The following is a 70,932-nucleotide window of genomic DNA, read 5'->3' on the forward strand; positions in this document are numbered from 1 at the left end:
AGAGTGAGACACGATGTAGCAACTAAACAGCAGCAACAACAAAACAGGCCCGCTGGCTTCTTGGAGTATGATGACCTTGTCCTACTACCCTTTTAAAATCTCTAAATTTTCTTTACCTGTGAACTAATGAATGACCCTCAAAGACATAAGAGACATCAATGGGTGTGTCCTAAGAGAAAAAGACAACTGTCAGCCAAGACCAGTCATACCAACTCATGATTCTTTACATTGCTACGTGTATCCATAAGTATACTCCTTAATTTCTAGAATTCATCTTCCCTGTGAATTGGAGATCTGTGGGTGGTAGTTCTTTGTCACTTCAGACCTGTGTTCGCCCAAAAGATCTTTTAGGCAATGAATACCTTAAGAGTCTCCACAAAATTGAAAACAAGTCAGGGGAGGCTGTGCTCTCATTACTAGGAGCATGAGGAAGTCATGTGCCTTCTTTACGTGGTCCAGTTTACTCAGCCAACAGAACCAACTTACCTTGTAGGGACAGCCTAAGAATGAAAAAATATAGATGAACACGGTTCAAAGACATTTTTAAAATGTCTTTTACAGTTATAGTTCTGTCTCAGTGACCCCCATCCAGTGTCCCCTCCAAAATTATACTTGGAATTCTGAGCCAGGCTCTTGCTCAGCCCCAAGTCTTCTCTCTGCGTGGTCTCGTGTACCTCCAGCAGCCTCCCTTTCCAATCTTAGAGCTTGCCAGTTAGCAAGATAGCTGATGGTGGACTGTATGACCAGGAGAAATGAGAACTCCTTGTAGTCTACCTCTTTAGATCACTCCAGGTTCCAAACTCTCCAAATAGGTAAGTTTGTACTAGGATAGGATAAATATAAGACATGGTTGGCTGACTATGGTGTGGTCATCTATAAAGCCTTAGAGTCAGGAGAGCCTCAAATAGCTTGTGAAAGGATGAAGGCAAAGGGGAAGTAACACTTTTATGTCTCCTGTATTCCAGGCATCATGGTTAGTACCACCCTGGTCCTAAGGATCCTAACCCTGGATTCATGGGTGTCATTTGGACTCCTTTCACAGCAGCTATCAACATATTTCATATTCACAGTCAACCTAGTGGTGACAAGCAGTCATTCCTTCAAATACTCAGTGCCAACTATTTGCCAGGTCTTGTTTTACAGCAGCAGCAAAATCCATGCCTTCATGGAGCTTACATTCTGGTGGGGTTGCAGAGTATAACAAGGTAAGAAATTACATAGACGATCAGAAGATGGTAAAGTATTAGGGAGGCAAGGAGGGTTCCAGTCAAAGAGAACAGCAAGTACAGAAACCCTGAGGTGGGACTCTACCTGGCTTACTTGAGGAGTAGCAAGATCAGAATGGCTGGACCAGAGTAAGTGAAGGGGCAGGGGTAATGGGAAAGCAGAAATAACAAGGGACCAGGTCACACAAGGGCTGTAGGCCCTCACTACTCAGGGTGTCATCTGCGGATCTGCAGCATCAGCAGCTCCTGGGAGCTTCTTAGTAATGCAGAAGCTCAGACCTGCTCAATCTGAATCTTCCTTTTAACAAGATCCCTGAGTAATTCACATGCATTTTGGAGTTGGAGAAGCATGTTGGAACATTTGAGGTGTGACATAACTTCATTTTTCCAAGACTCCCTCTGGCTAGCTGAAAAGAGACAGGATGCAGGTAAAGGTGGAAGCAGAAAGACTGGCTAGAAGGCTATTGAAATAACTGGTGAGGGATGATGGTGTCTTGGCCCAAGGTGGTAGAGGTGCAGTAGGAAGAGAGGCTTGGATTGAGCGCCTACTTTGAAGGTAGGGCCAACAGGATTTCCTAATGGATGTGACTGAAAAAGAAGAGTCAAGGAAGATGACAGGGATTTTGGCCATCAGCTGAAATGAGGAAGGCATAGGTAGGTCAGACTTTGAAAGGAAAATCAGAAGTTCAGCTTTGGATACAGTAAGGTAGATGTTTAAATATCCAAGTGACAGAAGTCTGGTGTGGAGACAGAAATTTGGGAATTATAAGCTAGAGGTGAGGCTTCCCTGGTGGTGTAGTGGTTGAGAATCCTCCTGGCAATGCAGGGGACACAGGTTTGATCCCTGGTCCAGGAATACACACTGCAGAGCAACTAAGCCCATGCACCCTAGGCCTGTGCTCCGCAATAAGAAGCCTGCACACCACAATGAAGAGTAGCCCCTGCTCACTGCAACTAGAGAAAGCTCACACATAGCAACAAAGACCCAATGTAGGAAAAAAAATGTTTTTTAAAAATAAGCTAGAGGTAGCATTTAAAGCCAGGAGACTGGATAAGATTGTGCAAGAAAAGAGGCTAGAGAAGATACAAAGGCTGAGTTTCAGGACATGCAAACATGAAGAGGTCAGTGAGAGAAGAGACCAGAGGACCAGTAGAGTAAACAGTGGTCAGTGAGGCAAGAGGAAAACTAGGAGAGAATGTTGTTCTAGAAGCCAAATGGAACATTTCACAGAGGAGAGTGTGATCAGCGATGGCAAGTGCTACAGATGGGCTCCACCAGATTGAAGACAGAAATATGACTGTTCAGTTTCACAAGGAAGGGGCCATCAATGGCCTTGACATGCGAAGTCTGTTCTCACTGAAGTCTCACTGAAGGGAACAGGGCAGCCAAGGAAGCACTTACCAGAGGTTTGTTTTTGTTGACCTTGATGGTGAAGTACACACTGGCGGTGATTTGGGCTATGGGTCTCCGAGCAGTTGGGATGCTCCACCGTACACAGTAGATGTAGTAGAAGCTGTGAAACGCATCTTCCTTCCTTAAAAACTCTGTGTAGTGCTCCCAGCGGTCTTGATACTCCCAGTTCTATTTCACAGGAGAAAAGAAAAAGCACACAGAGGAAGAAAAGCAGACTTCTGTTCAAGTCCTCTCAGCGCACCCCAGCCTTTTTGGCACTAGGGACCAGTTTCGTGAAAGACAGTTTTTCCACGGCCAGGGTGAGGGGGATGGTTTGGGGCTGATTCAAGTGCATTACATTTATTGGGCCCTTTTATTTCTAATCTAATGCTGCCGCTGATCTGACTGGAGGTACCTTCCGGTCTGTAGCCCGCATGTTGGGGACCCCTGCAATGAAGGCAGCACACAACAGTAGGGATTATAGCCTCACTTCTGGAATCTATTTCTAACCTTTTAGACCAGGGTTCAAACTACAGTCAACTCTCACTTATCTCCAAGGGTAGAGGAGAGAAAAGGTGGAGCTAAAATGGGAAATAAGCTAACAGTGCAGACATTGCTTGAGATTGGACTTTGGAGTGCAGGGGCTCACACTCAGGTGTGTGTACATACACACGGCATGCATATCCACAGTGACTTCCTTCCGGACCCTTACTTGGAAGGCAAGTTTGGTTAATTGGCAGATAATTAGAAAGTGCTTAGAACATGTGTTCTGCTCACTCCAGGAGACCTAAATGTGTGACTAGGAAGTAATGAGGCTGGGACTTCCCTGGTGGTCCAGTGGGTTAAGACTTCACCTTCCAATGCAGGGGGATACAGGTTCGATCCTTGCTTGGGGAGCTAAGATCCTATGTGCCTCGTGGCCCAAAACATAAGACAGAAACAATATTGTAATAAATTCAATAGACTTTTTAAAAAATAAAAGGAAAGTGATGAGGCTGATTTCATCACCTGTTGGGAAAACCAGACTCACTTCATTGCAGCCCTAGGTGGTAAGTAAAATAAGGTCAGAAAAGGAATAGGTCAGGATCATCCAGATGGCTTGGAGAAGCTTCCCCCTCCAAAGCACACACCTTAATAACACCTCAAGTCCACACAAGTCACATTGCACCCTTGAGTCTTAGCACCAGGCCTTGAAAGCCGGAGATATTCATCAAGTTCAACGAAATCCCCTTGCTCTGGCTGTTGGGCACAGAAAGCTTCCAAATTGGAAAAGATCCTAAATTAAGGTGAAGGTCCACAGAAGGACAGGAGTAGGATTCTCTAACAATCCCAGTGATATCTATCAGAAGAGAGTTTGGGAGGAGATAGTAAAAAACTTCAGGGCTTCCTTTAAAAAAAATTAATATTGGGACTTCCCTGGTGGTCCAGTGGTTAAGAATCCATCTCCCAATGCAAGGGATGTGGGTTTGATCCTTGATTGGGGAACTAAGATGCCACATGCTGAAAGGAACCTAACGCCTGTGCAACTGCATGCCACACGAAGAACCCGCATGCTACAACAAAGACCCAGTGCAGACAAAATAATAATAAAAAGAAACAAAAACTGTAGGCTGGCCTTCTGCCTCAGCTGATTTTATTTCAAACTTATACCCAATTGGCTGTTAGAGTTGGCCAGAGAGGAACATCAGACTCTAAATTTCTTGAGATCAGGTCTGTGTGTTCTTACATAGATCATTCTTCCTTTGAATTAAGGAGTTCACAGTCAACCCTATGAGGACCATTGGAGCATGCCTTTTATTTTCAACCTTTCTGTGTTATGCTTGATACACTTTTTTAGGCCTAATGTTTAATGTCACAGAGACTTTTCTGATGGTCCAGTGGTTAAGACTGTACTTCCAATGCAGGGAGTGTGGTTCAGTCCCTGGTCAGGGACTAAGATCCCACATGCCTCTCAGCGCAGCCAAAATTTTTTTTTAAAAATCTGTCACACAGTCACAGGCTCTGTAGCATTGGAGTGGTCCCTAAAGATCATCTAATAGAGCCCCTCGCTTTGCACATGAGGATCCCGGGACCTAGAAATAGGAAAGGACAAACAAAAACAGCTGAGACTGGGACCCGGGCTCCCAGGCAGCCAGCTCAGTGCTCTCTCTACCCCATCAGATGTCTCAGCTCTAGGATATTCTAAAGCGGGTTTAGACAGTAAATTCAGCTGTCTCCATCAAACCAATCTTCCCATTTTTATCTCTATGCTGTGAGTGTGTGTTATCCCATGTTTTGTCATTTCTACATAACATTGCTTTATATACTCACTTCCAGGAAAAGAGTATCTCATTGTGCTATTCTGCCATGGGTGGCTTAGACAATTACATACTATTGGCACTCAAAATCAACAGGCACCTGGAAGTATATGCACAAAACTGTTATCCCTGGTAAGTGACATCTGAGGGAGTAGAACTGGATATTGTGGGGTTAGAAGGGGGTTTCATTGTCTACTTTGTGTCTTTTTGCTCACTGAGTTTTTTTTAAATAATGATATCTTAATTTTATTATGAAAATATTGTGTGTGATAGGCATGAGGAATTTTCCAGGTTTTCTTGTATAAAGAACTTCTTTGGGTATTCTTGGGACTTCTCAGTGGTCCAGTGGTTAAGACTCCATGCTGCCAATGCTGGAGGCATGCGTTCAATCCCTGGTCAGAGGACTAAGATCCCACATGCCGTGAAGTGCACCAAAAGATAAATACAAATTTAAAATAAAATTTTTAAAGAACTGTTTTTTGTGTTCTTGTTACCACATTGCATTGCTGAAGAAAATAAACCAGTTATGCCCACTGGTAGTGTATAAGTGTACCCGTTCCCTCCCCACAAACACACAAGCCTTCTGATACCAGATTGAATCATTCTTATCCACATTGTAATACCTTAAAATCTTTTGAATTTGCATTTTTCATTGATAGTAAACTGTATTATTTTGGGCATCAAAAAAGACTCTTCCTATTATGATGAGAAAAGTATATCAGATAGACCTACAGTCAAAACTTCATTTTGCTGATTAATCAGAAAGACTTTGGACAAATTGCCCAACCTCTCTGACCCTCAGGGTTCATCATCTGTAAAATGGGTACACCAAGGTTTGTTGTGAGGAGTAAATGAGATAATGCATGTGAAGTGCTTAGTGGTGCTTGGCACATTGCAGTGCTCGCTCAGTAAATGGTAATAACTCCTAATTTGCCATCCTCTGGCGTGTGGTGAACTCTAAGAAATCTTCAGTAAGCTTGAGAAAGCGCTCCATTAGAAATGCCTGGCACTTAGATGGTAGACTTTACTTCTAGAGCTTGCTGCATTAGTAGGACTGGAAATGGTGGTTTTATGTCAGGAGTTACATAGAGCTTCTAGCTTTTCCATCACCTTCTACTTTCTAATTTGTCTCTGTCCTCAAAACAGTCCTACCAATGAGTAAGACAAATACTTTGACTTAGCTTTTCATCTGTGAAGAAATAATGGCACAGAGAATAAGTCTGTTCATATATTCAACACATATTTATAGAGCAGCTACCCTGGTGACTCAGCTGGTAAAGCATCTGCTTGCAATGCCGGAGACCTGGGTTTGATCCCTGGGTTGGGAAGATCCCCTGAAGAAGAGAACGGCTACCCACTCCAGTATTCTGGCCTGGAGAATTCCATGGGCTGTATGGTCCATGGGGTCACAAAGAGTTGCACATGACTGAGCACCCTTCACTTTCACTACTATGTACCTGACCTTTCTAAGGCCTGGAGACATGACAGTGAACAAAAATCTCTGCCCTCATGGACCATGTGTTCTGATGGCGGATAAAAGGCAATAGGGTAAATAAAATCTAATTTCCTAGATAGAGCTGAGTTCTGATGGAAAAGAAAGAAGTCAGAGGAGAAATGGGTGCAATTTTAAATCAGGTGGCGGGGAAAGGCCTCTGAGCATAAGGCGTCTTAACAAAGACCTGAAGAGGGGGAAAACATGACCCATGAGAGTAGATCTCAGGGGAGAGGGAACAGCAAGTGCAGAGACCCTGAGGTGGGAGCATGCCTGGCAGTTGAACTGCAAGTACAACTTGAGTGAGAAAAGTGACCAGGGAGAAGGTGGTAGGTGATGGGGTCTGAGCAGTCAGTTGGGAAGAGGTAGGGATGGAGACTCGGATCACATGGGGCCCTGTAGCCCAGGCAGGACTGACTTTTAGCCTTTCACTCGGGACCAGGAGGATCTCCAGAGGCACGTTTTCCTGCTTGTTCTCTGTCCCGTTCAGTCTGATGCATAAGCCCTGGGTGCAGCAGGCAGAACCTTTGGCCCAAACCGAAATGGGAGATGTTCTCCAAGTGGGAAGGCCCAAGGGGAACCAGAACTTTGCACCATTTGTCTTCATTGTGTTCCTGGTACCTCTTGCAATGGCAACAGCAGTCGTGCCGCTGGATCACAAATGGAGGGTGTGGAGTCCCAAACCCCTGACCTTTCCTCTTTCCCACTTGACTGGGACCTTCCTGGGCCTGGGAAAGTGCCCTTAGGCCAGAAGGCTTGGATGGACTGACCAGAGGAACAGACACAGCTGGACACTTCTTCCAGGCTCCGGGAGTTTGCCTCCACCAGTTTCAACTGCTTTCTCTTCCAAGGAAATAGAGCAAGTAGGGGTTTCAGACCAGTCTTCTTCCTCTACCCCGCCAGTACACAAAGCAACCCAGGGCCTTCTCCCCAGAGCTGCCAGGATAAGCCCCACAAATAGGTCAGAACCAGGACCAGGAGGAAAAAGAAAAGGAGTTAGGAGCATGTGCATCTGACTGTACAGTGAATACATCCCAGAGCTAAGGCAAAACGCCTTGTGATCTCTCTACATCCCCTCTGTTAACATGAGAACTCTAGAGCTGGGACTACAGAACCCCTGTTTTTAGAGAGGCATCTCCCTCCTTAGAAGGGCTTCCCCAGTGGCTCAGTGGTAAAGAATCTGCCTGACAATGCAGGAGATGCAGGTTCAATCCCTGGTTTGGGAAGATCCCCTGGAGAAGGGAATGGCAACCCACTCCCATAATCTTGCTTGGGAAATCCCATGGGCAGAGGAACCGGTGGGCTACAGTCCACAGGGTCGCACAAGTCAGACACAACTTAACAACTAAACAACAATTCCTTCTTAGGCCATTAGGGGCAGTGGCATGGGAAAATTGCTTAGCTGAGAATCTGATTTTCTTGGGGAAGTGTACGGTGAAGACAATACAAACACTGGGAATACGATTGTGCTGTTCACCTTCAAAGACTATCCCATCTTGATTTTGAAATCCAGATGAGACAGTTTTTATTTATTCAAGTCGCCTGTGGTATCATCACTTAGGCTTTCTAGCAGGACTTCCAACTTTTCATCAAACAGGAGCCTTTTTGTCATTCTTCGCCCTTGTGTGCAAAGCTGGAGTGGCCAAAGGACTTACCAAAACAAACTCCTCAACTTGTTGACGGCCCTTTTCTTCTGTGAATTCACCATGGGTGATCCAGTCGATATTTTTGACAGGGTTTTCAGCTTCTGCAAACAAAGTATGAATGTATTAGTTACTTCCTAGTGGAGCATTACCTAATGAGACCATAGGGACCCAGACAGGTTTACTACCTTCTGCAGATTTGACAGCAGCAGTGATGGCATCCTTGGCTAAAGTTAGAGCTATTTTTGTTATGTCTTGGGGGTCTTCTGTAGCCATCGCCTGGCTTGTAGAAGCTTTATCCTCATTTGCTTCCTTCTCAAATTTGACATTTTTGGTCACATTCATTTTCTTTTCACTAGAAAAAGAAACTCAAGAAGTTACTTTGTGTGTGTGTGTGCATGCCTGTACAAACTCATCTTAAGTACAGACTATCTCTTGAAGAATCACAAGACACAGGAAACGGTTGTTGCCTCTAGAGAGGGTATTAGGTGTTAGGGTAGGAGGGGTCTCGCTGTTTACCTTCTGTGCCTGAATGCTGAGATCCACTATTCCTGAAAACCAAAGATTTTCTGATTCTCATAACCATGAAGACTTAAGTCAAGGAAGGTGTAACTGATTCCTAACTTCCTTATAGTTCTAACAGTATTGATTTCTAATTGAGTCTTTATTAGAACTTCAACCCCCAGGTTTCCCTGGTGGCTCAGTGGTAAAGAATCTGCCTGCTAATGCAGGAGATGTAGATTCAATCCCTGATCTGGGAAGATCCAACATGCTGCGGAGCAACTAAGCTCCTGGGCCACAACTATTGAGCCTGTGCTCTAGAGCGCAGGAGCCGCAGTGACTGAGCCCACGCGCTGCAACGACCAAAGGCCCTGGAGCCTGTGCTCTGCAACGAGAAGCCACCACAATGAGAAGCCCATGCACTGCAACAAAGAAGAGCCCCCACTTGCAGCACCTAGAGAAAGCCTGTGCAGCAACGAAGACCCAGCACAACCAAAAGTATATAAATAAAATTATAAAATAACAACAACTTCAAACCCTGCTTTAGGCTACTGAGGGCATATGGCTCTTTGAAGATAAAGTGAATTAAAAGGATTCAAGGCAGTACAGTAGAGGAGGGGTTTGCTTTTCAGTTTTATTCCTCTTGGATTTTCCAGATATGCAATTATCTGTCAGAAACTATCTTTTCTTTTGCCATCTCTTTCCCTGCAATATATAAGTGTTAGCTTTGGGTAACACTTCCAGAAAAATGGAAGGGAAACGAGACAGTGGCTTCTTTTGCTTCAGGCTTCAAGGGGTGTTCTTTTTGGTGTGGCACCAGTAAGTATGATGCTGGCTCAGAGCTTGAAATTTGTTAAGAAAATATTTGTCTGCCATGGGGTCGCTAAGAGTCGGACACGACTGAGCGACTTCACTTTCGCTTTTCACTTTCATGCATTGGAGAAGGAAATGGCAACCCACTCCAGTGTTCTTGCCTGGAGAATCCCAGGGACGAGGGAGACTGGTGGGCTGCTGTCTCTGGAGTTGCACAGAGTCGGACACAACTGAAGCAACTTAGCAGCAGCAGCAGCAGCTCCTATTTTAGTAAGATGTTTGTGTGTGTTAGTCACTTGGTCATGTCTGACTCTTTGCGACCCCATGGACTGTAGCCCGCCAGGCTCCTCTGTCCATGGAATTCTCCAGGCAAGAATACTGGAGTGGGTTGCCATGTCATTCTCCATGGGATCTTCCTGACCCAGGGATCAAAGCCACGTCTCCTGCATTGTAGGCAGATTCTTCACCATCTGAGCCACCAGGGAAGCCCAAGATGTTTGTAAGAGATAATTAAATTTTTCCAAGTGTGTTTAACACTTATCCAGATTGTGCAAATTAGTTATTAGTACTGTAAAGGGTTCATCACAGAGCTAGAAGTCTTTGAACATTTTCCATCTTTTTCCCTTGAGTCTTAGAGTCTTTCTTTCCCTGCTATGCTGAAGTCTCCTCACTGAGGTGCACTCATTTCTAGCGTAGTTATAAACCCCATGCAGGCAATCCCTGCTTGGCCAGTGCTGCCTGAAAGTGGCTCTCTCGCTCCTAAGGAAGCTATTTATTTCTCTATAAATAGCAACTCCCAATTTGGGGGGTTTAATGTACAGAGACATTACTTTGCCGACTAAGGTCCGTCTAGTCAAGGCTATGGTTTTCCCTGTGGTCATGTATGGATGTGAGAGTTGGACTGTGAAGAAGGCTGAGCGCTGAAGAATTGATGCGTTTGAACTGTGGTGTTGGAGAAGACTCTTGAGAGTCCCTTGGACTGCAAGGAGATCCAACCAGTCCATTCTGAAGGAGATCAACCCTGGGATTTCTTTGGAAGGAATGATGCTAAAGCTGAAACTCCAGTACTTTGGCCACCTCATGTGAAGTGTTGACTCATTGGAAAAGACTCTGATGCTGGGAGGGATTGGGGGCAGGAGGAGAAGGGGATGACCCAGTATGAGATGGCTGGATGGCATCACTGACTCGATGGACGTGAGTCTGAGTGAACTCCGGGAGTTGGTGATGGACAGGGAGGCCTGGCGTGCTATGATTCATGGGGTCGCAAACAGTCGGACACGACTGAGTGACTGAACTGAACTGAATGTGCCTCATTCCATTTAGCTCTCAGCATGGCTGTGAGATCATGGCTGGACACCTATCTTATGCCTTCCAGGCCCACTTTCCCCACCTCCCCTGCTCTCCAGCCGGGAACACTGAACTGCCAGGACTGTATCAGTGGGCTGTCTGTGCCCTCTGGCTTCCAGGAGGTGCCACACAATGGGGAGATCAGGCTGAAAGGAGAGTGAGCTCCAGGCAGGTATTCCGCCGGGGCTCTCCGCCTCCCGGGTCACCCCTGACTGGCTGCATGGAGGAGGTGGCCACCAGTCCCAGGGCAGCTCACTCACTTCTCAGTCTGGTGAGGGTAACCATCCTCTCCCCTCAACGTCATGGCCCCACTGTTACCAGCCCCAAGGAGCCGTCCTCACCCTCCTTTCCCTACCCTCTGCCCATACCTTTGTAAATATTCCCTTTACTTAACCCTTCTCTCCGACTTTCTGTATGCCAGCCGTTTCCCCACTGGGGCCCTGAATCATAAAAAGGACTCTAGTTACCACATGAACCAGGAAGCCAACCTCACACCAGGCCATCCAGCTCCACAGCCTGCCTCTTCTCCACCCTGCCTCCTTCCTCCCCTCCACGCTTCACAATGAGTGATGACCTCATCACTGTGAGCCTCTTTCAAGAAGGTCATCCTTTGTTCCCTTTCTGGATGTCATCACTGGTCCCAGGCTGCGGTGGGTGCTGTACTAGGCAACCCAGCTCCCCTGGGTGCAGTGGAGGGGTGGACAGGGTCATCCTTTGGAGGGAAATGGAATCTTCCCAGGCAGCCTATCCTAGAGTGAGGAGGGACTGAAGGGTCGGGGTAAGGGTGTCTCGAGGCCCTTAGCCCTCGAGAACTGGCTCTCCCACCCCGAGGCCCATGCCAGTTTGGCCAAAGCAGTTTGTCATAAACCCCATCCAGCAACGTGATCCTTCAGAAAACGGCCCATTTGGCTACTTGGTCATTTGGTGACTTGACTTTCAGTAAATTGCCTCTTGATAAATTTACTGGGAGCCAAATCTGTGCCCTTCAAACTCACCAAATTAGCAGGGGCCTTGTCTATAGAAGGACCCCAGGAACCCTGTGCTCCAGTGGGGAGCAGGGCTCAGGAGGCAGTTCCCATCTTATCCTCACATGCCTGTGGACTACAGACCCAAAGCCTCCCTCCCACCGGCCTCTTCTAGCCCTTTCTCTCCCTCCCCTTCCTAATGAGCAGCCAGAAGGCAGAATGGCTATGAAGGGTTGGGGTCAAGTTTGAGATGTGAGTGACAAATGGAGAAAACAAGTGCAGGCCCCTTTTGCAGAGCCCTCCCACCCTTCATAACCCTCAATACCTGAGTGACTGGATCCTCGGATCCTGGATCCTCGTATGAAACAGCAGTGGCCCAGGAAGCCTCAGAAAGAGTCGCTGGGCAGCTTTCCCCAGGCTTCCCAGCTGGAATGTTTACATGTGCTACCAGGACAACACCAATTTCAGCCAATAGAAACCAAAGCCCGAACGATTGACTTCTGTTAGTGAGAGAAGGGGCTAGTCCAGTCACAGCAGCAATCTGACCTATGGATCAGGACTAGGCTGTCCTGTCCAAGCCAGCTTCCCCCCAGCAGGTGGGATTGCAGGGCTGCTCCAGTAGTGAGCCTCGCAGCTGGTATATACTGGGAGTCCTTATTGTGTGCCAGTCACTGGGAAGCGATACATCACAATAGCCCCAAGAAGTAGGTGTTGGTGTTTTCATTACATTCGAGGAGGGGCACAGAGTGTATTACATAAGTTAGCTAAAACTCAAACCCAGAGCTGTTGACTGAGCTGTCACTTATTTATTCCCAACCTCTGAGGTTAGGATCTCCCTTGTGTGCCTGATTGTTTTCAAAGATGTCTTTTATGAATCCAGGATGAGCTTATATTGTAACAGTTATCAGCATATACCCAGGAACAATTTACCTAACATTTCTTAGTTTGTCTATAAAATGGGGGTGACAGTGCCTGTGGAATAGGATTCTTAATGAGGATCAAATCACAGTTTTACAGAAAAGGCTGAGAACAGTACTTGGTACATCAGAGCCAAGGCAGGAGGAGGGCTCGTGTGGACACTGACATTGGGGAGCACAGAGGTTCCTGAGCTGTGAAAACGCTGGATGATGAGGACTGGCCTGAGTTCTGTTTGTTGATCTGACTCCCATACGGCCTATGGGACCAACTGCCATGAACCTTCTAGTGCCTCAGCAGGCCCTGATCCACAGCCCTGCCCTTCTCCTGGGTTCCCTGGGAGAAAGAGGGTAACTGGAAACACTGGGCCGGGAGGCACCTGCACTCCAAAAGGACAGAGCTCCAGCCGCCTGTATGCGGCAGGGGCAGCAAGACCTAAGAAGCCCTGGGGCCATTGGTGCGAGGCCCAGGGTGAGCATGGAAGGGTGGGCAGTGGGATTCTTAACTGCCCAGAGGAGAGAGACGTGCAATCCACCGATGAGACGCTCTTAGAAGGTAAAAATGTTCTCAAGGGGAAGCCAGGAAAGATTTCCCAGCTGATTAGAAAGGCTCCTTCCTCTTTGAGGCAGAAGCTTCAAGTGGGTGGCCAGAACGTCACCTTCTACCCCCAGCCAAGCCCCTCACTGAAGCGACAAACCCTGGCCTCTGGGCCTAACAGATTGAGAGACCTTTTGAACCCTTATCAGCAACGAGGACAGGGTCTTCCAAACCATGCCCTCCTCGGATGCCTCCTCCCCGGGTGGCACCGCAGAAGAGTGTTCAGGGGAGGGTGCGGTTTTTAAGTGGGGGCACAGATGGGAAAGAAGCAGGTAGGGCAGGAGGAGAAAGAGCAGAAAATAAGCCTGTGGCAGCTCCCCTCTCACACACCCCAGTCCCCAGGCTCTTGCCCTGGAGCTGGGGCCGGCCCGGGGAGAGCGGGGGCAGCGCCTGCTCCAGCCGCGCGCCAGCCTGCGCCTTCGAGAACATGGAGCCTGTGTGCCAAGACATGCCCCGCGGCCCCGCCTCGGGGCCCTTCTAGACCCTGCGGGCAGCCTGGTGAGTGTGCGCGGTCTGCTTAGGGGGTACCTTGGACACGGGGTCACACGGGGTCAGAAACGTGCCGTCTCCCAGTCTTCGTCCCTTGCTCCAGCCAGAGGAGAGAGAAGGGGCGGGGCCTCACTTGCCCCGCGTGTGGAAAGTGGGGTTTGCCCCGCGTGTGGAAAGTGGGGTGAATTGGTACCCAGCATGCGGTGCTCTGTGGGGGGTGTTGCTTTGGCCGCTGTCAGCTTCTTCCTGACTTGAGGACAGTTAGGGGAGGAACAAGTTGGGGAGGGGGACAGAAGCAGGTAGGGGGTCCTGCAGGGACAGTTGACATCGGCGCAGGAGAAAGGACAGCTACACCCTGGGCCTTGGCTTTTCTTCCTTCCCACCTGTAACCTGTTGAGGCTTATCCCAGGCCACAGGTGCGAGGCCTTGCACCAAGGCCACAGAATCGAAGCCCAGAACCAAGGACACCTCCCAAGCTGACTGAGCCCCTTTGTAATGGTTGCCAAAAGCCCCCCTGATCATCACTAAGTTCCTGACTCCCAATTAGGCCAAGGTGCCCACTCCACTAAACACCCCATAGCGCCCCAACTCATCACCTACCGCCAGCCTTCCAGCAGGAATTTTCTTTGTCTTGAGGCTATAAAAATTGGCTATTAACTCATGAAAACTGTCAGCTTTCCCTCCTCTGTCAGGAGGTCATTCCACTGTATTCACAGTGCCCACATTATCTCTGCTGTTTGTTCTTAATAAAAACTCACTCCCTTCTGAAATGCCCTGTGTCTGGAAATTCTTTTCCAACCTGCGATCAGACGGCCTCAACATAGCCCTTCAGTCATGTTCGTTCCCTCTCAGCTCCTGCCCTCACCTCTCCTGGTACCTTCATGCTCAGCCTGTCACCCCCTTCCCTTGTTTATCTTCTTACTCCCCTAACCCTGGCCTATGCCCCACAAGGCTGTTCTCAGAGATGAAGCTCATGCTATATGCTGATGATCCCCTGGCAAGTGATCCCAGTCAGCTAGCACGGGTCTTCTGAGTGCTGCAGGCCCTGAAGTGAAGTGAAGCTGAAACAAATTTCCCCGCCTCAGTGCACCTACAGTCTAGTTGGGAGGATAAACTGTGCTTACCTGAAAAAAAGAAGCAGTGAGTCAAATGTAGCAAGGCACCATGGGTTTGGGCCGCTTCTCAGCAAGTGTGGCTGACTGACTTCACTTCCACCGTAAAAGGCCTGACCAGACTCTCCTGGGAAGGGAGAGGAGGTGATAGGAGCCCAGGGCCTTTCCTAAAAGGAGGCCTGTTCTCCATCCATAAAGGCCACACACCCTGAGTACTGTGCCTGTCAGCCCCAGGTAGGCAGATCCCTGAGAGCTGTGATGTTACAAAGACCTCTTGCAACATTCCAGCGGTCCTTGAGCATGCAGGTCTGCCATTGGAGGAGTGCCTCATTGAACAGCTTCCTGCTCGGAACACAAGAACTATGACAGAACTGTTCCCAGATGGCTGGCCTTTCGATGGGGATCCCTAAATGGTCATTCCCACACTGGGCCGCCCTTAACAGACACTGGATGAAAACTCCAGAGTTGCCTTAGAGACCTGACCCAGCTTGACCCAAAGACTAGGATCTTAAAGTTAAGAGATGGGAGTGGGCTTCTGGGGGCCTGCACTGTTTTCTGGCCTCTAGAAACAAAGAGTATTAAGCCTAAAAGGAAAACAATTGGTCTGCTAAGTGAAACAGACATTCCTCAGCCGTGTGGTAGGTGGCACACAGGGGGACAGGCAGGTATGCCAAAGAAAATCTTAAACACACAGGAGAGCTTCTTGTTTTCTTGGGGGCAAGTGACACTCAGTGTTTCCATTGTCTTCCTTTTTCTCCTACTGCCTTTGGCATTACAGTTCTTTGGTGTCATAATTGAAATTACATACTTGTTGGATTTACCTGGTGGTGCAATGGATAAGAATCCCCCTGCTGATGCAGGGGACATGGGTTTGATTCCTGGTCCAGGAAGATACCACAGGCTACAGAGCAACTAAGCCTCCAAGCCACAACTACTGAGCCTGCATGCTGCAACTACTGAAGCCCGTGTGCACCAGAGCCTATGCTCTACAACAAGAGAAGCCACTGCAATGAAACCTTGTGCACTTCAACTAGAGAGTAGCCCCTGCTTGCCACAATGAAGACCCATTGCAGCCAAAAATAAAAAATAAAGTTAAAAAAGAAATTGCATACTTGCTTGTAAATTTTATTTCTCGACCACCCTCTAGCCCATATAATAATTGATTTCTCCAGGTTTTCTGGAATTAAGGAAGACACCTGCTATGAAACAAAACAACAGATGAAACAAAATGTCTGCAAACAAATAAAGCAGCATTTACATGGGTTAACACAAGTCAGATCTGCTAGGCCATTTTCTCAATGATGCCCTGAAAAGAACAATTAGGTCTTTAGTCCTCAGTCAAGATTTGTGGAAATCCCCAAACTGGTGATTTGGCTCTTTATTGCCAAAGAGCAATACATTTTGGGGGGTGGCCAACAGCATCAGACACAGAGGACACGCAAATATACCAAAGAAACCTTTAATGATGAAAGATTATGCAAACATAGCCTTGGATTGATTCTTTCCAGAAATGTCTTCATCTTGTCTTTTCTCAACCATGCATCAAACTGTGAAGGTCCTAAGAACATTCTCCTCCCCAGCTCAGACTCTACTCCAGCTTCATCTGGGAAGCATAAGAAGAGCATATCCCAAAAAGAGCATTCCCAAGTATGCGAACCTCAGAGGTGAGCTGTTTGGTCAGGAGCATGTGGATGTGGTGGAGGGAAGAAGGCAGCATTATACAAGCACACAGAGACTCAAATCAAGAAGTTGAATGCTAGTGTCTTTGAAAGTGAAAGTCACTCAGTCATGACCAACTCTTTGCAGCCCCATGGACTATACAATCCATGGAATTCTCCAGGCCAGAATCCTGGAGTAGGTGGCTGTTGTTCCCTTCTTCAAGGGATCTTCCCAACCCAGGGATCGAACCCAGGTCTCCCACACTGCGAGCGAATGCTTTACCAGCTGAGCCACCAGGGAAGTCAATGTCTTTTAGACACGCAAAATCTGCATCAACACACTTGGAAAAGAAAAACCTCTATAATCGTTCCATATGTCTTGTGTGTCACAAAAGTGTGAAAGTACAAAAGTGTAGTAGAATAATTTTGAGTTCTCGGGTCACAAAAGCATCAGGGTGATGTAAAATCTTGAAAACCAAGTGATGTTTAAGTCTCTCCCCACAATCCTGAAGTTTCCTGCTGAGGACGATGAGCTTCAGTCCTATCCAGTCACCACCTTCCCCTGGAACAGAGCAAGGAGCGTCTACCTGGAGGGGTAAACCAGGACCTGGGTTCGCAGCGGCAGGAAACTGCATCTTTCTCTCTTTCAGAACACAACTTCAGAGTAATTTGTGTCCTTATCAAAGTTAGTGCCATCTTTGCTGCAGTGTTCTGTGAACCCCCAGGCTGTAATCACAGGTTCCGAGAAGCCAAGACTGCTGCCACTGCCTACACCTGGTTACGCACTGGGTCTGAGGGTCCTCCTGACACCACATTTGGGTGTCTTTTGAGGGAGCTGGGGGCAGACTAGACAGCTTCCATAGGCACGATGCCGTCCATTTACAAACTGCTCCACAGACACGACTCCTGACAGCCAGAGATACCCAGGGATGTGTGCAGAGTGCCAACTATCCTCCCTTAAAAGATGGGAGATCTGAGGCTCAGAGTAGTGAAGTGACTTGCCTGAGGTCACACAGCTGATAGGGGGCAGAGCCTCCTGATGTGCTGGTACCCTCAGTGTTCCCAGTCTCCACAGCCCTTCGGAAAAGAAACGGTTTGTTCTTTGCCCTTCCCGACCTGAGATGCGTCATTCATGGCGAGTTGGGATACACCTGTGGGAAAACAAAAGCCTCCGAGGATGGGATAAAGTTCAGGTTTACAGATGAGCGAAGGGAGAACTGGGGCTTCTCAAGTGGTGCTAGTGGTAAAGAACCCACCTGCCAATGCAAGAGACATAAAGAGACTCAGGTTCAGTCCCTGGAGCGGGGGGGGGGGGGGGAGGGGGGGGGGGGGGAAGATCCCCTGGAGAATGGCATAGCAATCCACTCCAGTACTCTTGCCTGGAGAATCCCATGGACAGGAGCCTGGTGGGTTACAGCCCATGGGGTTGCACAGAGTGGGACACGACTGGAGCAACTTAGCACACACACACGAGGGAGAATCTGGGATCTGAACTTGAATGAAAAAAGGATGAGGAACAGGAGGAAGAAGCCATGTTGCTTGATGGAGACCTGGCTGTTTTCAGGGTTTCTCAATCTCAGCAGTGTTGATGTCATGGACTTCCTAAAACTGCCTTGGGAGGGCCAGTCCCTGCGGTCAGGCTGTTGAGGAGCGTTGCCGGCCTCTGTCCACTAGATGACAGTAGCACCTCCCCAGACTCCCCGGGTGATGGTACCATCTCCAAACTTTTAAATGTGTTCCCTAGGAACGAAACTCGCCCTGGCTGAGAACCACGGCTTGCAGTCGGTGCTCCGCAGAGCAGCCCCGCAAACGGAGCCGGATCCCCACCTCACTCTCCTGCCTGCCGCCCGCAGAGCTCCCAGCTGCCCGGGAGAAAGTCCAACACCGCGGAAGACCGATCAGCCTCTCCAGTCTCTTTTCCCTCTCCTTCCGGCCACGCCCCTCTTTGCTCTAGTTCTGCACGACTTGTGGCGCTTTCTCACGCAGCCATGCTAGTGTGATGTGCCCACACTCACGCTTTTTTTCTCACCTCAGTTGCTTATCTCCTAAATGTTCTCCAACCTTCAAGACTTGGCTTGGTGTGGGCATCACCTGGAACTTACCTGAAGCCATTTCCCTTCCCCCCATCCGAAGACTGGGTCAGGCCCCCGCTCTGTGCTCGCAGCACCTTCTGCAGACCTGTCACAGAACTCAGCACCCCATCCTGTAATGGCCTTGCAGTCACCCTGACTGAACTCCAGAAGGGCGGGGCTGTGTCGTCAGGCCCCCGCTCTGTGCTCGCAGCACCTTCTGCAGACCTGTCACAGAACTCAGCACCCCATCCTGTAATGGCCTTGCAGTCACACTGACTGAGCTCCAGAAGGGCGGGGCTGTGTCTTGTTCATATCTGGGGCATAGTGCCTCATGTGGCATTCACTCAGCAGGGTTTTGTGAAAAGAAAGTGAAAGTCGCTCAGTCGAGTCCGACTCTTTGCGATCCCATGGACAGTCCATGGAATTCTTCAGGCCAGAATACTGGAGTGGGTAGCCTTTCCCTCCTCCAGGGGATCTTCCTGACCCAGGAATGAATCCCGGGTCTCCTTCTGCACTGCAGGTGGATTCTTTACCAACTGAGCTATCAGGGAAGCCCAGATAAAAGGAAGGGTTTGCTGAAGTGAGCCACAAAGACTAAAAGCACAGGAGGTTGGGAGTCAAGACACCAGGATTCTAGTCTCTAGGTCTGCTACTAGCTAGCCAGGTGACTGCTTCTCATCCCTGAACCGGTTTCCTCATCTGAAGAATCTGAATTTAGACTAAATGTCTAAGGGTCCTTATAAGTAGGAATTGCTGATTCTAGAATGTCTTTTTTTCCCATAAATATTTCACTTTAAAGTGTTTCCCAAACAAAGGGTAGGGCCATCCTCTTCCTCTCCCTTCTGAAAGTGTATGGCTTCCTCCAATCTTTTTCAAAGTCTTTTCCTAGTGACGATTTCATTTGACCCTAGAAATAATGATGGCAGCCTGGTTAAACATAATTTCAAACAAGAACCATTCTTCTAAACAAGTGACAGAGGTAAAATACATGTCAAGTGTTACCACCACAGAAGACAGAAGAACATGTGTTTATTTTTCTCCATGCATAGAAACCCATCAGGGTAGTGTGACAGCAGGGTAGGTGATGGGCAGGGAACTTGAAGACTTTTCACTGAACAACTTATATTGTCAGATTTTTGAGCTATGTATGGTATCTATTTTAAAAATTAAAAATAAAGAATAAAACCATATGTATAAAATCAGCTACAAGGATGCCTTGTATAGGACAAGGAACATAGCCCATATTTTATAACTATAAATGGAGTATAACCTTTAAAAATTGTGAATCACTTTGTTGTGTACATGAAACTTATATAATATTGTACATCAACTATACTTCAGTCAAAAAGGCAATAAAACCAAATGAATGGCATCGTTTCCCAAGCGTCCTTTCAACTGGCCTCAAAAGCAGGTGAGTAGTGAATCTGAGGTCAGTAGCCAGATCACATCTGTCAGAGCTGCTATAAGAAAACCCTTCTGGCTAACTGCACTTTCAAAAAATCAAGAGAAACATGGGCTGCAAAGCATCACTATAGTCTTCTGGCTTCAAATTGTTTTAATCTGGTTCACTCCCTGGCAGTAGAGTATAAAAATAAGGCTAAATTTCATAGCAAGTGCTACCAAAAAGGGAGTTGAAGAATTCGGATGCTAATGCTGAACCTGACCAACTGATTTCTGTCACTTTGCAGCTCCTTGCTGTGACAAGCCCTGACATTTATCTAAGGATGAATCTGCTAGTGGATAGGCTCCACCTAGAGGCCCATGGACAGAGAACAGACCTAAAAATCAAAAGTTAGTGACAGATTTAGTAATGTTAAGTCTCCTGTATTCCTCTCTGTACTACCTGCTCTCTCTTCCTTTCCAGATAGTTCTCATAACAATCATAAAATGAGCCCTGTATAATATCATTAGACCAGAGGTGGTATTAAATTTGTAATCATGACCACAGCTTTCCTTTAAGGTGGCACAATATAGAGTATTCCTCTGAATGTGACTGCCACCTCAGTCCTCTGTAAGCACTGTCCTGTAAGATGAGGTCAACGGAAGCCATACAGTGCAGGTGTGTTTAAATTAATCAGTAGATCAAATGTTAAACTGGATTAAAAAAAATCTGTTGATGTTGTTTAGCTGCTCAGTCATGTCTGACTCCTTTGCGACCCCACAAACTGTGGCCCACCAGGCCCCTCTGTCCTTGGGGTTTCCTAGGCAAGAATATTGGGGTGGGTTGCCATTCCCTTCTCCAGGGGATCTTCCCAACCCAAGGATTGAACCTGCATCTCCTGCATTAGCAGGTGGATTCTTTACCATCTGGGAAGGCCCGGATAAAAGATGGGAGAAGAAAGGTAACTTAATTTTCTCACCCAGAGGTTCCGTGGTCACCTGGGGTGCTGATCTATACACATGGATTATCACCTTCTTCACAGTAGTTACATCTTTTCAGATCTTAATGTTATCTGGTTACCTTTAGCACTGGACATGCAATTCTTTATTTCAAATACATTCATTTTAATAAACATAATCATTGTTGCTGCTCTACATAATAAGCTAAAATAAGAATCAACACTTAAGTGACTACTATATGTGGATACAGGATGCACGAACGATGAAGGTGCAGTCTGGAATTTTAAGCATATAGGGATTCACCCAGAAAAGGAACGAGGAAAAAAATACTATTTTCTGTATCCTTCCAGCCATCTCCAAAGAAACACTGTTTTCCAATATTTTAACATCTACTGCAAGAGTAGGAACTACCTTTGGACACATCATGCACTGGGCAGTTATTGGTGCTTGGTGTATATTACAGCTGTAATTTTACAAGCCTCAGTTGCCTTCTAGTTTTTTTTTTAAGTGATCACGATACATCAGGTAGACGTCTTGATCTTGTGTAGTATTATTTTAAAAAGTAAAGAAAACCTCTGATTTTATTTTTTATTTTTATTACACACTACAAAATACAATGCATGCTACACAATATGCTGCATAATCTACTAGCAGGGATAGAAGAGCATGACCGAGTTGTTCTTCATCAACCAGGAAAACGTTTCCTTAATCAATGTTCTCCAAACCCTGAAAAACAGTTTAAAAAGGAAAATGAGAGAATTCTGTTCTTCTCAAAGATGTACAATGACTCCTAGAACCTGTAATGAGTCCTAGTTTTCATTTCTGACAGTATCAAACATATCACTTAAAACTGTTTTATAAAACAACAGCCAACATCAGGAAGAGATGATTAGCCTTATTCTACATTTTTACAAATGAAAAAAGTTAAAAAAAACAAAACAAAACAACGAAGGCTCAGCCAGGTTAAAAGACCCTTGCTTAAGTCAGTCAGGAAGTAATAGAGTCAGAATTCAAGTTCAGGGACCACCCTCCCCCCGCACTCCCCCCACCCAACCGTTCAGAAGACCATTCTATCACACTCAGTTCACAACCAAATGGTTCAGAAACTATAGAGTAAAAGTGTCATCAGTGATGACGTTTCTTCCAGGTTGTTAAAATAACACAGTCCAGGTATTCTGTTTCTATTGTAGGAATAATCTTTTTAAAGAATGAGGACAAACTTCTACAACATAAAGAACATACTATTAGGCCGAACTACATGGAAATGCTATTGTTTGACCATTTTTGACCCACAAAAAGTCATTTCGTGATTCAATCAAATATAAATTATAGTAATTCTTTAATGTACTGGTGCATGAACCGGCAAACCAATGGAGTACAAAAGAGTACATTAGTGAAACAGGCCCATGTGTATATGGAAATTTAGTTTACTAGAGTGGTATCTGAAACAAACAAAAAAATGGACTGTTCTATACGATAATTCTTGTAACTGGCTGTTTCTTGGAAAAAAACTAAAGCTAAACCCTTGCTTCACATTATACCCCCAAATGACCTGTAGACAGGTCAGAGTACTAACTGTGAAAAAGGGGAAAGCACTGTTAATTGTATTTGGAGAAACTGTAGAAATATTTTTTAGAATCTTGGATACGAAAGTCCTTTGTATCAATGTAAACTATGACAAACAGAACATCCAGATTAAAAATCTATCTGATGAAAGCCAGGATAAAGTAAAAAGGACAGCAGACAGAAAAATATTTGCCACATATAAAAGAGACAAAAGATTAACATCTGTAATGTATAATAAGAACCTTTATAAATCAAAAAGAAAAAAGACAACAGAACAAGAAAGGATACAGGCAGACAATGCAGAGAATAAGATGATCATTAAGTATGTAAAAGGCACTGTACTACTTTAATTTGCATTTTCCCAGTCTGCTGTGAGCCCTTTGGAAAACGTTAACCAGAATGCACCTCAACCCTGACAGGTGAGCTAGCATCAGAGCCATCTTACCTTTGACACATAGTAACGGTTTACTCCAGAGACGCGCCTATCTCTTTCCATCAAATACCACTGATATGAATAATGGGCAACCCTTTTTTCCTACAATGAAAGGAAATCATTATTGCAGTTTATAAAGGTGAGTGAGCCAACAGAGAGATATCAGAACTTTAATAAGTGACATTCCAGAAAAATGGAATCATCACTCATATAAAAACCAAATTAACATAGACTCAAATAAAATCAGACCACTAAACTTTAGAATTAAGACGGTAACCATGACTTCTTACACTTTCTGTTTTAACCAGCATCATTTTCTTTCTTTCCTCTTTTTCTTTTTTTAAGTCATGACTACTTGTTCCTTTTGGGGACACTGAGATGAAAGAACAGCGGTAGGTCACAAGTGAAAGACAATCACAAAACCAGAAACCAAATACACGGATACTTTATGACTTCCCTGGTGGCTCACACGGTAAAAGCATCTGCCTACGGGAGACCCGGGTTTGATTCCTAGATTGGGAAGATCCCCTGGAGAAGGAAATGGCAACCCACTCCAGTATTCTTGCCTGGAAATCCCATGGACAGAGGAGCCTGCCAGGCTACAGTCCATGGGGTCGCAAAGAGTCAGACACGACCGAGCGACTCCACTTGACTTGACTAAAAAACTAGTTAGAGAGGAAAATCACAATCCTAAAGTGAAAAACAGGAGCTTGAGCTAAATTCCTAAAGGCTTACAAGAGAAAGTGGGGGATTAAAAAAAAATGTCAAGGTAAAAACCTAATTAAGTGGAATTCCCTGGCCGTCCAGTGATTAGGACTTGGCGCTTTCACAGCCAGTCGCCGGGGTTCAATCCCTGGTCGAGAACTGAGATTTCGCAAACAGCGCGTCAAGGCAAAAAAAAAAAAAAAAAAAAAAAAACAAAAAAAAAAAACAAAACAACAAAAAAAACAAGACAAACTAAATAAATCAAGGCTAGGAAAAAGTGAAAAACGAGAAGCTACCGAGATATGGATGCGAGAAATTAAAATCAAAATCCAGCCAGAAAAGAGACTTGGAGTGGAGGCAAGACTAATTGACGCCTCTCTTCTCTGCCTAGGTAGGGCTTTCCTGGTGGTTCAGACGGTGAAGAATCTGCCTGCAATGCAGGAGACCCCGGTTCGATCCCTAGGTCGGGAAGGTTCCCTGGAGAAGGATATGATAACCCACTCCAGTATTCTTGCCTGGAGAATTCTATGGACAGTGGAGCCTGGCGGGCTACAGTCCATGGGATTGCAGAGTCGGGCACGACTGAGCGACTAATACTTTCTATGTTCTTTCTCCTCTGCCTAGGAGTTTAGACTTAGCCTCTTTTAATCTCCTACCTTTCCAGCCCCCAGTCTCTACTCCACCCTCCCGCCCTGGCTTTACCCAGCAACCTTACTAAATCCTTACTAAAGTGGAATACGGTTCCGGACGGGTTTCCTTCCTCAAGTCTCCGCTTTTAGGCAATAAAAAAGACTGGCGAGGACGGATCTCAGTATTACCATCTCGGAGACAGCCTCCGGATCCTAAGGGCCTCCCGACGCCACCATCCATTACGTAACGGCAGCGATGGAATCAGCCGCCGGGCCGGAGAAGCCGCCTTACCTTGCCCCCGTTACTGAACCTGTGGATGCGCGCGGTGGCCATTCCCGGGATGAACAAGCACACGCCCATGACGGCGATCCCGGGGAGAACCTCGAACCACATCTCGACGCCGTTCCCGAGGCCAAACACTCCCTTCCAGGTCCCTTAAAGGTGACCCGGCTTCGATCTCTTCCGGGTAAGCTCCGCGGCTGCGCGCGAGCGGGGCCGGAGTCACGTAAGCCTCCAGAGGAAGCGACGGGGCGCGGCAGGGCTCAAGAGGGGCGCGCGCCCGCGCTCTCGTACACTCCCTGCTCCCGCAGTCCTCTGCGCTCTCGCACACTCCCTGCTCCCGCAGTCCTCTTTCTGCAGCAGATTTTGCATCAACTCGCAGTCGTGCGCCCGACGTGCAGTAACGCCAGCCAGCCCCGCGCCAGCCAGTAGACCATCGCCGTTTCGGACCTCAAGACTCTAAAAATGGCAGAGCAACTTTCCCCAGGAAAGACGACAGACCAGGTGTGCACCTTTCTTTTCAAGAAGCCTGGGCGAAAAGTGGCTGCAGGCCGCAGAAAGCGCCCAATCTGCAACCAGGAGTCCGGAGACAGCAGCAGCAGCAGTGACGAAGGGAACACTGTGGTTCGCCCGGAAAAGAAGCGAGCGGTCCACAATCCGATGATACAGAAGACCCGTGGCAGTGGTAAACAGAAGGTGGCATACGGCGACCTGAGTAGCGAGGAGGAGGAGGAGAACAAATCCGAGAGTCTCGGCGTGGTCTATAAGTCCACTCGCTCGGCGAAACCCGTGGGGCCAGAAGATATGGGGGCGACTGCTGTCTACGAGCTAGACACAGAGAAGGAGCGTGACGCACAAGCCATCTTTGAGCGCAGCCAGAAGATCCAGGAAGAGCTGAGGGGCAAGGAAGATGACAAGATCTATCGGGGAATCAATAATTATCAAAAATACATGAAACCGAAGGATACGTCTATGGGCAATGCTTCCTCCGGAATGGTGAGGAAGGGCCCCATCCGAGCTCCCGAGCATCTGCGTGCCACCGTGCGCTGGGATTACCAGCCCGACATTTGTAAGGACTACAAGGAGACTGGCTTTTGCGGCTTCGGAGACAGCTGCAAATTCCTCCATGACCGTTCAGATTACAAGCACGGGTGGCAGATCGAACGCGAGCTTGATGAGGGTCGCTATGGTGTCTATGAGGATGAAAACTATGAAGTGGGAAGCGATGAGGAGGAAATACCATTCAAGTGTTTCATCTGTCGCCAGACCTTCCAAAACCCAGTTGTCACCAAGTGCAGGCATTATTTCTGCGAGAGCTGCGCGCTGCAGCATTTCCGCACCACCCCGCGCTGCTATGTCTGTGACCAGCAGACCAATGGCGTCTTCAATCCAGCGAAAGAATTGATTGCTAAACTGGAGAAGCACCGAGCTGCAGAAGGGGGTGGTGCTTCAGATTTCCCAGAAGACCCCGATGAGGATCCAGTTCCCATTACTTAAATTTTCCCATTATTCTCAAATCTCAAAATAAACGTTTTGTTGTTTTGGAAATTTTAACTCTCGTGCTTCCTTTCTGGGGAAAGTGAGTGAGAAGAAAAGGTGGGTGGTGAAGTGGGGTCCCGGATGGGTGGCTTGCAAAGGCATCAAGGTAGGTAAAATCTGGAGCTTTACCTGGCATAAATGCTGCCTGTGTGTAACAGTTACTTTTCATAACCCTTTTACATAAATTTGGGGGATGGGAGAAGTTCAACAAAAGAGCTAGAATTTGCTTGAAGTGACCAAAGCTGTGATAAAAACAAGAACTGAACCTATTTATTATATCACAATTATGCATCACTTAATAATGTACAAAAGTATTTTCATGCATGATCTTTTGGGAGCTTGTAGTACTTCAAAATACACCCCAGCCAAGGTGTGTGTGTGTGTTAGGGGCTGAGGGAGCAGTAAGAGTGGGAGAATTAGGATGGGGGACTGGTAGCTAGCCCTGCAACCTGTGTATGGGGACTGCTCCTTGCTCTCCTTGAAGCATAGGTAACTTCTTCCATGGATGATTGAAATGGTCTGTACTCCGGGGTCCAATATGATAGCCACTAGCTTCATGTGGCTGTTGAACATTTGAAATGTAGCTGGTAGTGACCCTATGCAGTTCTGGACTGAACTTGTGAACCTGCAGAAGGCAAAAACCTAACATTTGTCTGAAACTGTTTTCATAAAGCTGATCATGCCCTATTAATTTATGTACCTGTTTTCCCAACTAGCCTGTTAATTCCTCCATGACCAGGCCAGTGCTTGGCATATAAGAAGCACTTAATAAATAAACTCAGAGAGGTCTGAAAAAGGAGATCGGGGCCAAAGCCTTGAACCCAAGCCGAGGAGCTTTGACTATATTCTGTAGGTAAAGAGATTTGGGGAGGGGAACACAAACTTTTTTTTAAAATATAACTATGGTTACAGGCTATCAGACTGCAGCAAGATGGAAGGCAGGGAGGCCAGTTAGGACAAATGACTAGTAAATTTTTATTGATCTGAGTAGAATTTGGGCTGATCCCAGGGAAAAGATGTAAGAATAAATTGTGGGTTAGAGTTTTTATATTCATATACATTAATCTATTTAAAGATATTCTTTGAGGAGCCACCCTTGTCAGGCACTGTGCCTAGCATATGGGATATTAGCAAAGAAGATAGACATAGCCCCTGACCTCATGGAGCTGGACATCACACAGTGCAGGTTTGATGAGTACAAAAACAAAAGTGCACTGGGCTGACCTCTCAGGATTAAGCCAATTCCAGCCCTTGAGAGAATTCAGAATCAAAGTCATTTCATACAATGTCATATATTCTTTAACAGAATGTATTAAGTACAGTGGGGATACATGAGAAGCCTAGCGGGAAAAGGGCTTAAGAAAGTATGACACAGAAAACAGCATTTAAGGGATGAGACCAAAAAAAACCAGAAAGGAAAGAAATAGTTGTAGAGGCAGTCGGAGAAAGAGAAACTTAGGTGGCGCTAGTGGTAGATAAACTGCCTGCCAATGCAGAAGATGTAAAATGACGTAGGTTCGATTCCTGAGTCAGGAAGATCCTCTGGAGGAGGGCATGGCAACCCACTCCTGTATTCTTGCCTGGAGATTACCTTGGACAGAGGAGCCTGGGGGCTACAGTCCATAGGGTCACAGACAGTCGGACACAGGTGAAGCAACTTAACACACACACTGAGGTGGAAGGCAAAGTAAACTGTTCTAACAAGTGTTATGGAAAGAAACAGGACAATGAGTAGCAAAAATCGTGGTATGCTCAAGGTATTTTTCATGTTTACAAAGTTTATGATTAAAATTTTTAAAAGAACTATTTTTATTACTCTAATTAAATGGTGCAACTTCATTTCATAGGTGAAAACTAAATAGTTCTTACAAATTAGAAAAAAATTAAATATGGGGGTGGTTCCCTGGTGGCCTAGTGGTTAGGACTCTGGGCTTCCACTGCCATGGCCTGGGTTCAATTCATGGTCAGGGAACTGAGATCCCGCAAGCCTTGCGGCATAGCTAAAAATAAATAAAATAAATATGGGGGGATAAAGAGCATGCCAGCCGAGATGAGTTGCAGCTGGACCCTAAAGGCACTAACCTAGTCTGAGAGTTCATAGGAGGCTCCCCTAGGAGACGACCCTCAACTAGAGACCTGTAAATGGGGATTAGGAAGAGTATCCAAGTCAGAGGGTCAGTAGATACCAAGGACCTGAAGTGAGAGACTGGCTTCAGCTAAGAACTCCAAGCAGTCCAGGATGCTGGAGGAAAAAGACAGGTGGCCAGGTAGTCAGGGCCAAAGAACAGCCACCTTGCTGTCATGTTAAGGACTCTGGACTTTATCAGAAAGGCAAAGGGATGCCATCAAAAAGTTTTAAGAAAGTGAGCTGATCAGATTTGAATTTTAAAAAGATAATTCTTCAGTGTGGGGAATGGACTGTAGAATCTGGACACAAGACAGATCAGTCTGAAGGCTGGTGCACCAGTCCACGTGATATCATGGCAGACTGGACTAGACTGGGGACTGCAGACATTCATTTAATTTTTTTTTTTTTACCATTCTAAAGCCGTTATTAGCATCAGGTAGATTATTTCATTATAACTTCTTAACTTCAAGACAGCCATTGAAATAACTTGCTGGAGGTTACCTAAGGCCCATAGGAGCAAAATCTCAGTCTGGGATTGGGTAGATAAATACCAAAAGATTAATGTACCCCAATTAAAGGAGCAAAGCTACTGTACAGTAGGTCTCCATACATATCTTAAGTACACAGGTGCCTTGCAAACCTCAAATGCATAAGACCTCCTTTTATATAGTTTGATATTTATAATACATGAATACAACTGAGTTTCTCTGGTGGCATTTGTCAATGGAAGTTGAAGCATTTAAAAAGGTTTGTCATTATGTAATGATGGTGCCTAAAACCTCTATTTCTATGGTATTTTTGTGAATTGCTAGGTTTTATTCACTTTTTAATTCTAATGACATTAATTACAGAAAACTGTACAAGTAAGTTGAGAATACTAAAATAAGCAAATGAAATACTTTTTCCAGTTTAGAATTTTCAAATCAGGACTGTCTCTTCCAAACATTAAGGCATTTTTTTTTTCTTTTTAGGAATGGGAAGGAGTAAAATTGATAGGAATAGTGTGAAGAAAAGCCATCTTTTCAATGTAGTCTGTACAAAAATGACATAAAACCTTCTCTATATTTGAGCATATAAACCTCATATAGGAGAATTCTAACCATTACAAAGTTAAATCTAAAACATTCAAGCATGACACCATAAAAATATTCAAAAAACTTTATTTGGGTTACTATATAATTCCATAAAGCTAAAGTTACATTTAAGTATAAACTTTCAGTAAATATGGCAACAGCAAACATCAAAAGCATATTTGCCAGCAGTTTCCCATACCTCTGTATAAAATAGTATTTCAAAGAAGCATGACTGGATAGCAGAATTACCCATTTTTCCTAAGACTTTCATCACCAGTATCACCCTATGCCCCACTATTGTTGGGTGAAGTGCAAGTTATCATGAGATGGTTTTTCCCTTTGAAAAAAGATAAGGAGAAACTAAGGAAGAAAATTTTAAAACATAGATTTAAGACTTATCTGTGGATGAGCCAAAACACCCCAACTTGCCTACATTTTAGTAAACGTCAGGCAAATTGAAGTAGTTTCTGTCCCAGTAGCTGCCAGAATAAAGCCAGTCCTGAGCTCCGCTGTAGGGATTAGGGCCTTGATGGAACCACCTCGTCTTCCAGTCCTCTGACTTGGACCTGTTCTTGCGTACCACTCTTTGCTTCTCGAGTCGCTTTTTTCTTCACTGGCTTGATCCATTTCCCTGTTCTCCATGGCTCTGATGTCAGGTCGCAGCCTGCAGTCTGTCTTAGGAAGCATGCTCTCCATCTCCTTGTCTACTTCATTCAAAACCACTGCAAAGCTAGTAAAATTATACATCTAGGCCGAATTCGGAAGCCGTGGGGCCATTTGCCACAGGAGAACGCTCCCAGGGATGACAAACACGCTCTGGAATTCTGGCACTGGTATTTCATTTGACTCCTCAGAAGCACTCACCTGTTTGCTGTTCTTCTCTTCAGTATTTTTCTTATCATTTTTTTGGTAAGCATCAAATGTGGCCAGGTCAACACTGTATAAACATTCTGTCTACTTCCCGTAGAGAGCACAGAGCTTTCTGCTTTTATCTTGAATGTAGCCTTCAACTACGTGTAATTATTTACCAAAAAGGCCTCATGGCTTAAAATTCAACACGCATTTGTCCCCAGTCTCGTGGTTTGTGATCTCCACATTCCCATACTGCTCCATCCAGAGCTTTCCCACAATGATGTTGTGCACACAGCAGGTAGGATTCATCCACGTATATGCTTCATTGTGTTCAAGAAGCTCCAATGTCATGGTTCCTTTGGGTTCTGCTTCTATGCTTTTCCCCCAGAACTTCAGTTTGGGATAGATTGAACCATGAAAGACGAAATCATGGTTTAATCCTTCAGCATGAAATGCACTAATGGGTGGGTGATGGCTGACCTGCTCAGAGATGAGTCTAAAACCAAGGTCATCTCGAACTAATTCATAATTCTCTCCCAGAAGTGGGTTGAAAGGCTTTCCAGTGCGTTCCCACTGAGAAGCAACAGCAGAGACAGCAAAGGCAGCTACCCACTGCATCCTTTCCACAGGATCTGCAAACGAACTGGCCTTGTGGATGAGGTATGCATGCTCCATAAATTCAGTGAGTCGCTGGAGGAAGCTCAAAGGCTCATTAAATATAACTGGCATGGTGATTGTGGAGAGTTCCATTCCGATACATTTCCTGAGGCTGCTCCAGATACTGAAGTCATTTCTGGAAAACATAGGGGAGGGCAGGCTTGTTCTGTGTTTTTTGATGCCTTTGGAGAACGCGTCTCCACAACCAGAGTCCTTGCCTTCCGACATTATGTGCTGTCTACTGCTCGGGTGCTCTGCTTCCTCTTCCAAGGAGTGCGTGGTCAGTCACTGCTTCCAGTCTGCTCAGGGACAGGACTCGCCCTCACTAAAGATGCTCAGAGGCGGGGAGCCTTTGACCAGAGACTGCTCTAATTCGTGATGTTCAGTGGCTAGAGTCGCCAGCGCTTCTGATAAAATTTTGGTTTTTTTCTTGTTCCTGTTCCAATTTCAAAATCCTCCCCTGGGGCAGGGCCGGAGCTCTCCCTGACTCCGCCTGGTGCTCCTCGCGCCGCCCGGGGCCACTCTAGGCTCTCGCACGAATGCGCTCGGCCTGTCCTTCCGCCTTTTTTCCAGCCCAGCCAGGAGGCGCGATCCACGGCAACACCGCAAGGTCTCCCTAAGTCACCTTCACGCGGCCTGCCCCCGGCTCCGGAGAGGTCGAGACGCGGCCCAGGACCAACGCCCGGGCCGCCCGCGGTCCGTGCTCGCCCCTCGGCTGCACCGCCGCCCTCTGGGGTTCCCGCTAGCCTAATAAATAGTTTTTGAGCACCCACTATATGCCAGGCATTAAGTTATGCACTGGAAAGGAAAGTCGCTCAATTGTGTCCGATTCTTTGCGACTCCTGGACTGTAGCCTACCAGGCTCACTCCATTCACAGAATTTTTCAAGCAAGAGTACTGGAGTGGGTTGCCATTTCCCTCTCCAGAGGATCTTCCCAACCCAGGGATCGAACCCAGGTCTCTCGCATTGCGGGCAGACTCTACCGTCTGAGCCACCAAGTCAGGTGCTATGCACTGGAGATACAGCCAAAGCAAAGGCACTCGAGTCCCCACACTCTAGAACTTACATGAGAGAGTGTAGCAGAATCGCACATGCATAATATATAATAAATGGAGCTAAGTGCTATAAAGAACACTGGAGCAAGGTAAGGGGATGAGAGAGCAGTGGGCAGTGGGGAGGGGCATGTTGTTGTATATAGGGTGGTCAGGGAGGATCTCTTTCTGATAAGGTGACATTTGAGCAGAGACCTAAATGAAGCAGATAATCTGGGAGAACAGCATTCCAGACTGAGGACACTCAGTACAAAAGCCCTGAGGCAGGAAACTGCCCTATTTGTCCTGAGAACAGAGAGGAAGAAATTTAATGATCTGTTTTAGGGAGCCCACACAGAATGAACTCAAGGAAGAGGAAAGAACTCTAAGATGAGATAAGAGAAGTAATGGGGGGTGAGGGCAGACTGTGTACAGCTTTATGAGCCAGTGCAAGAACTTGAGGTTTTATTTTCAGTGACAAGGAGGGTCACTGGGAGGTTTTAAGCAGAGGACTCACATGATCTGACACTGGCTTTAGAAAGGATCCTTCTGGAACTTATGGGGGGGTAGTGGGAATGTTTTATGTCTTAACTGGGGTGTATGTTACACTAGTGTCTACATTTGTCAAACTCATTGGAATGTACATGTATGTGCATTTCATTGTGTGTGATTAATATTTCATTAAGAAATACCTTCAAGTCAAAGGAGAAAACAGAAACTGGTTGCTATGTAGAAAATACTCCAGGGTAGGCAGGTCAAGGGATGAAGCGGAGAGATCAGAAGGCTACTGCTATTGTCCACGTGAGAGACAGCAAGTGCCTCAAACCAGGTGGTGAGATGTAGTCTGAAGGTAAAACCGACAAGATGTCTTGGCAGGTTAGATATGAGGTGTAAGATAAAGAGAAGAGTCAAGGTGACTCCAACATTTTTGACTTGAGTAACTGGGTAGAAAGTGGTACCATTTAGTGAGATGGAGAGAGGCACATACAGAAAAGTACAAAAAACACAACTTTGCAGTATAACAAGTAGCTACATAGGAAGCCTTGGCATAACCACCACCCAGGTCAAGAAATACAAAAGTAACAATGCTCAAGAAGCCCCTCAAGTATCCGGATTCTCCAGATGGCACACACAGGTAAACACTCTGCTGATTTTTAAGGTAATCACTCCCTTGCTCTTTTTTACATTGATCTTCCTCTTTAGCTATTTCTCTCTCCTTCCCTCTCGCCAACAAGAATAATATATACTTAGTATCTCTCATTTTCTTATAACAGCTTTACTGAGATACAACTTGCATATCATATAATTCACCGTTTTAAAATATGCCCTTGAAAAAAAAATAAATAAAATAAAATATGCCCTTGAGTTGCTTTTATTCACAAGTATATTCACAAGGTTGTGCAATCATCCCCACTATAATTTCAGAACATTTTCTCAATACTTCAAAAAGAAAAGCCTACCCTATATCTGAAACTAACACAATAGTGTAAATCAACTATGTTCCAATAAAAGTAAAATTTAAAAATTTTTCTAAGAATAGAAAAGCATACCCATTAGCAGTCATTCTCCATCTCCCCCGTCATCCAGCAGTCTGTCTGTCTCTATATATTTGCCTTTCCTGGACATTTTGTATCAATGGAATCATATTGGGTTGGCCCAAAAGTTCATTTGGGTTTTTTACGGAAAGCCTGGACTGAACGTTTGGGCCAGCCCAATACAATGTGTGGCCTTTTGTGTCTGCCTGCTTTCTTTTAGCGTGTTCTTAGGGTTCATCCATGTTGTCGAGTATATCAATACATTCCGTAATGTGGCTGAGTAATACTCCATTTTACGGAGATACTACCTTTTGTTTATCCATCTATCAATTGATGGACTTTAGATTGCTTCCATATTTTGGCTATTATGAGTAATGATACATTCATGGACACATACTTCTGTGTTTAGGTGTATCTTCATTTCTCTTGGGGAGATATATAGGAGTGGAAATGCTGTTATATGGTTAACTGCTTAACCTTTTTAAAACTGTTTTTTAACTGAAGTGAAATTCACATAACATGAAATTAACCAGTTTAAAGTGAACAGTTTGGTGGCATTCACAATGTTGTGAAACTACTGTGCGTGTGTGCTCAGTCACTTCAGTCGCGTCCAACTCTTTGTGACTCCATGGACTATAGCCCGCCAGGCTCTGCTGTCCATGGGATTCTCCAGGCAAGAATATTGGAGTGGGTTGCCATGCCCTCCTCCAGGGGATCTTCCCGACCCAGGCGTCTCTATGTCCCCTGCATTGGCAGGCAGGTTTTTTACCACTAGAATCACCTGGGAAGCCCTATGAAACTACTAGCTCTATATAATTCCAAAACATTTTCATCACCCTAGAAGAAAACCTCATACCCATTAAGTAAATGCTCCTGAGTCTCTCCTCTCAGCATCTTCTGGCAACCACCAATCTTCATTGTTTCCGTGGATTTAGCTATTCTAGATACTTCATGTAAAAGGAATCATACAGTATGTTGTCTTGTGTCTGGCTTTCACTTAATACAATGTTTTCAAGGTTCATTCACATTGTTGTATGTATATGTATCAACACTTCCTTTTTGAAGCTGAATAATATTCCATTGTATGTATACACCATAATTTATTATCCATCTTTTTGTTGATGGATATTTTTGTATTTTCCACCTTTTGTCAATTGTGAATAGTGCTGCTCTGAAAAATGAGTGTATATATCATTGAGTACCTGTTTTTCGATTCTTTTGAGTATTCACCTAGGAGTAGAATTGCTAGGTCATATGGTAATGCTCTCTAACTTTTTGAAGCACTGGCAAACTGTCTTTTTTGAGCAGCTAAGGCATTTTATTTAGGAAACCTGAACAAACTTTTTTTTTATTTACGTATTTTTAATTGAAGGATAATTGCTTTACAGTATTGTGTTGGTTTCTTCCATACGTCAACATGAATCAGCCATAGGTATACATATGTCCCCTCCCTCTTGAACTTCCCTCCCACCCCTCTACGTCTGAACAAAGTTTTGGCCAACCCAATATATTCCTACCAGCAGTGTAAGAGGGCTCCAATTTCTCCACATCACCAGCACTTGTTATTTCCCTTTTTCTTAATAGCAATCCTAGTAGGTGTGAAGCAGTATCTCATCATGGCTTGGATTTGTACTTTCCTAATGATTATACAGTGGAAATGAGAAATAGATTTAAGGGACTAGATCTGATAGATAGAGTGCCTAAGATGAACTATGGACAGAAGTTCATGACATTGTACAGGAGACAGGGATCAAGACCATCCCCATGGAAAAGAAATGCGAAAAACCAAATGGCTGTCTGGGGAGCCATTACAAATAGCTGTGAAAAGAAGAGAAGCAAAAAGCAAAGGAGAAAAGGAAAGATATAATGCAGATCTGAATGCAGAGTTCCAAAGAATAGCAAGGAGAGATAAGAAAGCCTTCCTCAGCGATCAATGCAAAGAAATAGAGGAAAACAACAGAATGGGAAAGACTAGAGATCTCTTCAAGAAAATTAGAGATACCAAGGGAACATTTCATGCAAAGATGGGCTTGATAAAGGACAGAAATGGTATGGACCTAAAAGAAGCAAAAGATATTAAGAAGAGGTGGCAAGAATACACAGAAGAACTGTACAAAAAAGATCTTCATGACCAAGATAATCACGATGGTGTGATCACTCACCTAGAGCCAGACATCCTGGAATGTGAAGTCAAGTGGACCTTAGAAAGCATCACTATGAACAAAGCTAGTGACGGTGATGAAATTTCAGTTGAGCTATTTCAAATCCTGAAAGATGATGCTGTGAAAGTGCTGCCCTCAATATGCCAGCAAATTTGGAAAACTCAGCAGTGGCCACAGGACTGGAAAAGGTCAGTTTCCATTCCAATCCCAAAGAAAGCCAATGCCAAAGAATGCTCAAACTACCACACAATTGCACTCATCTCACATGCTAGTAAAGTAATGCTCAAAATTCTGCAAGCCAGGCTTCAGCAATACGTGAACTGTGAACTTCCAGATGTTCAAGCTGATTTTAGAAAAGGCAGAGGAACCAGAGATCAAATTGCCAACATCCGCTGGATCATCGAAAAAGGAAGAGAATTCCAGAAAAACATCTATTTCTGCTCTATTGACTGTGCCAAAGCCTTTGACTGTGTGGATCACGATAAACTGTGGAAAATTCTGAAAGAGATGGGAATATCAGACCCCCTGACCTGCCTCTTGAGAAACCTGTATGCAGGTCAGGAAGCAACAGTTAGAATTGGACATGGAACAACAGACTGGTTCCAAATAGGAAAAGGAGTACATCAAGGCTGTATATTGTCACCCTGCTTATTTAACTTCTATGCAGAGTACATCATGAGAAATGCTGAGCTGGAAGAAGCACAAGCTGGAATCAAGATTGCTGGGAGAAATATCAATAACCTCAGATATGCAGATGACACCACCCTTATGGCAGAAAGTGAAGAGGAACTAAAAAGCTCAACATTGAGAAAACGAAGATCATGGCATCTGGTCCCATCACTTCATGGGAAATAGATGGGGAAACAGTGGAAACAGTGAAAGACTTTATTTTGGGGGGCTCCAAAATTACTGCAGATGGTGATTGCAGCCATGAAATTAAAAGACGCTTACTCCTTGAAAGGAAAGTTATGACCAACCTAGATAGCATATTCAAAAGCAGAGACATTACTTTGCCAACAAAGGTCCATCTAGTCAAGGCTATGGTTTTTCCAGCAGTCATGTATGGATGTGAGAGTTGGACTATAAAGAAAGCTGAGCGCCGAAGAATTGATGCTTTTGAATTGTGGTATTGGAGAAGACTCTTGAGAGTCCCTTGAACTGCAAGGAGATCCAACCAGTCCATCGTAAATGAGATCAGTCCTGGGTGTTCTTTGGAAGGAATGATGCTAAAGCTGAAACTCCAATACTTTGGCCAACCTTGTGCGAAGAGTTGACTCACTGGAAAAGACTCTGATGCTGGGAGGGATTGGGGGCAGGAGGAGAAGGGTATGACAGAGGATGAGATGGCTGGATGGCATCACCGAATCGATGGACATGAGTTTGAGTGAACTCCAGAAGTTGGTGATGGACAGGGAGGCCTGGCGTGCTGCAATTCATGGGGTTGCAAAGAGTCGGACATGACTGAGCGACTGAACTGAACTGAATGACTAATGACTGAGCATCTTTACATGTGCATGTTAGCCATTTATGTCATCTTTGGAGAACTGTCTATTCACGTCCTTTACCCAGTTTTCAACTGGGTTTTTTGACTCTGGTTGTTCAGTTGTAAGAGTTCTTTATATATTCTGCATACCAGGCCCATATCAGATATATAATGTACAGAATTTTTCTCCCAATCTGAGTTGTCTTTTTACTTTCTTGTTGGTATTCTTTGAACCACAAAAGCTTTTCATTTTGATGGAGTACAATTTAACCACTTTTCTTGTTATTCATGCTTCTGGTGTTATATCTGAAAATACATTGATAAATCTGAAGTCATAGAGATTTACCCTTATGTTTTCAAGAGTTTTATAGTTTTAGCTCTTTCATTTAGGTTTTTGATCCATTTTAATTTTTGTGTATGGCATGATATAAGGGTTTGATTTCATTCTTCAGCCTGTGGCTATCCAGTGATCTAGCACCATTTGTTGAAAAGACCATTGAATGTTCTTGGCACTCTTTTAAAATGAATCAGTTGACTGTAGCCAAGGGGGCTTGTTTCTGGACTGTCAGTTCTACTCCATTTACCTATATGTCTATTCTTATGCCAGTACCACAAGGTCTTGATTACTGTCATTTTATAGAAAGTTTTAAAATCAGAAGTGTGAACCTCCCTATTGTTTTGGACATTCTGGATCTCCAAAATTCCTTATGAATGTTTGAGTCAGCTCATCAACTTCTACGAATAAATCAGCTGGGATTTTAATAGAGATTTCACTGAATCTGTAAATCAATTTAGGGATTATTTCCATCTAAATAATGTTAACTAATATGGGGAATTCCCTGGTGGTCCTGTGGTTAGGACTACATGCTTTCACTGCAGGGGGCGTGGGCTCGACCCCTGGTCAGGAACTAAGATCCTGAAAGCTGAGAGGTGGCAGGGCCAAAAATAAATAAATAAACTATGTTAATTAATAGTAATCTTCTAATCAAACTCAGTGAACATAGGATGGTTTTCCATTCATTTTAATCTTTATTTTCTTTTACAATTATTCAAGGTGTTCATTTGTGATCCTTTTTATCTGTATAGGATCAGCAATATGCCTTCCTCATTTCTTTTGTTTTTTTTTCTTTTTTGGCCATGCTGCATGTCTTGTGGATATAAGTTAAACCCAGGCTGGGCAGTGAAATGCTAAGTTCTAACCATTGGACTGTCAGGAAATTTCCTATTGGTTTCTGATTCTAGTCATTTGAATCCTCTTCTCTTTTGTTATTTTTGAGTCAATCTAGCAAAAAGTTTGCCAATTTTATTGATCTTTTCAAAGAACCAACTTCTGGTTTCATTGATTTTTCTCTGTTGTTTTTCTAGTCTCTCTTTCATTAATTTCCTTCTAATCTTTATTATTACCTTCCTAATGCTTGCTTTAGGTTTAGATGGAAAATACACTTTTCCAGCATTTTTTTTAAATTTTATTTATTTATTTTTGGATATTCTGGGTCTTTGTTGCTGCACTCAGACTTTCTCTAGTTGTAGCGAGTGGGGGCTACTCTTTGTTGTGGTGTGTGGCCTTCTCACTGCAGTGGTTTCTCTTAGTGCAGAGCACGGGCTCTAGAGCACACGGGCTTCAGTAGTTGCAGCACGTGGGCTCAGTAGTTGTGACGCATAGGCTTAGTTGCTCTGGGGCATGTGAGATCTTCCTGGACCAGGGGATCGAACCTGTGTCCCCTGCATTGGCAGGCAGATTCTCAACCAGTGGACCACCAAGGAAACCCACCATTCATGTCTTAGTGCATCAGAATCAGCTTCAGATTTATAGTAATTTAATTCCAGTGAGACATAAAACATTCCTATATACTTCTATTCTCTTTTGTCCCTTTTCATGATACATATTACATCTATAAATGTTACAAACTAACAATACATTATTACAGGGGTCCCCAACCCCCAGGCCACAGACTGATACCACTCTGTGGCTTGTTAAGAACCAGGCCACACAACAGGAGGTGAGTGGCATGCGAACAAGCATAGCTTCGTCTGCATTTACAGCTGTTCCCCGAGAACATGAACCTGAGTTCCCCCTCCTGTCAAATCAGCAACAGCATTAGATTCTCAGAGAAGCACAATAAATGTAATGCATCTGAGTTATCCTGAAACCACCCCTACCACCACCCCGGTCCATGGAAAAATTGTCTTCCATGACACTGGTCCCTGGGCACCACTGTGTTATTATATTATTCTATATACTTTTATGACTTTTATAGGACCTAAGAAAAGAAATGAAAACAATTATATATTTATACCTTCTGTTATATTAACCTTCTTTTTATCATTTCTGATTCTCTTTATTTATTCTGGTAGATCTGAAAAACCATCTGGCATCATTTTCTTAGTCCAATACATGTTTGTTCCACCCACCTCTTTCGTGCTATTATTGGAAAATATATTACATTTCTGTTGTAGACCCAACAATACAGTACAGATATATTACTTTATACAGTTAATATATAAATTGGTTGAGAGAAGAAGGGAGAAGAAATACACATTTATATTGTTTTTTAATAATTCAGTTCAGTCTCTTAGTCGTGTCTGACTCTTTGCAACCCCATGGACTGCAGCACACCAGGCTTCACTGTCCATCACCAACTCCCAGAGGTTGCTCAAATTCATGTCCATCGAGTCGGTGATGCCATCCAACCATCTAATCCTCTGTCGTCCCCTTCTCCTCCTGCCCTCAATCTTTCCTAGCATCAGGGTCTTTTCAAATGAGTCAGTTCTTCGCATCAGGTGGCCAAAGTATTGGAGTTTCAGCTTCAGCATCAGTACTTCCAATGAATATTCAGGACTGATTTCCTTTAGGATGGACTGGTTGGATCTCCTTGCAGTCCAGGGGACTCTCAAGAGTCTTCTCCAACACCACCGTTCAAAAGCATCAATTCTTCGGCACTCAGCTGCCTTTATAGTCCAACTCTCACAACCATACATGACTACTGGAAAAACCATAGCCTTGACTAGACGGATCTTTGTTGGCAAAGTAATGTCTCTGCTTTTCAATATGCTGTCTAGGTTGGTCATAGCTTTTCTATCAAGGAGCAAGCGTCTTTTAATTTCATGGCTGCAGTCACCATCTGCAGTGATTTTGGAGCCTCCCCCCCAAAAAAATTATTATACAACTACTATTGGTTTGTAACCTCAGAAGTTCCCTGAGTGAAACCTGAAATTGACCCCCTTACATGGAGCATAAGGAGAGACCAATAAAAGAGGCAGACCACTCCAGATTTGCAGGTTGCAGTTTTAATAAGCAAGGGAAGTTACATAGGAGGCTTGTTTTGGGTGGCTGCAAGCTGAGTAAATCCTGCATCCACCCACCAAATTCACTCTCGTAACAACTTTCATATATAATGTACAGCAGTGTTAATTATATTTATTTTTCTTATAACTTGAAGTTTGTACTGTAAACAGACAATGTGGAGTGGCATTCCAGTTCTACAAGGATAAAGTCATTGGCCACAGCAGTCACTGACCTACAAGGCACCCTGAAAGAATTTAGGATGAAACATTGTGTGTTTTAAATATATGGTCCCCTAGATAGTTAAAATGCATATCTAAGGAGATATATGGGCCCCTAGATAGTTAAAATGCATATCTAAGGAAGAATTTCAGTGACCCCATTATTCTTGGATCTTCCCATACTTAAAAAAGTACTAAAATCATTAACTGAGATACTTGATCCTCATGAGCAGTAAACTTTCACCAAGATCTTGACTGCACTATATGTACTACCTCTTCAAAACTATTTCTCAGAGTTTTCTGAGAGGCTGTCTCCTGGGCTACAGTCCTCAGCAAGAGTCAGAATAGGTTTAACTCACAGTTCTTACATTGTGTTTTTTCCAGTACCTTTTGATTACTTTCGTTCAACTTCCCCTCTCCCCATCTCCACTTCTGGTAACCACAAATCTGATCTCTTTTTCTGTGAATTTGTTCATTTTTGAAGTTTAACTGACCTACAATACTAGCTTAGCTGCTAGTATACAGCATAGTGATTCCATATCTATATACATTTCAAAATGATCACCATAATGAGTCTACTTACCACTGAGCTGTATCCTTATGAAAAGAAGAAATGTGGATACAAAAAGAAATCAGGGGCCTTCCCTGGTGGTCCAGTGGTCAAAAATCTGTCTGCCAGTGGAAGTGACATGGGTTCGATCCCTGCTTCTGGAAGATTCCACATGCCTCAGGGCAACTAAGCCTGAGTGCTACAACTACTGAGCCTGCACTCTAAAGCTCCACAACTAGAGAAGCCACTGCGATGAGAAGCTTGCATACCATAAATAGAGAGTGGCCCCTGCTCACCACAACCAGAGAAAGCCCATGCACAGCAAGGAAGACCCAGCACAGCCAAAAAAAAAAAAAGGAAGAAACATCAGGGGTACATGTACATAGAGGAATGACCGTGTGAGAACATAGTGAAAGATAGCCATCTGCAAGCCAAGGAGAGAGTCCTCAGAAATAAAACATGGGGACGCTTTGATCTTGGAATTCTAGCCTCCGGAACTGTGAGAAAGTAAATATCTGCTGTTTAAGCTGCTCAGTGTGTGGTATTTTGTTATGGCAGTCCTAGCAAGGTAATATAGGGCTTACTTTGGCCACCTGATGGGATTCCCTGGTTGCTTAGATGGTAAAGAGTCTGCCTGCAATGTGGAAGACCCGAGTTCGATCCCTGGGTTGGGAAGATCCCCTGGAGAAGGAAATGGCAACCCACTCCAGTATTCTTACCTGGAAAATCCCATGGACAGAGGAGCCTGGTGGGCTACAGTCCATAGGGTCACAAAGAGTCGGGCACGACTGAGTGACTTCACTTTGGCCACCTAATGGGAAAAGCCAACTCATTGGGAAAGACCCTGATGCTGGGAAAGACTGAGGGCAGGAGGAGAAGAGGGCAACAGAGGATGAGATGGTTGGATGACATCACCGACTCAGCGGACATGAATTAGAGCAAATTTGGGGAGAGAGTGATGGACGGGGAAGCCTGGCATGCTGCAGTCCACAGGGTCACAAAGAACTGGACATGACTGAGAGACTAAACAACGACAACAGGTGGCACTCATGGTAAAGAACTTGCCTGCCAAAGGTAATTAATACAAGACTCTCTAGTAAGTTTTTCATTTAAGTTACTGTACCTTTCATTCTAGAATTTCCAATTCTTTTTTTATATATAATTTATTCTTGTTGAGTTCTCTATTTCATACAACATTGTCTCATACTTTTATTTCTTTAATCATGGTTTTCTTTAGTTCTTTGAATGTATTTATAATGGATACTTTGAAGTCTTTGTTAAATCTGATACCTGGTTCTTCCCTGGTGGTTCAGTGGCTGAGACTTTGTGGTCCCAATGCAAGGGGGCCTGGGTTTGGTCTCTGGTCAGGAAACTGGATCCCACATGCTACAGCTAGGACCTGGCACAGCCAAATATATAAATATTTTTTAAAAATCTGACACCTGGTTACTATCACAGATAGTTTTTGTTACCTGTTCCTCCCCAAGTGTGTGGGTAATACTTTTCTGTTTCTTTGTATATCTCCTAATATTTTCATTGGAATCTGGGTGTTTTAGATAATATACTGACTCTGGGTGTAGGCTCCCCAGCCACCACTCTGGGCTTCTTATTGTTATTTGCTTACTGAGAGGCTGGATCGTTAATGAAGTCTCTCCTTGCTCTCCATCCCCCACTGTACCCCTCCCAGTGTAAACCTCTGATGTTGGTCCTCAAGGAGTATGGCCTTGGTGAACCCATAGTCTCCCAAGATGACAGTGGTTTTGACAGGTTTCTCTGTCTCTTTTCCTGACAGTACCCAGCTGTTAGATTCCTTTATTTGCAACATTGTTGTTCTACTGTCTTCTACAACACCCTGAGGCATAAACTGCTCTATTGTCCATCCCAATCAAACGAGAGCTCCTTTGGAGGACCAGTTCCTGAGGTCAGTGTTTGAGCTTTGTTCTGCACCTAGGAGGGCTCCTTACACAGTTCTCTTCTTAGAGGAACTGGCCTACAATTTAGTTTATATCTCCACTGAATCTAATAATCTTAAATGCTCCCAAAGAGCAAACTCCTCCTTTTACCATGACCTCCGCTGTGTTTGAGAATACCCTTAAAGCTCAAATTTCCTCATCCCGTGTTGCTAATAAAATCAGTTCCTTTGGGATGAGATTACTGACTGTTTTGTGACCTCCTCCAAAGAAAAAGCTCCAAGCCAAGACTCTGGTGTTGAGGGCTGAGGTTGTTTCTTTCTGTGCAACCTCCACACTTTAGGACTTGAGTGCTAGGCAGAGGTGCGGCAATAAACTCAGGTCTTCTCAGCTTGCCTCTACCAGTGTGGAACCACCATATCAGCCAGGGCAGTGGTGATCAGGGCCCCAGTATTTTTGGCCCCACTGTGCTCATGATAGAGCCTCTGTCCCACCAGAGGGAGCTGGGTGAAAGAAGGGACCCCGACCTTTCAGACACATTACCCCAGTACTTAGCCATAGCAACAGGTAGCCAGAGGCAGGATGAGAAATGGCAATGTCTTGCCCTTCCAAGGAAGATAGCCCTCTATGGGAGCTACAAAGAGAGGGAGCCCTGTATTCTTGGCTACACCAGTCTGGAATGGAGCTTCCATCTCACTGAGCTGGGAAGTGGGAGGGAGAGAGCAGTCTTGGTTCAAATACCATAGGCTCTTGCTGTTCTTATAGAATCTTAGTAGATCTTTCTTTCTTTCTTTCCTTCTTTCTTTTTGCTGCATCACATGGGAACTTAAGTTTCCCAACCAGAGATCAAACCTGAGCCCCCTGAAGTGGAACCACAGGGTCTTAACCACTGAATGGCCAGGGAAGTCCCAGTAGATTTTCTTGGATAGGTATTTTCTTCATTTGGTGTATACTTTAAGGATTATTTCCAGAGACTGTAAATGGTTGTTGTTGGTTTTTTTTTTTTTTTAATAATCTTCACCAGTTTCACTGGGGAGTGGGTCCATGGAGCTCCTCATGCCATCTATAAGAATTCAGTCTTTCCTCCCGCTTCCTCTTTAGCTCACCAAAAAGCCTTCTTTTGGCCTTATCATTTCTCAGGGACATTTATTAGTGATGACCAATATCTTGTTTCCCTTCCTTCTGGGGCACAGGAGACTGCACTTCTAAATACCCTGAATTACACAATGCCACATGGCTAGATCTGACCAAGGAAATGTGAACAGAAGCAATATCTGCACAAAGCCTCTATGTGAGTCTCCAGTTTCTCCCTTCCCCTGCCCAAGTGAACCTGGAAGCCTCCTGTTGATATGGTTAGTCACCCCAGGGGGGACAGCTGTTTTGATGAGTTTTTTGGACCTGAAAGACTTAGGGAAAGGGAGAGTCTTGTCTCACACCACTGAAATTTCTGGTGTTGTCTGTATTGCAACATCGTCTACCCTGTCTTGATAAATTCAGCATTCCAGGAAATTCCCTGGTGGTCCAGTGGTTAGGACTTGGCACTTTCACTGCCTTGGCCTGGCTTAGATTCCTAGTTGGGGGAACTGAGATCTCACAATCTGTGTGGTGCAGCCAAAAAATAAAATAAAGAGGTTTAAAAAATTCACCTGGAGAAGGAAATGGCAACCCACTCCAGTATTCTTCCCTGGGAAACCCCAAGGACAGAGGAGCCTGGTTAGCTATAGTCCATGGGGTTGCAAAGAGTCAGACATGATTTAGTGACTAAACATGGACAACTAGGTTTGAAACCCAAGGTCTCCCTGGCTGTGTGACCATAGGACAGTTACTTAGCCTCTCTGAGCCTGTTTTACCTTTTGTAGAAGAGACACAAATCCCCCATCTCAGGATGGTCTGAAGGCCCTTGAGGACATGGAACTCAGACACTGTCCCTGGCCACCCTCAGAACCCATTCCAGTCCCCAGGAAGCTCTAGTTAGGGCCAACCCTCTGGCCAGTTACCAAGGGTCAGAAGAGAGGGAGCTGAATAACTGAAAGCTAGAGGTAGCAGTCCCATACTGACAGTGGGGACTGGGGTCTGCTGAGACATGCCTACTGGAATGGGGGCTGGGAGGCACCTCCCTCCTGGCTCTGCAGATCCCCACTCTGGCCCAAGTTCCCCTCCTACAACCTCACAGCCTGGACGCCAGTTAGGGACCTGGGTTTGGGGGCTCCTGCCTCTCAGTCAGGTCAGGGGTGGGAGCAGGTCCAGGCCTTCCTAGGTTATGCTTTGGTGGAAAGACTGGTGAGCCTGGCTGGGTATAGTGGCAGCCTGGGTTCCTGCACTGAGTTTCCTGAGGTCAAGTGCACATCCTGGTTCTTGGTTTTCCCATCTCTATAAAGGGCATCATGGTAGCACTTGTACCGAGGTTGGGGAGGGGAGCGAAGCTGAGAGGACATGGGCTAGCAGACATGAAGAGGACTGAGGGGGTTCCTGGCATGTGATACTTAGTTTTCGAACCAGGAAGGTCTTAGGCAGATGGGGACAAGTTGGTGACTCCACATCTCAGGCACCTAGATAATAGTGCCTGGCACATGGTCAGAGCTCATAAAAGCTGGTCCTGGGTACACAGACGGGACAGACTCCCTATAGTACCTTAGGGTCCCCAGGAATCCCCAGGACCCTAGTGGTGTAGTCAGAGCAATGGTGGACTGCAGTTTTAGGATCAATCAGCCAGAAACACGAGACTTATACCAAATTAACATCAGATGGAGCAATGCGGGGGATGAGACACAGAACAGGAACCTTGGATTTCCCCATGGACAAGCGCAGGCAGGTCAAGTGAACAATAGAGCCTGAAGTGTTGGGGAATCAAGTTAGTCCTGAGCCTGGGGAAAGGAGGGCTGAGGAGGGGTCAGTATATGAAGAATTGAGGTTAATTTCAACAGATGTAGAGCTAAATGATTATTAATTTTGTCTGAATAGACAATACATTCACATAGTTCAAATATCCCAAAACTTGAAAAGGCCTTTGTCCTCCCCTCTTCCTTATTCCCACCCCACTCCCTTCATAACTGCTGTTAGGTTATTTTCCTCTCTTTGAACTTCAAAGACAAGCAAACCTGCATTTGTATTCTTATAGATCTCTGCATCTTTACACAGTATTTTCAGTCCTGCTTTATTACTTGTATCTGAACCCCCCAAACTCAGCACTCCACTGTAATGACTTTTGCTAAGGTCACCCAGCCTTAACAAAAGGTTTATACCTTTCTAAAGTATAACCTAGTTCCAAATTATAATTTTTAGTATTTACCTTATTTTATTTCTCTGCAGCATACAACTGCTACTATTTATAGAGACATGCATGGCTAGCATTTTATAAATATTATCTCATGAAAATAAAATGAAATCAGACTTGTCAGATGAGGGGTCCTAATTTGGGGGTAGTGGAAACTAAGTCACTGTGGCAGAGAGGTTAGCACCTGTTTCTAGAAAAACAGCCCCTGGTTGAAACCACTGGTCTAGGTATACCAGACAGCCAGCATTTCCTAACATGACATGCTGTTTCATACCTCAGATAATTTGCATAAACTATTTCCTTCATCTGTAATATCTTCCCGCCTCCTCCTCTGCCTGACATTTGTTAATGGTTCAAATACCTGCTTAAAATACCTTTCTTGGGTAAAGTCTTTGTTTCCTGTGTTAATTTCTTTCCTTTTTTTTTTTTTTGGCCATGCCACACAGCATGTGGGATCTTAATTCCCTGATCAGAGATCGTACCTGTGACCCCTGCATTAGAAGTGCAGAGTCACCACTGGACCACCTTAATTTCATTTTTTAAGCTCCAGTGCCTAACACAGTCCCTGGCATAGAGTAGGTGCTGAATGAAGAAAAGGTAAAATTAAAATATAGGTGCTGAATAAATGTTTGCTAAAAAGATTAATCATCATTATTAAGAGAATTTTATTTTAGCTCCTTAAGCACTGAATTTCATAAAGGGTATAAAGCAGGATCCTAATTCTAGGGTGGTTTACAATTTAATGGGTGTGATAGAAACTGTTAATTTTCCTCCATTATCCTTTCTATCATTTTGTCTTGAATAAAAGAAGCCCTGATGTCTGCCTAGTAAAAACATTTCTCAACCTCCCTTACTAAGTCCTAGTCTTGTGATATAAGTGAAAGTGGCATGTGTCCTTTAAAAGAGGAGGGCATGTTCTTCTTACCTTCCTCCTTCCTTTTGGCTAGAATGCAGATGAATTGGCTGGAGCTCAAGCAGCTATTTTGGGTTTTTTTGTTTGTTTGTTTTCAAACAGTTATTTTGGACATGAAACAGAAGCCTCATGCTAAGGATGGTGGAGCAACAATAGAGAACAAGCCTGTGTCCCTGATGAACATGAAGCCACTATTCCCACCTTGGACTTTATGCCTTCTGACTTCATTTATAGGAGAAACAAATACACTTTTATCTTGTTTTAAAAAGTATTAAATTTCATCTTAAGCAGACAAGATTGGATTGAAGCAGAAGAGCAAAACAGAATCCCAGGAGGCCTGAGGTAGTTTGCACAAGGGTAAACAATTGCAAAAAGGGTTCAACATCAAGGATGCATCAGGCCCAGAGGTGCTTGGGAGTAGAGTTTAAATTCTTCACACCTGCAAAATGCAAGGTCCCTCAAGCTGAGAAACAAACAATAGCAACAACAAAAATGACAGTAAAACAGATCTGAACTGGTGGAAATCAAGGGACCCAGTAAAGGCAAACACAAAATTTATCTGTAAGGGCATTCTTATACCCAGACACATGGGACTTCTACAGAGAGCAAGCCCAATGAATACGGGCTTATAGCTAAGGTTATAGACCACATCAGGAAATCTTCCCTCTGCTTGAGGGAGGAGTCAGAAGAGGCAACAAATGGGATAATTTACATCTGAGGAACTAGGGATAATCAGTTCCGACTCTTTGCAGTCCCATGGACTGCAGCACACCAGGCCTTCCTGTCCATCACCAACTCTCAGAGTCCACTCAAACTCATGTCCATCGAGTCGGTGACGCCATCCAACCATCTCATCCTCTGTCGTCCCCTTCTCCTCCTGCCCTCAATCTTTCCCAGCATCAGGGTGTTTTCCAGTGAGTCAGTTCTTCACATCAGGTGGCCAAAGTATTGGAGTTTCAGCTTCAGCATCAGTCCTTCCAATGAACAACCATGACTGATCTCCTTTAGAATGCACTGGTTGGATCTCCTTGTAGTCCAAGGGACTCTCAAGAGTCTTCTCCAGCACCACAGTTCAAAAGCATCAATTCTTCGGTGCTCAGCTTTCTTCACAGTCCAACTCTCATATCCACACATGACTACTGGAAAAACCATAGCCTTGACTAGATGGACCTTTGTGGGCAAAGTAATGTCTCTGCTTTTTAATATGCTGTCTAGGTTGGTCATAGCTTTTCTTCCAAGGAGCAAATGTCTTTTAATTTCATGGCTGCAATCACCATCTGCAGTGATTTTGGAGCCCCCCAAAATAAAGCCTGTCACTGTTTCCATTGCTTCCCCATCTATTTGCCATGAAGTGATGGGACCAGATGCCATGATCTTCGTTTTCTGAATGTTGAGTTTTAAGCCAGCTTTTTCACTCTCCTCTTTCACTTTCATCAAGAGGCTTTTTAGCTCTTCTTCGCTTTAGGCCGTAAGGGTGGTGTCATTTGCATATCTGAGGTCATTGATATTTCTGCCGGCAATCTTGATTCCAAGCTTGTGCTTCATCCAGTTCAGCATTTCTCATGATGTACTCAGCATATAAGTTAAATAAGCAGGGTGATAATATACAGCCTTGGCGGACTCCTTTCCCAATTTGGAACCAGTTCCCCATTGGAACCACTAGACCATTTAGGTATGACCTAAATAAAATCCCTTACAATTATACAGTGGAAGTGACAAATAGATTCAAGGGATTAGATTTGATAGAGTGCCTGAAGAACTATGGATGGAGGCAGTGATCAAGACTATCCTCAGGAGAAAGAAATGCAAAAAGGCAGAATGGTTGTCTGAGGAGGCCTTACAAATAGCTATGAAAAGAAGAGAAGCAAAATGGAAAGGAGAAAAGGAAAGATATACCTATTTGAATGCAGAGTTCCAAAGAATACCAAGGAGAAATAAGAAAGCCTTCCTCAGTGATCAATGCAAAGAAACAGAGGAAAACAACAGAATGGGAAAGACTGGAGATCTCTTCAAGAAAATTAGAGATACCAAGGAAACTTTCATGAAAAGATGGGGGCAATAAAGGACAGAAATGGTATGGACCTAAAAGTAGCAGAAGATATTAAGAAGAGGTGGCAAGAATACACAGAAGAACTCTACAAAAAAGATCTTCACGACCCAGATAATCAAGATGGTGTAATCACTCACCTAGAGCCAGACATCCTGGAATGTGAAGTCAAGTGGGCCTTAGGAAGCATCACTACGAACAAAGCTAGTGGAGGTGATGGAATTCCAGTTGAGCTGTTTCAAATACTGAAAGATGATGCTGTGAAAGTGCTGCACTCAATATGCCAGCAAATTTGGAAAACTCAGCAGTGGCCACAGGACTGGAAAAGGTCAGTTTTCATTCCAATCCCAAAGAAAGGCAATGCCAAAGAATGCTCAAACTACCACACAATTGCACACATCTCACACGCTAGCAAAGTAATGCTCAAAATTCTCCAAGCTAGGCTTCAACAGTACGTGAACCGTGAACTTCCATATGTTCAAGCTGGTTTTAGAAAAGGCAGAGGAACCAGGGAACAAATAGCCAACATCTTTTGGATCATTGAACAAGGAAGAGAGTTCCAGAAAAACATCTACTTCTGCTTTACTGACTATGCCAAAGCCTTTGACTGTGTGGATCACAACAAACTGTGGAAAATTCTTCAAGAGATGAGAATACCAGACCACCTGACCTGCCTCCTGAGAAATCTGTATGCAGATCAAGAAGCAACAGTTAGAACTGGACATGGAACAACAGTCTGGTTCCAAATCGGGAAAGGAAGTATGTCAAGGCTGTATATTGTCACCCTGCTTAGATAATTAGGGATAATAGAGCAGTCCAAAAGAGCTTTTGGAAAAAGGAAGGAATAAGAACCATAATACAAAAAAATGTTAAAGCATTAAAAAAGATGGATTTGAAAAATATCCAAAGAGAAATTTTAGCAGCATCTCTGTCTGCTACCCACTACATGCCAGTAGCACTCGTAACAACTAAAAAATAATCATTAAACTTTGAACAAAGTTTATAAATGGATAGACTGGACACAGCCAAGGAAAAAAAGTCACTGAATTGGAATACAGATCAGAAGAAATAACCTTGAACCTAACACAGTAAAACAGTAAAAGAAAACCTGATTACATGGTAGGGGGAATGAGACATTCCAACACACATCTAATAGGGAGTCAAGAAGGAGAGAATGAGAGACAGACAATATTTGAAGAAATGACAATTGAGAAATTTTTAATAAATGAAGTAAATTTTTAGAAAGAAAGTAAATCTTCAAGCTAAAGGAGCAGCCTCAAGCACTTGGCAAGATAAATAATAACTGATCCATATCTGACATGTTGTAGTAAAACTGCAGAGCATCAAAAACACAGAAAAAAATCTTAAAAGATAAGAGAGATAGATTACCCACACAGTAACAATAGCAGAATAACTACAGAATAACAGGCTTCTCAAAAAAATAAATAACAGAGATGATAGAATAATCACATGATAAAATAATATCTTCAAAGTGCTGAAGAGGGGCTTCCCTGGTGGCCCAGTGGTTAAGAATCTGCCTGCCAATGCAGGGGACACAGGTTTAATCCTTCCTCTGGGAAGATCCCACATGCTGCGTGAAAACTGAGACAGTGAGCCCCGACTACTGAAACAACGCTCTAGAGCCAGTGAACTGCAACTACTGAGCCCACAAACCGAAACTACTGAAGCCTGAGTGCACAGAGCCCGTGTTCCCCAACAAGAGAAGCCACCACAATGAGAAGCCTGCACACAGCATTACAAAAACGTACATAATAGCCAAAAATTGAAAACAACCCAAATAGTCAAACACAGAATGACATACAATAGACAGGGGAGTCCAAGAAAGGCAAAGTGAAGTCCCAGGAAAACATTTATGTAGCAGGCCTAAAGATCAATCAACCCTTACAGGAGTAGAATGGTAGATGGCAGGAGGAAATATGTCTCCAAACAGAAAACAAAAACTAGTAAATGACCTGATTTGTTTGACCTTATGGAGTATGACTTGACATCTCTGGATGGGTTTGGCAGAAAATTTAGTAACAGGTAGTACAAGGAGACAAATCAGTCAAACTAAGTAAATAACCAAAGTAAGAATTTCCCAGCAGTCTAGTGGTTGGGACTCCTCGCTTTCACTGCTGAGGACATGTGTTTGATCCCTTGTCAGGGAACTAGGATCCTACAAGCTGCAGGGCATAGCCAAAAAAATAAAATAAGCAAAGTAATTAATAACTTCAGGGGGAAAATGTCATATACTAAAGGAAGAATAATAATAATATGTTATATGTCTCAGCTAGGAACAACATTCACATAGTCAACGTTAACAGGCTTTCCTGGTAGCTCAGTGGTAAAGAATCTGCCTGCAATGCAGGAGACACAGTTTTAATCCCTAGGTTGGGAAGATCCCCTGGAGAAGGAAATGGCAACCCACTCCAGTATTTTTGCCTGGGAAATCCTGTGGACAGAGGAGCCTGGAAGGCTACAGTCCAGGGGGTCACAAAGAGTTGGACAGGACTGAGCGACTCAACAAAAAAAACAAATAATGTTAACATTGAATTAGGATTAAATGAAAAAATAAAACTAAATGGGGTAAGGAGAAGTATATGCAAGAACAAGATGTGGCATTGTGAATAAATCCTGTTGGAAGCTGTTATTTACTTGCGGTTTATCACTCTGCCATGATATGAGTGATTTATAACATACAATTTGTGAGCTGGAACTATTTTCTACAATAGACATATTTATGGCATCACAAAATTCTCCAAAACATGTTTTACAAGCTACTGGAGCTAATACATGCCTAAAATAAGATGGGTAAAGACAAGTTCTTTAGTAAAATATTATGAGTCCTTAAGTCCTTATGAAGTGGAGCAGGGTTTTATGGTCCTTCCCCCCTGCCACTCCTCATGTTATCTGGGAAAGGAGTTAATATAAAAGGGACAATACAATTGATAAAAAGCTGCCTGCTCAGTGAAGGCCAGGGAAGAATTTTCAAGTAAGAATTTTTCTCTTGTATGTGTAGACAGACAAAATTCTTTCTGCTTTTCTACAGTAGGGTCCCAACCATGATATTGCCAGCTTGGGAAGCTGGAAGAAGGATCTTGCAATGTTCAACCAAATGCTGAGAATCAATGATGTAAGGAACTTTGGGGAGAGTTCTTTCTGTCTCTCTTTTGCTCTCCCTCAACTGGTGAAAAGGAGCCATAACACCTCTTCACCATGGTTATGTTCTTTTCTTTTGCTTTGGAATAAATAATATATTGACATGGTGCGATAACCAAAAGGTTAAAAAGCCATACAGTAAAAAAAATGAAAAGGTGCTCAACTGAATTAGTCATCAGAGAAATGCAAAGTAAAGCTACAATGTGTGCTTAGTGGCTCAGTTGTGTCCAACTCCTTGTGACCCCATGGACTGTAGCCCACCAGGCTCCTCTGTCCATGGAATTCTCCAGGCAAGAATACTGGAGTGGGTAGCTATTCCCTTCTCCAGGGGGATCTTCCCAACCCAGGGATCAAACCCAGGTCTCCCACACTGCAGGCGGATTCTTTACCATCTGAGCCCCAGGGAAGCCCCAAACTACAATGAGCTACCACTATACATCCACCAGACATTACCAAGTGTTGGGAACGATGTGAAGCAACTTGGACTCTCACACACTATTGTGAGAGTGTAAACTGGTACAACCTCTTGGAAAACTATTTGGCGGTATCTAATAGAGTGAAGTGTATGTTTACTCTATGATCCAGCAATTCCACTCCTAGATATGTATCCATAGATATGTAAATGCATACCTATGATCACCAAATAACATGTACTACAATGTTCAGAGTCGCATCTCAAATATTGGAATGGATAAATTGTGGTAGATTCATTCAATGCAATATTACACAGCAATGAGAATGAACAATTCAAAGCTACATAGGACAACATAAATGAATCTCATAGTCATAAAAATTGCAAAAGGGAGTTCCCTGGTGGCCTAGTGGTTAGGATTCTGGGCTTTCACTGCTGTGGCCTGGGTTCAGTCCCTGATCAGGGAACTGAGATCCTGTAAGCCACATGGTGCAACCAAAATTAATTAATTAATTAATTAATGATAAAAATTTAGAGAAAGAAGCTCAACATAAAAGAATACATACTATGTGATTCAGTTTACATAAAGTTTAAGCAAACTAGTTTAAGCAAAACTAACCAATGGTCTTGGTGGGGGAAGTAACTGGGAAGGAACACAAAGAGAGCATCTGGAATGTTGGCATTGTTCTGCTTCTTGATCTCAGTGCTGCTTACAAGAGCGTATTCACTCTGTGAAAATACATCAAGCTATATGTTTATTTTTTGTGCACTTATCTGTGCATGTGCTACACTTTCAAATTTTAATTAAAAAGAAACTTTACAGTGTGTGGTAGACAAAACAATGATCCTTTCAAACTGTCTACACCCTAATCCCCAGAACTCCAGTGACTATGTTAAATTATGTGGCAAAGGGAATTAAAGTTACTAATCAGCTGACTTAAACATAGGGAGAGTATCCTATATTATCCAGGTGGGCACAGCGAAGTCACAGGGGTCCTTAAAAGGGGAAGGAGGGGGCTCCCCTGGTGGCTCAGTGGTGAAAAATCTGCCTGCCAGTGTGGGAGAAATAGGTTCGATCCCTGATCCAGGAAGATCCCACATGCCACAGGGCAACCAAGCCTGAGCACCAAATCTATTGAGCCTGTGCTCTAGAGCCTAGGAACTGCGACTACTGAGCCCATGCACCAAAACTGCTGAAGCCCGCACACCCTAGAGCCTGCACTCTGCAACAGTAGAAGCCTCCCCACAATGAGAAGCCCACGCACCACAACAAGAGAGTAGCCCCTGCTCGCTGCAACTAGAAAAAAGGCTGCACGGCAATGAAGACCCAGCACAACCAAGAAAAAGTGGACGGGGGAGGAAGAGAGAGTGAAAGAGACATAGATGAAGCAGGGTTAGAGAGAGATGCCATGTTATTGGCTTTGAAGATGGAGGAAAGGGCCACAAGCTGAGGAATAGAGTAACCTTAAGAATCTGAAAAAGACAAGGAACTAGATTCTTTCCTACAGCCTCCAGGAAGGAACTCAGTCCTGCTATCATTTCAGTTTTAGTCTAATGACATCCCTGTTGGACTTTTAACATACAGAACTGTAAGATGATAAAACTGTGTTATTTTAACCCACCGAATTTGTGGTAATTTGTTTCAGCAGCAATAAGAAACTAATACAGGCCATGTTAGGAGAGATCAGGTGTTTGGTTTCAGACATGTTCAGAAAATCTCAATGTGTTTGATATCTAAGTGGAGATGTCAAAGTAGGCAGTTAGATACATGAGTCTTGAATTCACAGGAGAACTATGGGCTGGTGGTATAAGTTTTGGAGTTGTCAGCGAAGAGAGAAAAGCCAAAAGAACAGATAATAGTAACAAAGGAGTGAGCACAGATAGAAAAAAGGTCTACAAACAGAGCCCTGGAATACCCAGCTCTGACGACTGAAATAGAGTTGTTTAAATCTAGCAAGCACCCCAAAACAGGCATATACCAGGATATAAGTGAAGTCGCTCAGTCGTGTCCGACTCTTTGCGACCCCATAGACGGTAGCCTACCAGGCTCCTCCGTCCATGGGATTTTCCAGGCAAGAGTACTGGAGCGGATTGCCATTTCCTTCTCCAATATCAAGATATAAATGCAGAGCTAAGTAGGAGGTCAGAAGCAGATAGACACTTGGCTAGGCTTGTAAGAGTGGGCAGATACTGGAGGCAAGAGTGAGTGACAGACCTCAAATACAGGAAAACAGTCATGGCAACAGGAATTATGAACTTAAACATAAGCTTGGCAACAGAGATAAGAAAATTTAAGTATAGAATCTGGGTAATATATTCTAGATGTCTACAAAAAATGGAGCCTTGGCCCTGAGCCAGCTTTCTGCTTTGTGTTTCTATTACATCCTTAATTTGGTTCCTGCCTGCTGTGGCTGTCTGTATCTCACTCTGGCTTATCATTTGCCCTCCTCTCCCATTTTACCTCTTTTTACCCTAATGGCACATAATACAGATATAATATGTTCAATTCATACTAAGACTTTTTTTCACATTCTAAAACTTTTTATTTTATATTGGAGTATAGCTGATTAACAATATTGTGATAGTTTCAGGCTCACAGCAGAGCTGTTTAGCCACACGTATACAAGTATTCACTCTCCCCCAGGGGCTTTCCAGGTGGTGCTGGTGGTAAAGAGCCCGCCTACCAATGCAGGAGATGCGGTTTTGATCCCTGAGTTGGGAAGATCTCCTGAAGAAGGAAATGGCAACCCACTCCAGTATTCTTGCCTGAAGAACTCCATGGACAGAGGAGCCTGGTAGGCTACAGCCCATGGGGTCGCAAAGGGTCGGATACAACTGAAGCAACTGAGCACTCACTCTCCCCCAAACTTCCCTCCTATCAAGGCTGCCACATAACATTGAGCAAGTTCCCTGTGCTACACAGTAGGTGCCTGTTGTCCATCCATTTAAAATATAGCAGTGGGTACGTGTTCGTCCCAAACTCCCTAACTAACTCTTCCCCTGTCCCAACCACAAGTTCATTCTCTGTAAGACTTTTTTTTTTTTCCTCACATTTTAACACCTCTGAAACCAAGATGCATCTTAAAATTGATGGTATGCCATATTTCAATCGGCAGCATTTTTTTCTTTTTTTGATATATAAAATAATGGTTTTAGGTTCATTGATATCTTAGCTTTGATGAAATACAAATGCTCTATCACTTAGAGCAATACTTCTTTTTTTCCTTTTTATTGGGATATGCTGCTAAGTCGCTTCAGTCATGTCTGACTCTGTGCGACCCCATAGACGGCAGCCCATCAGGCGCCCCCATCCCTGAGATTCTCCAGGCAAGAACACTGGAGTGGATTGCCATTTCCTTCTCCAATGCATGAAAGTGAAAAGGGAAAGTGAAGTCGCTCAGTCATGTCTGACTCTTCTCGACCCCATGGACTGCAGCCTACCAGGCTTCTTCATCCATGGGATTTTCCAGGCAGGAGTACTGGAGTGGGGTGCCATTGCCTTCTCCATTATTGGGATATAGGGGTCTGCAAATTATTCCTCACCATTCTATTAATAATCTTCCTGCAATAGCTTTTTGGAGCTTTTTCTTGGAGCTGCTGCTCTTGCTGAGCAGCAGGTCCACGGTTGAGTGGCTCCTCCTTGAAAGAGAATTTCCTCTGTATCTTGGGGACCCTCTTCTTTCCTGACTCCTCAGGGTCACTAACTGCTTCCTCTTTGGGGAAAGAGTTCTTCCTCTTGGAACAACTTCCACCATCAGCTGTCTCTTCAAGATCACTACTAACTAGCTCCTCCATGCAAAAAGATTTCTTTTTCTTGGGTTGGGAGGAGACACATGGGTCTTCCATTCCGTTCTCCTAAGGAGCCTTCTGGGACTTTTGCAGAGCAATATTTTTCAAATTTTGCATTTCTTTTCATTTCAGGGGCTGATCTTCGAAAAATAATTTACATAAAATAACATTTGGCAATTTTGTGTACAATTCAATGAGTTTACACAAATGCAACCACCACCACAATCATGATAAAAATATATATTTTTTATTATTCCAAAATGTTTCCTGAAGCCCCTCTGCAGTCCCTCCCTTCTCCCCAACCCTGCCCCTGGCTATCACTGATCTGCTTGTGTGCATGCTAAAATGGCTTCGGTCAAGTCAGGACTCTGAAACCCCATGGACTGTAGCCTGCCAGGCTCCTCTGTACAAGGAATTCTCCAGGCAAGAATACTGGAGTGGGTTGCCATGTCCTCCTCCAGAGGATCTTCCCGGGACTGAACCCCATCTCTTCAATCTCCTGCATTGGCAGGTGGGTTCTTTACCACTAGCGCCACCTGGGAAGCCCTTCTCTCACTCAGTTCAGTTCAGTTGGTCAGTCGTGTCCCACTCTTTGTGACCTCATGAACTGCAGCACACCAGGCCTCCCTGTCCATCACCAACTCCCAGAGTTTACTCAAACTCATGTCCATTGAGTCGGTAATACCATCCAACCATCTCATCCTCTGTCGTCCCCGTCTCCTCCCACCTTCAATCTTTCCCAGCATCAGGGTCTTTTCCAGTGAGTCAGTTCTTCACATCAGGTGGCCAAAGTATTGGAGTTTCAGCTTCAGCATCAGTTCTTCCAATGAGTAGTCAGGACTGATCTCCTTTAGGATGGACTGGTTGGATCTCCTTGCAGTCCAATGGACTCTCAAGAGTCTTCTCCAGCACCACAGTTCAAAAGCATCAATTCTTCGGAGCTCAGGTTTCTGTATAGTCCAACTCTCATATCCACACATGACTACTGGAAAAACCATAGCCTTGACTAGATGGACCTTTGTGGGCAAAGTAATGTCTCTGCTTTTTAATATGCTGTCTAGGTTGGTCATAGCTTTTCTTCCAAGGAGCAAGTGTCTTTTAATTTCATGGCTGTAGTCACCATCTGCAGTGATTTTGGAGCCCTCCAAAATAAAGCCTGTCACTGTTTCCATTGTTTCCCCATCTATTTGCCATGAAGTGATGGGACCAGATGCCATAATCTTAGTTTTCTGAATGTTGAGTTTTAAGCCAACTTTTTCACTCTCTTCTTTCACTTTCATCAGTCAAGAGGCTCTTTCTTTGCTTTCTGGCATAAGGGTTGTGTCATCTGCATATCTGAGGTTATTGATATTTCTCCCGGCAATCTTGATTCCAGCTTGTGGTTCATCCAGCCCAGTGTTTCTCATGATGTAGTTTTCATATAAGTTAAATAAGCAAGGTGGCAATATACAGCTTTGACTACTCCTTTCCCAATTTGGAACCAGTCTGTTGTTCAATTCCAGTTCTAATTGTTGCTTCCTGACCCGCATACAGATTTCTCAAGAGGCAGGTCAGGTGGTCTGGTATTCCTATCTCTTTAAGAACTTTCTCTCACTAGTTTTACCTTGTCTGGAATTTCGTATCAATGAGATCATACAGCATGTACTCTTTGTGTTCTGTTTCTTTCACTCAGCATGATCATTTTGAGATTCATTCATGTGGATGGATGGATGGGTTCATTTGTAATTAAGTAGTATTTCATTCCGGAGAAGGCAATGGCACCCCACTCCAGTACTCTTGCCTGGAAAGTCCCATGGACGGAGGAGCCTGATGGGCGGCAGTCCATGGGGTCACGAAGAGTCAGACACGACTGAGCGACTTCACTTTCCCTTTTCACTTTCGTGCATTGGAGAAGGAAATGGCAACCCACTCCAGTGTTCTTGCCAGGAGAATCCCAGGGACGGGGGAGCCTTGTGGGCTGCCATCCATGGGGTCGCACAGAGTCGGACACGACTGAAGCGACTTAGCAGCAGCAGCAGCAGCAGCAGCAGCAGCAGCAGCAGTATTTCATTCTATGGATGTGCCACATTTTGTTTATGCATTAGTGGGTTGACAGACATTTGGGTTGTTTCAGTTTGGAGATATTATAAATAATGCATAACTGGCCTTTTTAAAAGCTGGAAGGAGGTCAATCCTATCTAAAGTGAGTTGGATTTTATTTTCTCCTACCTACAGGGCATCAGTACCATGATAGATTCCTATTAACTTTTAAAAAGAGCGGTGAAAACAAATCTCACACATTTTGGTCATAATGTTCCTTTAAATGTCAGTGTTTTGTGCATTAAGTGTCTGTGAATCCTAAAAAATATAAGGAAAAAAAAATTCTAAAGGTTCTGAAAGCTCACTTTACAACCAATAATAGAAAATACAAGTCGTTCCCCTAGTGAGGTAAACTTTGGATAACATCGGTTTTATCTCTGGAAAACGAAGCCCACAGAGTGTATCTTTCGATCTGAAAAACATTAACCTTTCAAGATTAAACTTTCCATTTACTTATAAACAGGGAACCTGAAATACTACGACTTCAGAACTCAGCCAGAAGCGGGTAACCGCTTTGAATGCCGGGATTTGTAGTCCGTGAAATACTCGTCCTAACCAAGATGGCGGATATGCTAATGAGCGGCCCCGAGGGAGTCTGGGCCGCGAGGGGATTGGGCGATGCGGGGATTCCGCGGGAGGGAAGCTAAGACCAGGTGTTACAACCTTTCCAGCGAAGGAAGCCGGATGCCCTGAAGTCTCGCGAGATCCTGCCGGGGCCCAATGGAGCGTTGGGGTCGGCTTATCACTAGGAGAGCTTGTTGGGGGCGGAGCTCTGCCCTGAGCGGGCCGGGAGGCGTAGGTGCCCGGCGTAGCGGCGTTTAGGCCGAGCTACCGCGGTGAGGAGCGAAGCTGTGGCCATGAAGGAGGAGAAGGAGCACAGGCCTAAGGAGAAGCGAGTAACCCTCTTGACTCCCCCAGGTGCTACAGGCAGCGGCGGTGGGGCTTCGGGAGACAGCACCAAAGGGGAAGATAAGCAGGATCGGAACAAGGAGAAGAAAGAGGCGTTGAGCAAGGTGTCTGGCCGGCTGTTGGCCCAGGAGAGGGCGGGACGGTTCCACCACCCGAGAAAGACGGTTGGGAATGGGGCTGCCCTCTTCCTCTCCCAATCTCTTCCTGTTTCTTCACTTGAGTGAAAATCGCATCACCCTGTCTCATCCGCTCTCCCAAAATGGGGGTTCCCTTCCCGGCAGAGCCCCGGGATGGGAGTGAGGGAGGGCGGGGGGATTCCCTGACTAGAAGGGTTTAGGTCAGAGCCGTGAGATGATGATGGGAGGGGGGGCGGTAGCGAAAAGGATGAGGAATTGAGGTGGAATTATTAAACAGGAAGGTGCTATCACCAGCGGGAGTAGTACGTGATAGGAATATTAACAGGTTAGTTAAGGGAATGGGTGGGTGGCGGCTATTAATGGTCTTGGGCAAAATCGGGTACATTCTGTTCGGGGAGCAGTGAGGGAATTGGGGGTATTTCTTCGAATTTTGAATTCTTTATGCTGACTGAATAAGGACTTTATCAATCAAGAATTCCTGGCACCCACAAAAGACCAGGGTTGGTTTACAAATTTCTTACCACTACTGAAAAATGGGTGACAGAAAATGAGGCGAAAACCTAGTAAACTGTTCAGGTTAACAGAACCTGAGATTTCCTTGCTCCAGGCAGTTCTCGTTTCTGAGAGTTTTTTTTTTTTTTTTAAACTATGTTACTGTTAACGTTTGACTAATCGTTCTGAGCGTTCTGAACATTCTCTTGGGTTTTTAGAAGTGATTTCATCTTTTAAAGGCCAGCTTTCTTCAGGGACAGTGATTCAGGTATGACAGAAAATTGATTTGTACTAATTTTATTTTCCTTATTCATTTCTTAAGGTGGTAATTCGGAGATTACCGCCCACTTTGACCAAGGAGCAGCTTCAGGAACATCTTCAGCCTATGCCTGAGCATGATTATTTTGAGTTTTTTTCTAATGATACTAGGTAAAATAAGAGGGAGGGGTAAATGAAAAAGGTTTCTTCCATTCTTTTTTTTAATCCTACTCGTGATTTCTATTTGATTTTTGAGCCTTTTTAATATATGCATACTTGTAATTCAGCCAGACACCTGCAAGCACATTCACATAATTGCTTTCCTCCCTGCAGTTTGTATCCTCATATGTATGCAAGAGCATACATCAACTTTAAAAACCAAGAGGACATTATTTTGTTCAGGGATCGTTTTGATGGTTATGTATTCCTTGACAATAAAGGTGAGTCCTTTTAACTGAAGGGGAGTTTGTCATTTCTTTAAGACAATGTATCCCTGTTCTCTTGATGCCTTCATAGTGTTTCTGAAATCCTGAGTAATAAGATGAGCAACATTTAAAGAGTTTTATGCATTTGATAAGCTTATGACAGCCTTATAAATAGATAATATGAGTTTTTACAGGTATTTGTATTAACCTATTATTTCTGTAGTTTGTCAACCAAAGGAAATTGCCACTGTTTTCTCCTCCTGTGACAGTTCTTTTGCCCTGTTTTAGGTGATCCGTTGTCTTGAGTATTTACTAGTTTTAAGTGATACTGACAAGTGACTCTTTAAACTTGTATGACAAGTTTTAAATATTTACTTCTCATCTTGCTTCAAGGACCGATACTTATTTAATTCAGATCCTTTATGTCAATAGTTGCCAGTTGGAGTACTGTTTAACATTCTAAGTTGTATGTAATTAAACCACTGAGTTTGATGATTTCCCACTTCCTATCCAGGAGTTTATAGGGAAGAAAAACTTCTGCATTAACCCTCATTTTATTATTTGTTGCTTGCAACATTTAGCCAGAGAATGTCCAAGCCTCGCTACTTTTGCTACTAAGTTTGCTACTTTTCTTTTGGCTTTGCAATATTGAATGATGTGTGTTTTTGTTAGATTATATTTTTTCAATATTACTTCAGAGTTGGTAAAAAATGAAATCTTTGTCAGGGAATATGCCAGTAAAAGTTGAAGAATTGCTACTATATTTGTCCAGTTTTTATTAATCCCCCCAAACCAGCTACTTTTCTGCTCCACAAATTTATTCCAGTAGATAGCAAATGGTTTCCTGAAAATCTGAGTTGTGTTTAACTTTTTCCTCTCTTTATCCCTTACATTTAAACAAGTGATGGATTTTGTCAATTTATTGCTTTTTAATATCTTGTTCGTCTAGACTGAGGACGTTAGACTTACTGATACTTTCACATGTCCTCATCACCTAATGCTTAGACAACCACTGTCTCTAAACTTATAGAATTTTCCATTTTCTGTATAATTTAGTCTTACTTTGCCATGAAAATAATCTTTTTGAAGATAGTGACTTAAGACAGCAGTTGTGGGAAAAAAGTCCAAATTCCTTAGGTAGACAAAATGTTTTCATCACTTCAGAAAGAATCCTGTATTCATTAGCAGTCATCTCCCATTGTTTGGCCTCACTTCTAATTTTTTTTTTTTTTTTTTTTTTTGCCTATATTCCACAATTTCCTTTTACTTCGGTCTGGTTTATCTATTCCTTTTCAGGTATATCAGTTATTAAGGTAATATGATTCTGCACTCACTAGGATTTCTAAAATCTTGTTTCCTCTGTGACTGCTTTGTGATATCTAATGGTCAGTTCTAGTAATTTATCCTGGCTTATGTTTACACACCAAAGGTGTAAAGATGGTATTTTATACCTTCTATGACATTATTCTATAGTAAGGATTTGATATATTTTTCCAGTAGTCACTTAGGTTTTTAAAAAATTATTATTGAGATATAACTCACACCATAAAATTCAGTGGTTTTTAGTATATTCACAAAGGTTTATAACTATCACCACTGGGTAATTCCAGAATGTTTTCATCATTTCAAAAAGAATCCTGTATTCATTAGCAGTCATCTCCCATTCTCCTCTCCCCCAGTCCCTGGCAACGGCTAATCTACTAACTATGGATTTCCTTATTCTGAACATTTCATATGAACTAAATCATATAATATATGGCCTTTTGTGACTACCTCTTTTACTTAGCATGTTTTTAAGATTCATCCATGTTATAGTATGTATCATTATCTCATTGCTTTTTTTTTTGTTTTTTGACATTATTAAAAATTATGGTAAAATACACATAAATAAAATTTATCATCTTAACCATTTTTAAGTGTGCAGTTCAGTAGTGCTGAGTACATTCACATTGTTCTGCAACTAATCTCTAGAACTTCTTCATCTTGTAAGACTGAAACTCTGCCCATTAAACAACTCCCCATTTCTCCCTGCCCCAAGCCTCTGACAGCTAGCTGTTAATACAGTCTGCCTCTTTGAACCACTATTCTTATTAAGTTGACCATTCTAGGTGTCTCATATAAATGGAATAATAGTATTTGACTTTTAGTGACTGGCTTATTTTAATTAGCATATTGTCCTCAAGGTTAATCCATGTTATAGCATGTGTCAGAATTTCCTTTTCCATTGTATGTATATACTTCATTTTCTTTATCCTTTCATCCTTTGAGAGACATTTGGCTATTGTGAATGCTGCTGCTGGAAATGTACAAACATCTGTTCAAGTTTCTGCTTTCACTTCTTTTGAATATATACCCCAAAGTGGAATTGCCGGGTCATGTGGTAATTCTATTTTTAATTCTTTGAGGAACCACCATACTGTTTGCCATAGTGGCTGCACCATTTTATATTCCCACCAGTAATGCCTGAGGGTTCTAATTTCTCCATGTCCTTGCCAACACTTGCTATTTTCTGGGTTTTTTCCCCCCTTTAATAGTAACCATTCTGACAGGTATAAGGTGATATTGCATTGTGGTTTTGATTTGCATTTCCCCAATGATTAGTGAGGTAATATTTTAATCTCTTCACATTCTTAAGCGCACAGCATCTTTTCATTTGCTTATTGGCCATTTATATATCATCTCTGGAGAAATGCCTATTCAAGTCCTTTGAACATTTAAAAATCAGATTATTTGGGGGTTTTGTTGTTGTTGAGTTACAGTTCTTTACATATTCTGTATATTGACCCCTTATCAGATATATGATTTGGAAGTATTTTCTCCAGTTCTGTAGGCTTCCTTTTCACTCTGTTGATTGTGTCCCTAGATGCACAGAAGTTCTTAATTTTGATGCAGCACAGTTTATCTGTTTTTCACTTTTGTTGCCTGTGCTTTTGGTGTCTCCTGCTGTATTTTCTAATAACAGCTTTACTGAGACATAATGCACATGCCATAAAATTCACCCTTTTAAATAATTACAGTTCAGTGTTTTTTTAGTATATTCACAAAGTTGTGCAGCTATCAGTACAATCTAATTTTAGAACACATTCATCACACCATGTACCCATTAGTTGTTACACCCCATCTCTAGACAAGCACTAACCTGCCTTCTGTCTCTAGCCTTACTTATTGTAGAGATTTCTGGTTTTGTAAAAAAATCAATTAAGGTATAATTTTCATTTTAAAATGCATCCATTTTACATGTGCATTTGGTGACTTTTGACATATTTATACCCCTGTATAGTCAGTATTGTGATCTTGTTTTGTTTTTTGTTTGTTTGCTTTTTGGCTGTGCCATGCAGTTTGCAGGATCTTAGTTCCCCCACCAGGAATCCAGTCTGGACCCTGAAGTGAAAGTGCCAAGTATTAAGCACTGGACCACCAAGGATTCCCTTTGATATATTTTTTAAATGAAAATTAGTTTGTAGATTTTTTCCCCCCACATATCACAATATCAGAGTTTAGAGGTTGAATTTAAATGAATATTTTAATTCCCTCCCATATATTTTTGTTGTTTTTTCGGTATGAATTGGGGACTGCTTTGGTACCATGTTGATTTTAGTTGTGCCAATAAGATTTATGCCTTTTGGGAGACCCTATTCAGATCACTGTCATCAAAGGAAGCCTAGAGAGCAGGAGGTTGAGTCTCTTGTATCCATTTTTGACATTTTCTTTCTTTTAGCAAGTGTGCTATTTTTCCTAAACAGGTCAGGAATATCCTGCCATCGTAGAATTTGCACCTTTTCAAAAAGCTGCAAAAAAGAAGACTAAGAAAAGAGATACTAAAGTTGGAACTATTGATGATGGTATAGTATAGCTCTAGTTACTTAATGCGCTAATGCCATGTGTTTTTAAATTTAATCTTCGATTAATAATTGATTTACAATGTTGTGTTAAAGTGATTCAGTTATACATATATCCATTCTTTTTCAGATTCTTTTCCCATATGGATTATTACCAAATACTGAATAGAGTTCCCTGTGCTATATAGTAGGGCCATAGATTTTTAAAAGAATATATTACCTTTGTGGGAATTGAGTGGACTCCAATCTTTTAAATTAAGAAAACATATGAAATAAAGTTCATGAGAAATGTAATTCACTGATGAAAGCTTTGCTTGTTAGAATGGAGATGGGTTTCCTCTAGTTATCACTCTCTTTGGCTAATGGCTTTTCATTCCTTCACCATTAAACAATATATTGTTGACTGTTGAGTAGTAAGACAATGGAAAAAGTCAGATGTTTCAAAATACAACTCCTTAAGGCCCCTTACCATTTTTATGATTATTTATTTGACTTTTGGTTTCCATTTGTATAAAGAGGAAGAGTTATCATTGAGAACTGTGATGGAAAAATTTCTGTGCTTGAGTAACAACATAAAGTAACTGAAGTGGCCAATCCTGTTTCTAGGCTTTGAATATGCAGTTAACTGCACACATTGAACTGAAATACTGGAACTAAAAAACAAATAATTGCCATTTATGGTAAACTGGATCCAGGTTTTGAGATCTCTGTAATGTGGTTGTTGGTTAAGGACTTAGCCATAATATTTTATATCAGATTGGTATTTCAGAATCACCTAGTTTGGTTTCCATTATTATTTATTACTATAATGTGTATTTTATAAAGAAAACACAGGCAAGACTCAACACACAGCTGCTTATTGACTATATCATAGACTCAGATGTTGAAGACTAGATCAGGTGACATGCTCCACAGTGCATTCTCCACATAGAATATAATGACTCAGATGTGCTACTCCTTCTGATGTCGGAGGCATCTAGGAAAGAATTCCAGATATTACCATCACCTCTAGTGCCACATCTAGGACATCCCCCCTCATTTATTGGGTGTTTAGAACACCCAATTTTCATATTCTGAGTTTCTTTAAAGTGAGGTGTACCCATGTAGGAACTGCTTACATGCTCTACATGATACTCTCTGAGGGTCCCATAGCTATAGCTTACAGTTCTCCCATAAGTATGACTCTGGATTAATAGGAGTGGTGGTTTTTGAAAGCAAACTACTTAACATCCCTGGAGGTTGTGTTACAATGCATGGTGTCTCACTTTGCCTGACTCTGTCGGTATATCTAATAGGAGTTCTCAGAGTAAGTGACCAATAAAGCCCCAAATAGTCTATCTTATGGGTATAGTTGGGTTTATTTTCAATCTTCCATGAAGCAGAAAATTATCTTTGATAAGTAAATATCCTGGATAATATTTCTTATTTTGTTTAAAGTCTGCTATATTTTCTATTTACTTAAATAATTATTTAGATCCAGAATATAGAAAATTTTTGGAGAGCTATGCTGCAGATAATGAGAAAATGACATCTACTCCAGAGACACTGCTAGAGGAAATAGAAGCAAAAAATAGAGAACTAATAGGTAAGTGGGCAAAAGAAATTAAGCATTATGGTTTTTTCATCAGAAGACCTGTCAGACTCCCACTTCCATCATTTGCTAGCTATGTGACCATAGTAAAGGCACTAACTTCTCTGAGACTGTTCGTTCTACTATAAAGTGCAGATAATAGCTGACTCACAGGATTATAAGAATCCATCAATAAGATGGGAAATATTCTCTGACTTAATTGCATATGTGCAATTAAGTCATGTCCAACTCTTTGTGACCACATGGACTATAGCCTGCCAGGCTCCTCTGTCCATGAGATTCTCCAGGCAAGAATATTGGAGTGGGTTGCCATGCCCTCCAGGGAATCTTCCCCACCCAGGGATAGAACCTGGGTCTCTTATATCTCTTGCATTGGCAGGCGGGTTCTTTACCAGTAGAGCCACCTGGGAAGCCCCCTCTGACTTATTTAGTGCCACACAAATGTTAGTATAAAACTTTGAAGAGCTATATGGGACCTTAAGATGTTAATGAGTCTTTGAAGATCAGTTGATGTTTTCTACTAATAAGTTCATATTCGTAAAAAAAAAATTTTTGACTTGAAAATATTAAAAAAAATGACATTGGTTACTGCAGAATTGAAAACCTCTTGAGAAATTCTAGCTTGGATTTTGGTTTTGGTATTAAGTTGTCACTACTGCATCAGCTCTAAACATAAGCATAGCCTCCAACCTGCACAGGATTTCCACTCCTAGGAATTTCTCCAAAGGAAGTATGCTTTTCAAAAAGCTAGCTGTAAGATTAGATAGCATTGTTCAGAATATTGAAAAATGAATTAAATATTCTTTTAAAACTTGGTTTTTATTAATGGATGCTTCCCTGGTGGCTCAGCTGGTAAAGAATCCACCCGCAATGCGGGAGACCTGGGGTTCACCCCTGGGTTGGGAAGATCCCCTGGAGAAGGGAAAGGCTACCCACCCCAGTAATCTGGCCTGGAGAATTCCATGGACTATATAGTCCATGGGGTTGCAAAGAGTCAGACACGACTGAGCGACTTTCACTTTCATAGTATAAGCCCACCTCTGATAGTTTCCATAAAATAAATTCCCAGAAGTGGAATTATGGGGTCAAAAGTATTAGATATTTTTAGCCCCTTATCCCAGTTTCTTCCTGGTTGAACAGATTTATACTCCCATCTGTAAAACAAGAGAATGTCCTTCACACCTTATTCTCACTGACACCAGGAATTGCTCTTTTTAAAAATTGTTTTATTGTTTTAATTTAAATTTCTTAACTTTTAATATTTTAAACCTTCCCAATTTAAGTAGACTATTGTAAAACTTCTTTCCAATAAGATAGTTATGAACTTACTGTTTGAGGGGTGTAGTTTTCCCACCTCGGGTGGTTGGCAGGGAATGTCAGAAAATGGACTCCTTTCTAGGGTTTGATTAAGTATTATTAATAATCTGTTTACATTTGTGTAGCTAAAAAGACAACTCCACTTTTGAGCTTCCTGAAAAACAAGCAGGTAAACCTTTTGTTTTTCTGGTTCTCACAATACTTCTATTTCATTGGTTCGCATTCTGTAAATTTAAGAGCATTGGGATCGTACAGTAGGGATAGCTGCTTTCTCTACCACTGTTCTTTAAATATTTGGCTCTCTGACCTGCTCCTTCACTCTGGTTGTTGGACCATAGATTCACTCTGCAGAGCTAGGGATTCCTTAGCTTGTTCCAGTGGCATTCTTGATTTCCTGAAAGCCTTTGGATACTGTAGCAAGGCAGCAGTGGGAAACTGATGAGCAGGCTGTGGTCTTTTTCTCTCTCATATTCTGAATGGAGTCGGGAGGGGGTTAAGGAAGTGGAAAGTGGGAAGGAAAGATGATACAGTTAAGTGGGTGCCCACCGTACTTTCTGAACTATGTTTTTGGTGGTAATTACCTTGTCTGAAGACTGTTGATGTTTCTTTGCAGAGGATGAGAGAAGAAAAGAGAGAAGAAAGGAGGCGGCGAGAAATAGAAAGAAAAAGACAAAGAGAAGAAGAGAGGAGAAAGTGGAAAGAAGAAGAGAAACGAAAACGGAAAGATATAGAAAAGCTAAAGAAGATAGACAGAGTTCCAGAAAGGGACAAATTAAAGGATGAACCAAAGATTAAGGTATGAACATAAGTTAAACTGACTGCATGTTGCTGAAAATTGCATGTACTATATCTACTTCTTCAAATATGCATGCATCTTGTATTGGTGTAAACTATTTTAGTTTTGTTTTTGTCTTTTTTGGGAGGGAGTGAATCTTTCCTGTAATATTCATGTATTACTCTTAATTTAAGATAATTTAAAAGATTAAGTAGTTTACATGGGATTTCTTTAGTGCAGTGTTATTTATAATCATTGAAAATGTTCGATTTTGGATTATTATTCTCTCAGTTCATATATAAGGGCTTAGGGCTGGCTGGCATGAATTATGGGTTTTATTCAGCTTTTCCTTCATATTTGATACATGAAGTTGCCTCATCTGTTTGTTTTCCACTGTCTTCAGGTACACAGGTTTCTGTTACAAGCTGTGAATCAGAAAAATGTAAGGACCAAGTACATGATACAGAGCACCTAGTATCATGTCACACACACACAGGTCTTAGTTAATAAGTCCTTTTGGTGGCGGTGGTGGTAGTGTTACCTGTAGAAAATGCCCTCAGGCTGACTTGAGTCTTAAAAGCTGAACCGTTTTAAATTCCTGATTTAGAAAGAAACCCAGATGATTTCCTGATGCTCTGCTGTGTACCCAGAAGCTTCAACAATGTGCAGTGAGAGGACAGCCATGCCTTAAGAGCTCTTTCCCCTTCCTTTATACACCTCTCATACCTGGCTGCCTTGTGGGAGTTTTTGGAATATACATCCTCTCCCCTCTCACATGATTCCCCACGTTACCTTCTTGGGTCTACCTGGGAATCTGTGAGCAGCAGATTCTGATTAACACACTGCATGTAGGAAGAGGAAAACCTGTGGAAAGACTCCAGCCTAGCTGCTTCCCTTCCAGGGGCCTGGCTTGGGCAGCCCTTGCTCCAGCAAACTGCCCAGGGAAGTACTTGTACATAGTACGGCAGAGAAAGTCAGAGAAAATCTCACAGAGATGATGGCTGAGTCTCCTTTTACCTCCTCAGAATTCAGCCGGTCAAGTCGCTAGGGCACCCCGAGGCTCTCCAGGACTCATTGGTGATAAGGGGCTTGGCGGTGGCAGGGTGGGGAGGTTCTCGTCTTAATTCCTTCTATCGATCTCTGTGTCTGCCCTGCTACAAGCAACCTGACTTGCTATTTCTGTCAGCAAGGCAGAAGGTCAAGCCGGCTATGCTAGAGACGTTCGTTAATAGTCTTATTAGAATAATGAACATCTTGGCTCCTGACGAAGATGTTCATTAGAGAAATAAGAACACTTGCAATGAAACCTGCACATGTTATCCTCACTTTGCACTGGTGCCTCTATAGTGTCCACTCTGGACTCACTGTTTTCAGTGGCTGTCTGTGTGCTGAAATACTTCATGCTTAAGTCTCATGCGCGGTGCTTTGCCTTTAGCTTCATGGCTTGTATGATGCCTTCACACTGAGATGAAACTCTGTATGATGCCTTCACTCTGAGACTTGAAATTCCTAAAAATCTCTCTGAATATCCAACACTTGGGGGTGTATTCTAGAGAGATTTGTAGAAGCGGCATAATAAACTTCTGTTAACAATCTGAACTTTATAAACCACTTTTTTTAGAATTGCATTCTGTCATATATACATATGACATTGAACAGAGTTCCTATTCAGTAGAGATGGAACTTCACAGTTCTTTTGTATGAGATATTTGGATTTTTAAATCAAATGCCAAATAATTCTTGCTTTTCATCTCTAATGATAGTATGATTGTACCATCATAAGTATGTAGCTAATCTCAGACTCAAGGCAAAATTATTCCTGCAATGGATCTCTCCTTTGGTGACAAGGTATTTGTTGTTCTAATAACTGTGTAAAAATAGTCCAGCAATAATGACCTGGCTAGCATTTTAAATTTGTACCATATTTTCCTATCAAGTTATACCGACATGCTGGCTTGCTACAGAAGGCATACTTGAAAGTAAGGGTTGATCTACTCAAAGGTTGACCCATTTAAAGCCAAAGGAGTCTTGATCCTATTGCCACAAAGTGATTAAACCACTTCACTGGAGTGCATAACACTTTCACATTAATAGCACCCTTTTAGCAAATTACTGCTCTTTGTGCACTGTTTGTTCACCTGAAAGTCTGAGTACTGCAGAGATGGGGCCTTCAGTAGCCTGCATTGAAAATATTTAGTATATTGTTTTCTTTGCGAGAATCAGAAGACAATCCCATCCTTCAAAATAAACCTAAGTTTGTTCTCTTTAAAGCTGCTCAAGAAGCCAGAAAAAGGAGATGAAAAAGAATTGGACAAAAGAGAAAAGCTCAAGAAATTGGACAAAGAGAATCTGAGTGATGAAAGAGCCAGTGGGCAAAGTTGTACATTGCCCAAGCGTTCTGAGGGTGAATTTAAAGATGAAAAGCCTAAGAGGTCGGTAGTCGAGGGCTCTTGGGTACATTTGTTTTCGACCTGTTTCTGGCTGCTAGTTTTACTGCTGCATTCTGGACTTGTACCTGAATCAAGATACTGGGTTTTATGAGGGGTATGGGGATGAGGAGGACAGGTTTCAATTATTTTAGTACCTTAATCTGGTTGAATGGCTTGGGGTTTTTTTCC

General features: G+C 43.3%; 4 protein-coding genes and 1 pseudogene across 6 annotated transcripts in view; 2 read left to right on the plus strand and 3 right to left on the minus strand.

The window, feature by feature from the left end:
- Positions 1–2,412: 2,412 nt before the first annotated feature.
- On the minus strand, positions 2,413–8,396 carry AKAP14 (A-kinase anchoring protein 14). The gene is made up of 4 exons (XM_018044073.1): positions 8,240–8,396; positions 8,064–8,155; positions 2,629–2,808; positions 2,413–2,430 (listed from the first exon to the last, which is right to left on the minus strand). Exons 1-4 carry the CDS (start codon positions 8,394–8,396, stop codon positions 2,413–2,415), a joined length of 447 nt encoding a protein of 148 aa, XP_017899562.1.
- A 13,038-nt stretch (positions 8,397–21,434) lies between these two features.
- On the minus strand, positions 21,435–24,684 carry NDUFA1 (NADH:ubiquinone oxidoreductase subunit A1). The gene is made up of 3 exons (XM_018044263.1): positions 24,486–24,684; positions 22,872–22,961; positions 21,435–21,586 (listed from the first exon to the last, which is right to left on the minus strand). The coding sequence occupies exons 1-3, from the start codon at positions 24,585–24,587 to the stop codon at positions 21,566–21,568; spliced, it is 213 nt and encodes a 70-aa protein (XP_017899752.1). The 5' UTR covers positions 24,588–24,684; the 3' UTR covers positions 21,435–21,565.
- Positions 24,685–24,737: 53 nt separating this feature from the next.
- On the plus strand, positions 24,738–26,027 carry RNF113A (ring finger protein 113A). The gene has a single exon (XM_005700294.3). It carries the CDS (start codon positions 24,939–24,941, stop codon positions 25,968–25,970), a length of 1,032 nt encoding a protein of 343 aa, XP_005700351.2. The 5' UTR covers positions 24,738–24,938; the 3' UTR covers positions 25,971–26,027.
- Positions 26,028–29,410: 3,383 nt separating this feature from the next.
- On the minus strand, positions 29,411–31,284 carry LOC102176862 (annotated as a pseudogene).
- Positions 31,285–59,209: 27,925 nt separating this feature from the next.
- UPF3B (UPF3 regulator of nonsense transcripts homolog B (yeast)) overlaps positions 59,210–70,932 on the plus strand; it is a 16,451-nt gene continuing 4,728 nt past the window's right edge. Inside the window, exons 1-9 of one of the 3 annotated variants that reach the window (XM_018044210.1) lie at positions 59,210–59,584; positions 60,432–60,538; positions 60,701–60,807; positions 64,536–64,634; positions 66,106–66,216; positions 67,665–67,708; positions 68,153–68,335; positions 68,718–68,756; positions 70,586–70,746. In XM_018044210.1, the coding sequence (XP_017899699.1) occupies positions 59,429–59,584; positions 60,432–60,538; positions 60,701–60,807; positions 64,536–64,634; positions 66,106–66,216; positions 67,665–67,708; positions 68,153–68,335; positions 68,718–68,756; positions 70,586–70,746 (1,007 nt within the window). In that variant the 5' untranslated portion in view covers positions 59,210–59,428. The remainder of the gene's footprint in view (positions 59,585–60,431; positions 60,539–60,700; positions 60,808–64,535; positions 64,635–66,105; positions 66,217–67,664; positions 67,709–68,152; positions 68,336–68,717; positions 68,757–70,585; positions 70,747–70,932) is intronic. The other 2 variants (XM_018044212.1, XM_018044211.1) reach the window with 2 other exon arrangements.

This window comes from Capra hircus, assembly GCF_001704415.2.
Source record: "Capra hircus breed San Clemente chromosome X unlocalized genomic scaffold, ASM170441v1, whole genome shotgun sequence".
NCBI classification, from domain to species: domain Eukaryota; kingdom Metazoa; phylum Chordata; class Mammalia; order Artiodactyla; family Bovidae; genus Capra; species Capra hircus.

Coding starts and splice junctions, on each gene's coding strand:
- AKAP14 (XM_018044073.1), bottom strand. CDS start 8,396: ATGAATGTGACCAAAAATGTCAAATTTGAGAAGGAAGCAAATGAGGAT. Junction 8,156..8,239: donor TGCTGTCAAATCTGCAGAAG/GTAGTAAACCTG, acceptor CTTTGTTTGCAG/AAGCTGAAAACCCTGTCAAA. Junction 2,809..8,063: donor AAGTTGAGGAGTTTGTTTTG/GTAAGTCCTTTG, acceptor CCTGTGAAATAG/AACTGGGAGTATCAAGACCG.
- NDUFA1 (XM_018044263.1), bottom strand. CDS start 24,587: ATGTGGTTCGAGGTTCTCCCCGGGATCGCCGTCATGGGCGTGTGCTTG. Junction 22,962..24,485: donor GGTTCAGTAACGGGGGCAAG/GTAAGGCGGCTT, acceptor CTTTCATTGTAG/GAAAAAAGGGTTGCCCATTA. Junction 21,587..22,871: donor ACCGTTACTATGTGTCAAAG/GTAAGATGGCTC, acceptor ACTGTTTTTCAG/GGTTTGGAGAACATTGATTA.
- RNF113A (XM_005700294.3), top strand. CDS start 24,939: ATGGCAGAGCAACTTTCCCCAGGAAAGACGACAGACCAGGTGTGCACC.